This window comes from Salmo salar, chromosome 23, assembly GCF_965601325.2.
Source record: "Salmo salar chromosome 23, fSalSal1, whole genome shotgun sequence".
NCBI lineage: Eukaryota > Metazoa > Chordata > Actinopteri > Salmoniformes > Salmonidae > Salmo > Salmo salar.
The window spans coordinates 24,140,806-24,205,000 of record NC_138313.1 but is presented as its reverse complement, the minus strand read 5'-3'; the positions used below and the strand labels follow the sequence as shown (position 1 = coordinate 24,205,000).

Below are 64,195 nucleotides of genomic sequence, written 5' to 3'. Positions count from 1 at the left end.
CAAATAACCCCTATACTGGTCAGGATGTGACAGTACCCCCTCCCCCCCCCCCAAAGGTGCAGACCCTGGAAGCACCTCACACAAATAACCAAAATAAACCCCAAAACTAAAGGGAGGGAAAGGAGGGTGGCTGCCGTCACCGATGGCTCCTGTGCTACACGCTACACCCCCCCCCCCCCAAACCTCCTACAGTGGAGGTGGCTTAGGCTCAGGCCTTAATCCCCTACCTGACCAAACCACCCCCACTGCATACCTTTGCCAGAGGCTAGTCACTGAAAACCCTGGACTGTCCTCTGGGAGCTCCGGACTGTAGGCCGTCTCACTCGGTTCCGGACTGTAGGCCGTCTCACTCGGTTCCGGACTGCAGGCCGTCTTACTCGGTTCCGGACTGCACACTGTCGTCGGACACTCTGGACGGGGTACTGTCGCCGGACACTCTGGACGGGGCACTGTCGTCGGGACACTCTGGACGGGGCACTGTCGTCGGACACTCTGGACGGGGCACTGTCGTCGGACACTCTGGACGGGGCACTGTCGTCGGACACTCTGGACGGGGCACTGTCGTCGGACACTCTGGACGGGGCACTGTCGTCGGACACTCTGGACGGGGCACTGTCGTCGGACACTCTGGACGGGGCACTGTCGGACACTCTGGACGGGGCACTGTTGGACACTCTGGACGGGGCACTGTCGGACACTCTGGACGGGGCACTGTCGGACACTCTGGACGAGGCACTGTCGTCGGAAGCTCGGGACTGGGCTGACGCACTGGAAGCCTAATGTGTGGGGCTGGTAGTGGAGGTACCAGACTGGGGACACGCACCTCAAGGCTAGTGCGAGGAGCAGGAACAGGCCGAGTTGGACTGGGCTGACGCACTGGAAGCCTGGTGCGTGGTGCTGGTACCGGATGTGCCAGACTGAAGACGCGCACCTCAGGGCTAGTGCGAGGAGCAGGAACAGGATGAGTTGGACCGGGCTGAACCACTGGAAGCCTGGTGCGTGGTGCTGGTTTAGGAGACGCCAGACTATGGATACGCACCTCAGGGTCAGCACGAGAAGCAGGAACTGGATATACCGGGCCATACTGGAGGTCTGGAGCGCACCTCTTGCACAACCCGTCCTGGCTGGATGGAAATAGCAGCCCTGCACAAGCGGACTGCTGGTACAGGGCGAACTGGGCTGTGCAGAGGCCTGATGGTTGCTGTGCGTAGAGCAGGCGTAGGGTAGCCTGGGCCTAAGAGGCGCACTTGTGGCCAGATGCGCTGTGCAGGCATCCTCCTTCCAGACTGGATGCCTACTCTAGCACGGCACTTGCGAGGGGCTGGGATCGCTCGCACCGGACTGTGCATGCGCACGGGTGAGATCGTGCGCACTTCCGCATACTCCGGCGCTCTCCCCTCCAGTTGCTTACCATAATAAGCACGGGGAGTTGGCTTGCGGCTCAATCCTGGCCTCGCCAAACTACCCGTGTGCCCCCCCCCCCAAAAAATGATTGGGGGTGCCTCTCGTGCTTCCCCTTCGGCGCGTACAAGGTTTCATACCAGCGCCGCTCCGCCTTGGCTGCCTCTATCTCCTCCGGTGGGCGACGATATTCCCCAGCCTGGTTCCATGGTCCAGAATTTCCTCCCATGTCCATGATTCTCGATAATTCCTTTGCTGCTCCTTCCTCCGCTGCTTGGTCCGTGGTTGGTGGGAGATTTTGTCATGGGTGTCGTAGGGTAGAGACCAAGACGCAGCGGGAAAATGTACACTCATCTTCTTTTATTATGGTGAAGAAGGGAAACACATACAACGTATACAAAACAAATCGAACTTGACAGTCTCGTCAGGCAAAACAGCTAAACAAGAACAATCTCCCACAAAAACCCATGAAAAACAAACTCCTAATTATAGGACCCTCAATCAGAGGCAACAATAACCAGCTGCCTCCAATTGAAGGTCCAACCCCAATTAACTAAACATAGAAATACAAAAGACTAGATAGAACATAGAAATATACTAACATAGAACAATGACTAACAAACCCCGGACTAATAAATCAAATACCCCTCTACCTAAACACATACACAAAACACACCCTGAACCACATAAAACAACCACCCCCTGCCACGTCCTGACCAAACTACAATAACAAATAACCCCTATACTGGTCAGGACGTGACACTTATCATATAATACATTCCATTGACTTCGTGAAAATCCATCTTTTGGACCTAACTTTCTTATCACTTTTTCCATGTGGTTTCATCCTTCACAGACTCCATGAAATGATCATCTCTTCCTAAATAGTCAGTCAAATGATACATTTTGTATATGGTTTCCTAGACACAAGGATGGTTCAACTTACCCCACTCTTACATTTACGCTTACACACACACACACACACACACACACACACACACACACACACACACACACACACACACACACACACACACACACACCAGTTCCACCCCAGCATTCTACCACAGACATCTACATTACCAACCCCCCCTCCCCAAGGTCCTGAGGAGAGACCGCCATGGCAGATGGCCCACCACAAGGTCCTGAGGAGAGACCGCCATGGCAGATGGCCCTCCACCAGGGGACGGGGCTCGGGACTCAGGATCTGGGTGTAGAGTTACACACTCGTTGGGACTCAGATGTACAATGGCAGTCCTCACAATTTTAGGAGCTGGACTTTGTTAGAATGACTTATTTTCTGTGTATTGTGGCGTTTTCTCAGCTTCTTTGATAACAGGAATGATATATTGAGAGAAACCAACAATAGTAATGGAGCAAAACACAGTCTGAAAATATAGTGTTATGAATACAATGGTTAAACAGCAACAGGTGGGTTCCACCTAGGGTTTATGACAGGGCTGGGGCCAACAGTAGACCTGATGGAGGCCCAGGGGAGAGAGCCATTAGCAGAGATAGGTACTGAGGGACACGTTAGGGCCCCTCTTACTGATCCATCTCAAAGACACGTGGAGGCAGAGAGACAGAGGGAGAAGGTTTGACAGAATGTGAGAAAGGAGGGAGACAGAGAGAGAGAGTGTGAGAGAGAGAGAGAGTGTGAGAGAGAGAGAGAGAGAGAGAGAGAGAGAGAGAGAGAGAGAGAGAGAAAAAAAACAGTTAGAAGGGTTACAGAAGGCCAGAGAGAGTGGGGGTGGGGAGACCAAAAAAGCGAGAGAAAACAGCTAGTGTAAGAAAGAGACGTGCTACATATTTCTTGTGGTTTGTATCTGGGTTTTGACACTGCATGAGAAATAGCACACACCCATAGACCCGCCCTCACCCTGCTACACACATGTAGTCTATATATTTAAACACACTGGCAGAAAAACCACCACCGTATGTGACTAATATCCAGATATTTCTATATTTCTTTATTCCATTCTTTTACTTTCAGGTTTGTATGTATTGTTGTGTATAGTTAAATAGTACTTCACTATTGAAGCTAGGAACACAAGCATTTTTCTACACCAGCAATAACATCTGCTAAATGTGTTTATGCGACCAATAACATTTGATTTGATTTGATACACTAATTACAGATGCTTCTAAAACAGAGAGAGAGAGAGAAAGGGGGGAGGGCGAGCGAAAAAGAAAGAGATTTGGAGGAGTGAGAGAGAAACATGGGGGGGAGAGAAACAGACAAATCATTATTGGCACACTTTCACATTGACAGAAAAAAAATGACACATCCATGTGAAAAACGGAAAGAGAGAGACAGAGAAGGAGCAAGAGAGAGAAACAGAACGAAAGAGAGGGGTGTAGCTGTGGGGTGCATTGTACTGTGTCCCTGTGAAGCCCATCTGGGCAGCATGTGAGCAGCTAGCTAGTGGGTTCGGGAGGTTCTGGGAGTTTTATGGCAGCCTGGCTCTGGGGTTTATAGCTTGGCTCAGCCTCACCCACACTGTTCAGATGAGAGGCAGCCTGCCTGGCCCTGACTGACCTGGCATGCATACAGCCATTCATCTGATGGAAGGAGAAAAAACAAATGGATACTAGTATGCACTTTATTTTACATCAGGAATATAACATTTCACCACAATCTTGACAAGAGATTAGTTGGGCACTTTGGATGGTTTTCTGTCCCCTCTCTGCCACCCCCTCTTCATTTCCAGCCATCCTGCTCATGCTGGTTGGTTGTGGTCTCTGTGGTCTACTAAACCCTTACCCCCTAATGATGTTACGTAGCCGTTGGTGACCGGGCCCCATACTGCCCTGGTGTTTCCCCACCTTAACGGCCTTTATGTGAAACTGATCTCAAAAAAACACATTCTCTGGTTGGAAACGGCCTATGTGGCAGTTAGTCCGAGACATGTATTCCTGTGTTAAAATTTACTTAAAAGTTTAAAGCTGCAATATGTGTTACATATCCGTCATTCTCATTGAAAGCAAGTCTAAGAAGAGGTAGATCTGTTCTATGTGCGCTATTTCTACGTTTCCCATTCGTAAGTTTTGTTTTTGAGTCTTTGTCTTTCGGTTTTGTACACCAGCAGAACACAGCAGAAAACACAATATTTTTGGTTATGGAAAGGAGATTTCACAGAGGTTTAGATGGTTTAATGATTCTCTACACTGTACTTGCTTGTTTTGTCACATAAACGGAAATTAGGCAAACTATTAGAATTTTAGGCAATGCATAAATTGCCGGAGCAATTTATGCATAGCGCATCTTTAAATAGGATAATTGTGGTCATAAAGTCAGTATATTCCAAAACTGAGTTTTGTGAGATTTGTGTAACTGAGGTCATCACAATTTATATGAGGGATGTGTTTGGATTAATAATTGGTTTATTAATACATTTTCAAGTTCATAATTGTGCACTCTCCTCAAACAATAACATGGTATTCTTTCACTGTAATACCACAAATTGAACAGTGCAGTTAGATTAACAAGAATTTAAGCTTTTTGCCCATATCAGATAAGTCTATGTCCTTAGAAGTGTTTGTGTTACTTACAACCTCATGCTAATCACATCAGCCTACATTAGCTCAAACATCCCGCAGGGGGAAATATAATTCCTGGAAATATACGTACAGTTTAAGTCGGAAGTTTACATACACCTTAGCCAATTACATTTAAACTCAGTTTTTCACAATTTCTGACATTTAATCCAAGTAAAAATTCCCTGGCTTAGGTCAGTTAGGATCACCACTTTATTTTAAGAATGTGAAATGTCAGAATAATAGTACAGAGAATGATTTATTTCAGCTTTTATTTATTTCATCACATTCCCAGCAGGTCAGAAGTTTACTTACACTCAATTAGTATTTGGTAGAATTACCTTTAAATTGTTTAACGTGGGTCAAACGTTTCCGGTAGCCTTCCACAAGCTTCCCACAATAAGTTGGGTGAATTGTAGCCCATTCCTCCTGACAGAGCTGGGGTAACTGAGTCAGGTTTGTTGGCCTCCTTGCTTGCACACACTTTTTCAGTTCTGCAAATTTTCTATAGGATTGAGGTCAGGGCTTTGTGATGGCCACTCCAATACCTTGACTTTGTTGTCCTTAAGCCATTTTGCCACAACCTTGGAAGTATGCTTGGGGTCATTGTCCATTTGGAAGACGCATTTGCGTCCAAGCTTTAACTTCCTGACTGATGTATTGTTGCTTCAATATATTCACATAATTTTCTTTCCTCATGATGCCATCTATTTTGTGATGTGCACCAGTCCCTCCTGCAGCAAAGCACCCCCACAACATGATGCTGTCACCCCCGTGTTTCACGGTTGGGATGGGTTCTTCAGCTTGCAAGCCCCACCTTTTCCCTCCAAACATAACAATGGTCATTATAGCCAAACAGTTCTATTTTTGTTTCATCAGACCAGAGGACATTTCTCCAAAAAGTACGATCTTTGTCCCCATGTGCAGTTGCAAACTGTAGTCTCTTTTTTTTATGGCGGTTTTGGAGCAGTGGCTTCTTCCTTGCTGAGCGGCCTTTCAGGTTATGTCGATATAGGACTTGTTTAACTGTGGATATTGATACTTATGTACCTGATTCCTCCATAATCTTCACAAGGTCATTTGCTGTTGTTCTGGGTTTGATTTGCACTTTTCGCACCAAAGTACGTTCATCTCTAGGAGACAGAACTTCCTGAGCGGTATGACGGCTGCGTGGCCCCATGGTGTTTATACTTGAGTACTATTGTTTGTACAGATGAACGTGGTACCTTCAGGCGTTTGGAAATTGCTCCCAAGGATGAACCAGACTTGTGGAGGTCTACAATTTTTTTTGTCAAGCAAAGAGGCACTGAGTTTGAAGGTAGGCCTTGAAATACATCCACAGGTACACCTCCAATTGACTCAAATGATGTCAATTAGCCTATCAGAAGCTTCTAAAGCCATGACAAAATGTTCAGGAATTTTCCAAGCTGTTTAAAGGCACAGTCAACTTAGTGTATGTAAACTTCTGACCCACTGGAATTGTGATACAGTGAGTTATAAGTGAAATAATCTGTCTGTAAACAGTTGTTGGAAAAATGACTTGTGTCATGCACAAAGTAAATGTCCTAACTGACTTGTCAAAACTATAGTTTATTAACAAGAAATTTGTGGAGTGGTTGAAAAACAGGTTTTAATGACTCCAACCTAAGTGTATGTAAACTTCCAACTTCAACTGTATAGGAGAATGGATGCTTGCAAATTACTATGGCTTTAGTAGAGCACTTCTCAGTGTCTTTTTTTCACGGGAACGCATAGGCTGCTATAGTCATCCTGGCAGTTGAGTTTTATACTCACCCTCGTTGGCCTTCCTTTGGGAGAATATATGCTCTCCATCTGTAAACGCACTATTACAAAGCTATTATAATCACCTAACTGTAACTGTAATGACTGTTACTGGCTCATTATGTCTGATGATAAGTCATGATTGCTGTGTGCATAAACACACACACACACACTGATTCCTGTGTGTAACTTCTTCAGGGCTCCCTGGCAGAGTAAAGCCTCCAGATATTACTAGGTCAAGTTCAGCTTTGGGAACCCGCACCAGGGTACATTCATACACACAGCACATGCTAGGCTGCTCATTTCTTTTCATCGTTTCCCACAAAGTTCATTTCATTTTTGTCTTAATGTTGTTTGAGGTGTCAAGCCTGGGTTAGATTGCATTTTTGAGGCAGATTTCTCTTTGTGTTTGAACTGTACATATGAAGGGGATCGGGTTTCCTCCAATGGGGGGGGTAACGGGGGTCTCAAGGAGAGGGGCAGAGGGTGTGTTGCTCGGTGGAACCCCTTCATCTCCTGACAGACACATTTGTCTCGAGGGGAAACGTGAAGGATTTGCAGAGTCCTGGGGATGGAGTTGGGAGCATAGAAAGGACAAGTTATTTTTCTATTAAAGAGATATTTGTGAAAACTGCAGGTGATCAGACACTCACACAGACATACACAGAAAAAGATGGACTATGCTGCGTATTCTGCCATTGAAGCAGGTGTCATGTAGCTGTATATTGTTTCATGTCACCAGATGCTTGGGAATGTTCGGCTCAGGGTTCGATTGATTTAGTAATAACTGTCACTGAGGTACTCTGAGACTGATGATCTACTGTACAACAGGGAGGGGAGAGGACACACAAACATACACACACACAGGGAAGTGGTTAGAGGAGAGGTCAAAGGCTATATAGAACACTCTGTATACACCACGCCCCTCCCTGTTCTCTCACTCACCAGTTACTCTAAAACAGATGAGGGAACTGAAGTTATGAAAAGAGGTCAGAATAGCTGTTTGCTCAGATTAGTTAGCATCTTTAAAGGGGATAACCTATCAAATCAAATGTTATTTGTCACATACACAGATTACAGCAAATATAAAAGGTGCAGCGAAATGCTATGTGCTAGCTTCCACAACAATGCAGTACATCAGTCAATAACAATAATAACAATAGAAAGAGTCAAGTCAAAAATAACAAGTAATAGAAGTAATGAGCGGTAGAATGCATAGTAATAATGGACTGTATTACACTGTATTAACAAATATAGAGTAGGTAGTGGAATACAGCAATACACATAGAACAGCAACGTTTACTGTGTGTGTGTGAGAGAGTTCTAAGTGCGCATGGGTGCTTGTGTGTGTTTATCAGTGTTTGTGTGTAAGTTTGTGTGTAAGGCTTGAATGTGTGGGTAGTCAGTGCAAATAATCTCTACGGTGCAGATAGTCTCTGAGTTGCAAATAGTCTCTAAGGTGCATGTCTGTGCAGGTCTTCAACAGTCTGATGGCCTGGTAGTAGTAGTTGTCTCTGAGTCTGTTAGTCTGAGATCCGATGCTCTGATACCGCTTGGCAGATGGTAACAGCATGAACAGTCTGTGGCTCGTGTGCCTGGAATCCTTGATGGTCTTTCGGGACTTCCTCAGACACTGCCTGGAGTAGATGTCCTGGGCCGTCCACACAACTCTCTGTACCACTCTCTGTAGAGCCTTCCTGTTGATGTCAGTGCAGTTGCCATACCAGACGGTGATGCAGCTGGTCGAGATGCTCTTGATTATGCAGCTGTAGAACTTCTTGAGGACCCGAGGGCCCAGGCCAAATTTTTTCAGGCGCCTGAAGTTGAAGAGGCACTGTTGGTGGTGTGATTGGACCATGTCAGGTCATCTGTGATGTGCACGCTGAGAAACAAGCTTTTGACCCTCTCCACAGCAGCCCCGTCGATGACAATAGAGCCATGCTTCCCCCCTGTTTCCTGTAGTCCACGATCATCTCCTTGGTTTTGTTGACGTTAAGGGAGAGGCTGTTTTCCTGGCACCACTCTGCCAGGGCTCTAACCTCCTCCCTGTAGGCTGTCTTGTCACCGTTGGCGATCAGGCCCACCACCATCATGTCGTCAGCAAACCTAATGTTGGTGTTGGAGTCGTGCGTGGCCACACAGTTGTGGGTGTACATGGAGTACAGGATGTGGCTGAGCATGCACCCCTGGGGGGCCTTCATGCAGAGGGTCAACGTTGCAGAGGTGTTGTTGCCTACCCTCACCACCTGGGGTCTGCCTGTCAGGAAGTCCTGGATCCAGCTGCAGAGGGAGATGTTCATGCACAGGGCCTTGAGCTTAGTGTCGAGCTTGGAGGGGACTATGGTGTTGAACGCTGAGCTGTAGTTGATGAACAGCATTCTCACATAGGTGTTCCTCTTGTCCAGGTGGTATAAGGCAGTGTGTAGAGCAATGGCAATTGCATCATCCGTGGATCTGTTGGGGCAGTATGCAAATTGAAGTGGATCCAGGGTGTCAGGTAAGGTGGAGCTGATGTGGTCATTGACCAGCCTGTTGATGCACTTAATGATGACAGAAGTGAGTGCTACAGGGCGATAGTCATTTAGGCAGGTTACCTTGGTTTGCTTGCGTACAGGGACATTGGTAGACATCTTGAAGCATGTGGGCATCACAGACTGGGACAGGGATAGTTTGAATATGTCCGTGAACAGCCAGCTGGTCTGCACAAGCTCTGAGGACGCGACCAGGGATAACGTCTGGGCCGGCTGCTTTGCGAGTATGGTGTTTAGCTCATCTGGGAAAGATTCATTGGTGTTTACTACACAGCTAGTTTTCCCTTTGTAGTCTGTGATGATTTGTCGTCCTTGCCACATGTGTCTCGCCACATGCGTTGGTCCGCGCCCTCAGTTATTTTGCTGATATTGCTATTTACCCACGGTTTCTGGTTGGGATATGTATGGCAAAGTTGGCTTGGAGCTAGCAACAGGGCAAACATTGTTTGCCCCATCTTGTCCTATCCCCCTCGCTCTCTCTCATCCCTCTCTCGCTCTCTTCTCCTCCCTCCCTCCTCTCTCTTCCTCCCCCTCTCTCTTTCTCCAACTGTTGCTAGCCAAAACCACAACACACACTCTAATGGAACAACATGAAAGGGGAGGGGAGGGATGAAGGCTGTTTAAACTGGCTGGAGTCCATTGGGCAGGTACTACACAACACAATAATCAGAGAGAGAAAGAGAAAGAGAGAGAGAGAGAGAGAGAGAGAGAGAGAGAGGAGAGAGAGAGAGAGAGAGAGAGAGAGAGAGAGAGATCTTGCCAATTCCAGAGTTCTTGACAGTTCCGGGCAGGCTGCAGCTGGGTCAGTCAGTTTTCCCAGAGTCCTCTCCTTCCCTCCCTCCAGTCTTGTCTTCTGGGAGTCTAGTATAAAGGGAGTCTAGTATAAATGGTGTGTTTGTTCTGCTGATTGTTATCTCCTGTTGTCTACTCTCTGTTCACACAGGTAATCACAAATAATCTCTCTCTGACACACACACACACACACACACACACACACACAAACACAAACACACCCTGCCGCTCCGTTCTGTCCTCTATGGTAACCTGTAGATAATGGTGTCTCCAGGAGCATACCTCTCATTTCTGATTTGATGATTACCGAACAGCTTAGTTTTATACCTCTGAAACCTGACCACACAGGAACATACGGGCACCTGTGGAGAGTAGTGGAGGAGAGGAGGAATGGAGAGTAGGGGAGGAGAGGAGTGGGAGAGGAGGAGGAAAACGGGGACGTTAAACGGAAAATGGCAGCATGCCATGTGGCAAAGTGCCCTTCCAGCTGCCTTCTACCTGTTTGTTGAAAAGCCTTTCCATCAAAAACATCTTGTCTCTTAAAACAGGCCTGGTGTTGTGGGCGTGCATGTGCATTCATGTGTGTGTGTGTTAACATGCCTGCATTGACTTGTCTTATGCTCAGAAACGGTCATAAACTGTCAAAGGAGAACCTTTCATCCTGGTAATGTTGTGCAACCGAAGAGTTGAAGAGCAGAATTGTTCTCTAACAGAGAGAGAAAGAAAGCGAGAGAGACGTGTCCTTTAGAGTTTCCTGCTCAGACGTCATTAAGATAAAGGATCTCCCTATCTGTCACTAACACTTCAAAACTTCCTTGTGCGTGTGTGTTTCTGTTTCTGCATGTGTGTGTCTGAGCTCAAAGACACGTATTGTCTACTTATCTCTGTCTCCAGGGGAGAAGGGGAGAGAGTAACGGGTTTGATTAAGTTGTACTAAAACACAACTGTGTTTTAACATTAAATTATGTGTGCAATTACAATGCCTAGATTTTCCCACAGTAAAGAATCATATTCCTTGAGAACCATGTACACCCTTGATTGCTGTTAACTGTCAGTCGTCCACATTCAGTGTTTACAAAAACAGAAGCTTTTAAATTCCTCCGACAAGTTGGCCTTCACTTCCTAGATAGTCATTGCTCCGCGCAGTGTGTATAGGAAGTTGTCCCGTGTAATGATAATCCTACGGACAAACACCTCATTGAAACCCTGCATGTAAGATTCTCCTACATGTCCAGAGGAAAACTACAAACAATGAATGCAGAGTAGAATTATGCCAATATCCACTAACAATAAAAACTCAAGAGTTTTTACAGCGGAACAACTTTGAGGCTATTAAATCCTTTCAGTCTGGAAAAACCCAGGGCTTGATGACATACCGGTAGAGGTATATCAATACTTTCTTGATATACTCAAAGCTCCATTATTAGCTTGTTTTAACTACTCCTATAGAAATGGCAGTCTGTCAGATACTCAGCAAGAAGGTCTGATTTCACTATTATTAAAACAAGACCCAGATGGCAAATATAAAGATCCAGTCCATCTAAAAAATACTGGCAAAATGCATAGCACTCTGAATTAAGAATGTTTAACCAGGCATTGTTCATCCTGATCAGACAGGTTTTTAAATGGACAATACACTGGGGAAAATATGTGACCCATTTCAGGAAACTAGGCGGATGTTACGGGTCACTACTTCATAGGAGAGCTGTTTGAATGGCAGAAATGCCTTCTCAAACATGTGAACTTTCATGTGCCTTAATAACAAATGTGTATGCCATCTGTAAATATGAATACAATTGTTAAATTACGAGCCTAGTTGGTTTAGCCACAGAAAAAGCCAGCAACCTTCCCGCAAGCCAAAAAATTGGCTGAGACAATGAGTGGGCTGAACATGCCGAGAGATGACTTTGGATTGGTCTGCCATATAGCACGCTTCTGTCTATTTGAGCCGGTCAGTATGTGTAGGTAATCATGTCTAACGTGGCTATTTATTAAATGTATCGCGTAGTAGAACTGCGTAAGTATTGCTCTCCACTTTCTGGAGGACCGAGATTTGAAATCAGTGGAATTCGAGCACGATAGCTAAGGAGATGGAGAAAACACCTGTCTCCATGACAGGAAGACACATCCATCCATGTATATGGGTAAGATAGTCTAGCTAGCTACATTTTAAGATATTATATTTTTCTCATTTTGACAGAAAGTGGTTTCTATTCAAGTTAAAGTGTACTGTTAGCCAGCTAATGTTAGCTGGCTGGCTCACTAGCTAACGTTACATGTATGGTCTTAATATTCATATCTCAGAGCCATTTGCATTGTTAGTTATAGCCTAATGTTAGCTAGCTAACATTGAACCTGGTTGATTAGCTACCTGCAGATTCATGCAGGGTAGTAACGTCATGATTTGGGATTATGGTTCATTGTTTATCTACATGTCTTAACAAAAGACTCCACTATGTAAGTAACCATTTCGGGTGCGTTCGTAAATTCAGTCTGGCCATCTACTCCGATTTCAGAGCACTCTCGTCTGAGTGTGCAAGAGTGCAGAATAACTGATGAATTTACGTACACTCAACAGCCTTTTGAATATGGCCGGTGTCAGTAAACGTCAGCAAAAAAGCGTAATTCAATTGTTGCCAGCAGCACAGTCACAATCACCAACGCTCTGGATAACATGAAAACAGCATAACCAGCTCTGCAGGGTGAGTAAAATGGTCAAAGTTTGTGTGGGGGCTAAAGCTTAAGAGGGTGTGAACGTATGATGATGCAGTGTATGATATACCATTTTTAGATCTGGGTCTCTGTTTTTATCCAATGTAAAAAACACAATTTCAAATTTTGCTACATAAGACCGAATCAAGGCAGTCGGTCACAAATACGACAACTACTAGAAATAATAGAACAACATGAAATATCTAAGAAGCCAGGCTTGGTATTTATAGCGGATTTTGAAAAGGCATTTGATAAAGTAAGACTGGGTTTTATTAACTTCTATGGGCTAGGTGGGACGCAAGCGTCCCACCTGCCTAACATCCGGTGAAATATCAGAGAGAAAAAATTCTAAATACACAATTCGTAATATTAAACATTCTTGTAAATACATGTATCTTACATAATTTAAAAGCTTAACATCTCGTTAATCCAGCCACAGTGTCCGATTTCAAAAAGGCTTTATACTTTATAATAATCTGAGGACAGCGTCCCGCAAACACAAGCATTACTAGCATTTTCCAACCAAGCATTAGCGTCAATAAAGTCAGAAATAGCAATGAAATAATCAATTACCTTTGAAGATCTTCTTCTTTTGGTGATACAAAAGGCCCAATCTTCACAATAAATGGTTGTTTGTTCGATAAAATAAATTTTTATAGCATAACACGAAACATTTTCTAAACGGCTAGTGTCATGAATTCCGACTCCTTCAACTTTCGACGAAGCATTCGATGTAATTACTCCCGCTAAACACACGTTTATCCAGTCATGGTTGGTTTCATTGCAATCCTCTGTTTGTTAGTAACACAGCCATACTTGATTGTTCTTTTTGCGGGACGTATTGACCGAAAATAACTGATTTGAACACACCAAACAATGACCTCATTGCGCGCCAATGATATGAGCAGTGCTTCATTGATTGACTGTATTTCGGACCAATGACCACTGATCGTCTTGAAATCTAGCTTGGCCAATGAGCTATGGTAAACGGCAATATCTAATGGTTATATCCGGGATGACCAGCTCTTGAACGAAAGTCGAGCGTAACACAGCCATTCGCCATTGAAACTTCTACCTGCAGGAGCCACATTTGTTTGCGCGTAGCAGTTTTGAGTCGAGATCATTTTCAGCTATTTCATCGATAAAATTATGGCGAGTAAATCTGGAAAATCAAAGGCTAAGTCCAGGTATACAGATGTACATGATATATTTGATGAAATAGATAGAGATAGTGACACAGAATTACTTGAAGAGGAGTCGGATTGTGAGTCAAGTTTGGACTCCCAGTTTGAGGAAATGTTTTTGCATGGAGAGGACGCGATTTTGGACTGGTGAGTACCTCTCATGCCGTTGTTTGAAATTAATAATATCAAATATTATTCATTTGAGTTGTTTGGAGATATATATATATTTTTTTTAATCTATTTTTTATTTTTTTATTTTTTTATGACATATATATATATAATCAGTAATGAAATCTGTGAAGTACACATGGCTAAACATTATGAGTGTGTGTCTGTATATATTAGATACATGTAAAAAAATATCTAATATATGTTTTCCATGTATTTTATCTAAACATGGGGTTCACAACTCTATATATAATCTGTGTGTCTGTCTGTATATATAATATATTTTTTACATGTATTTTATCTAGACATAGGTTTCACAACTCTATATATAATCTGTGTGTCTGTGTCTTCACAGTCCTTCCGATTCTGACTGGGAGCCTCCACTGCCAAGGTGCCCATCCCCCCACAGGAGCTGGTTCATCTAGCCGGACCCCTGCTGTCTCCGGCTCCACACCTACCCCCGCCTGGCCAGGTGTGAAGTCTGTGACAAAGAAGCGGAGGTGGGGCAAAGCTAAACCAGCAATCAGAGAGAAGGAGGGTCGTTGGCACTCTGTGCTTGAGGAGGATGTGGGCGCCACCACCTCCAATATTCAGACCGAAAAGGCCACCAGGACCTCAGCTGGACATGACCTCCAACTACGGCCCCATGCAACTTTTTCAACTGTTTTTTACATCTTCAGTTATTGATTCCCTTGTCTTCAACACTAATAAATATGGTGCTAAGAAGCAGGCAGGCAAAAAAGAGGCATGAAAGCCTATTTCCATGTCAGATATTTTTTGTTATTTATCAATGGTCATATACATGGGTCTAGTGAAGCTGAAAACCCTGAAACAGTATTGGAAAACTGCACCCCTCTATCAACTGCCTTTCCCCTGCACTGTCATGTCGTGCAAAAGGTTTCTGACAATCTCACGGGCGCTTCATATCAGTGACCCAGAAGTTGACGAAGACAACGACAAGAAGCGAGGCACAGCAGGGTATGATAGGCTCTGCAAAATTAAACCTCTCTACCACAGTGTGGTTGAGGCCTGCAAGACCTATTTTCAGTCTGCCCAGAACCTTTCCATCGATGAGAGGATGGTAGCCTCAAAGGCCAGAATCAGCCTAAAACAGTACATGTGTAACAAACCAACTAAATGGGGTTACAAACTGTTTGTTTTGGCTGATTCTGCGTGTGCATACACGTGCAATTTTTTTGTTTATGACGGGAAGAGCAGTTTTGCGACCGATAAGGGACTCAGCTATGATTCTGTCATGGCATTATTAGATTTTCAACTGCTGGGGAAGGGCTACAAACTTTTTGTGGACAATTTCTACACAAGCTCTACCCTGTTCACAGACCTGAAGAAGCTGGATATGTGGGCTGGTGGCACCATTCGGCCCAACAGAGTGGGCTTTCCAAAAACCAAGGACAACGACATGCCTAAGCGGGCTGAGCGGGGTAGCATGCGATGGATTCGCCAAGATGGCCTGCTCTTTGTGAAGTGGATGGATACCAGAGAGGTGGTCATGTGCTCCATTATCCACAAGTCCTTCAGTGGAGATCACGTCATCAGGCGTGTGAAGGGCGCTACTGGGGCATGGACAGCCAAAAATGTCCCCATTCCTGGAGCTATCAAGGACAAGAGAATGGTGGGTGTAGACCTGTCAGATGCGCTGATAGGCTACTATAATGTGCTCCACAAGACCATGAAATGGCACAAGACTTTTTTCTATCATTTCATTGATATTGCTGTTGTGAATTCCTTCATCATACAGAAGGAAATGGCCAAGAGCTGTGGAAAGCCCCCCATCTCACAGCTAGCCTTCCGAGAGCTGCTCATCCAGGAGCTTGCTGGCTACAGCAAGTCCACTGCAGCACCTTCTGTCCCCTCTACCTCTGTCCCCTCTACCTCTGTCCCCTCTACCTCTTCTGCTCCTTCAACCAGTGGTGTTCACCTGCCCAAATTCATCTCTGCAGGCATGAATGTGCCTCAGGGAAAAAAGGGCACAGTGGGGAGGCGACGCTGGGTACATTTGGGTACATTTGTGTGGGACACCTGGGTGACTTCATGCTCAATGTCATGTAGCTCGCTCATTCCTGAAGATATGTGTCTGAAACTTTTCTCAGCTACTGTTGCCCTCTTATGTTCTGCATAGAAATGATCCCCAGCATCCTATCTGAATGTTTGGCTGTTCCTGTTCAATTGAAAGATGGTGCAACAACAATAAAAAACAGAAAACGTATGTTTGTTTCCTTGTATTTTCTTCTACCATATCTATTGTGTTATATTCTCCTACATTCAATGCACATTTCCACAAACTTCAGAGTGTTTCCTTTGAAATGAAACCAAGAAAATGCATATCCTTGCTACTGGGCCTGAGCTACAGACAGTTAGATTTGGGATTGTCTTCAGGCGGAAATTGAGAGAAGTGGGGGGGTAGCCCAAACAGGTAATAAATGCCTGGATTCCAAAAAAATTGGTGAGTCTCTTATAAAATGGGTAAAAGTAATGAATAGCAACCCCAGGTGTAAAATAGTAAATAGCGGCTACTTCTCAGAGAGTTTTGAATTGTCAAGAGGAGTTAAACAAGAGTGTCCGCTGTCACCCTATCTATTGGTTATGGCCATCGAAATGCTAGCTATTAAAATCAGATAAATTAACAACATTAGAGGACTCAAGGTTTATATTAAGTCCGCAAGCCAGATCCATGCAATGTCTCATTGAAGATCTAGATAACTTTTCTGGACTCTCTGGACTAAACCTTAATTATGATAAGTGTACAATATTATGTATTGCATCTTTAAAAAAAGAAAACTTTTACATTACCCTACAGTTTACCTATAAAATGGGCTGACGGTATCACAAAATATATAAATGAGCTCTCCACAATGAATTTCGATAGAAAACTAGTTCAAATAGAAAAGATCCTGCCACCACGGAGTGGTAAATACCTGTCTATTAGTCATATCTCAGTTTATTCACTTACTTATGGCGCTGTCTATTCCTGATGATTATTTTTCAAATAATATGAACAAAAAATATTTTGCCTTTTCTGGGATGCTTAACCAGACAAGATAAAGCGTGCCTATCTATATAATGAATGTGAACTGGGTGGGTTGAGATTATTAAATATAAAAGCACTAAACCTCTCTCTAAAAGCTTCATTTATACAAAAGTTTTACTTTAACCCTAAATGGTTCTCAAGTAGATTACTAAGAAAAGTTCATCCATTGTTTAAAAATTGCCTTTTTGCCGTTGTGCAGATTGCTATGTCTCAGTTTTGATTAATTGAAAATGAAACCTTTTTCAAAGTATCTATATTTTAAACAAGCATTGCAGAGCTGGTTGCAATTTCAATTTCTTCCCCCTGAAAAGATAAAATAAATATTACAACAAATATTATGGTTGAACTCAAATGTGCTGGTTGATAAAAGACCTGTATTTATGGAAAAGATGTTTGAAAATGGTATTTTGTTTTTAAATGATATTGTCAATTGGAATGGTAGACTTATGTCTTTCATGGAGCTATCAGAATTGTATGGGAAGGTCTGCTCAATCCAAGATTACAACCAATTGATTACAGCATTACCTCAAAAAATGGAGAAGGTAGGTGGCAGCGAGAGGAGGTAGGGAACTGGTCTGTCTGCCCAATATAAAGGATAAAAACTAGCAGAGGAATAAAAATATCATAAACCGGAAAGTATAACATTTTCATTTGAGGACCCGTATGTTGACAGCTGTGCCCTACTGATCTCAAAATAGCTGGGAAGAGATTTTTGATGTACAGATCTCATGGTACAGGGTGTATGAGTTGATATATAAAACGACACAAGATTCAAGACTTTGTACAATAAATTTAGCTGAAAAGCACAGAGTTCTTCCCAACAACAAAATGTTGAATATTTGGGGCATACAATCATCGCAGCTCTGCAGATTTTGTTGTGAGAATACAGAATCAATAAACCATTTGTTTTGGTATTGCCCTCAGTTAGCCTGTTTCTGGTCTCAGACTCAGGAATGGCTGAAAAAGCATAACATTAATCTAAAATTGACCCTAGAAAAAGCATTGTTCGGAGATCTGGAGTAAAATTATTTATCTTCAACTCACAATCTGTGGATTCTATTTGATCATATAGCTTCAAATTGTATGTTAAACATCAGCATAGTTGAAAGATATATGGCGCGTAGAAATCCGAAGAGGGTGGCCAGCAGAAATAGGTGGGATGGGTTGAGGGAAGCTGAGGGTTGGGAAGTGGAATTGGAGACAAGTGGGAGTGAAGCTGCTGGGCGGGGGATAGAATGACTGTCAAAGATTAGTAAAAAAAGTGAACCTAAAAAAAAGAAGTTTGTTTGAATGACTCTGAGGGGCAACGTTGTTACATCTAATGCCTGTTTGCATGATGCTGATGCCACGCAGGTGTTTGTACGCGTGTACACATGCATATACACATACTCATATTCAAACGCACACACGTGCACATACGTACACATCTAAATAGTGCCATAAATGCATTCAAACATATTCAGTTGTCCTTGATGTCTTTTGTTTTTGCATTGTTGTTTTCTGTTTTCATTGTTTCTCTTTTGTTCATTCTGTTGGTGCATTGGGGGACGGGGTCTTGGGGGTAGAAAACGGCATTATTATTTCTCGAGGGGATGGGGGGTCTCGGATAGTTGAGGGTCAGCTCTCGGAGAACTGTGGGGGGGGGGGGGATCTTGGAGGGCTGGTGTCCATGGCGGTTAGAAGCTTGGGCTGGTTAATAGGTCGCTGGTTCAGGTCCCCGTTTTGACCTTGTGGGAGATCTGTCGCCGTTCCCTTGGGAAGGGCATTGACCCTGGTTGCTACTGTGGGTCGCCCTGGATGGGAGTCTGTTAAATGACTGAATGTAATGTAAATGTTGAATCGACAGTACACCAAGGCAAACTATTTGACCATGGTTATTGATCAAAACCTTAGAAAAACCTTGACAAAGTACAGACTCAGCGAGCACAGCCTTGCAACAGAAGGATAAATAGATAACTACTAATGGCCATAAATATTAATCAATGAACATCAGCATAATATGGAACAATATATCTAATCAATAATCATTTTAGCAGCAGCGTAGGTTGTGTCTGAGTGGGTAGAGACCTGTGGATGGGCATAGAGTCAGTGTGGATAGTCTGTGAGCACAGTAGTTCTTAGCCATTTAGATAGAAGCTGTTTAGGAGTCTGTGTGTCAGAGCCTTGATGTACTAGTACAGCCTGCTGGATAGGAGCATGGAGAACAGTCCATGTCTAGGTTGGCTGGAGTCTGGACATTTTTCCGGGCCTCTCTCAGACACTGCCTGGCATGTACGTCCTGGATGGCTGGGATCTCGCCCCAGTGATGCGCTGGGCCATCAGCACCACCCTCTGTAGGGCCCCATCAGTCGCGGGCGGTGCAGTTGCTATACCAGACGGCGATACAACCAGTCAGGATGCTCTCGATGGGGCAACTGAAAAAGTTCCTGAGGATCTGAGGAGCCATGCTAAATCGTTTCAGCCTCCTGAGGGAGAAGAGGCGTTGAATTGACAGTTCTGGTGTGAGAGGACCATGTTAAGTCCGCAGTGGACTGCGGTCCCGTCGATGCGGATGGGGGTGTGCAGTATTTCCTGTAGTCCACAATCAGCTCCTTAGTCTTGCTGATGGTCTTGGTCTTGTTGTTGTCATGGCACCAAACTGCCAGTTCTCTGACCTCCTCTCTGTAGGCTGTCTCATCACCATTGGTGATCAGGCCTACCACTGTCATGTCGTCAAAAAACTTGATGATGGATGTGGAGTTGTGCGTGGCCACACAGTCGTAGGTTAATAGGGAGTACAGGAGGGGACTGAGCACACACCTCTGGGGGGACCCCGTGTTGAGGGTCAGTGTGGCGTAGGTGTTGTTGCCTTCTCTCACCACCTGGGGTCGGCCAGTCAGGAAGTCCAAGATCCAGTTGCAGAGGGAGATGTTCAGTCCCAGGGTCCCGAGCTTGGAGGGCACTATGGTGTTTAATGCTGAGCTGTACTCAATGAACAGCACTCTCACATTGGTATTCCTCTTGTCCTGGTGGGAGAGGGCAGTGTGGAGTGCAGTGTTGTGTTCGAGACCACCTAAAGCGAGACTGATTCAAGACCAAGACCGGAGCAAATTCGAGTCAAGACAGAGACCGGGTGGGGGCGAGGGGTCCGAGATCAAGTCAATACTGATACCAGAAAAATGCAAGTCCAATTCAAGATCATGATTGTAATTGTGTCAAATCGCCATCGTAATAATGCCCAGTATTTCTGTGTTCATATTTCAGAAGAACATATGGATTCTTTAGACATTCAGAATGGTGAAAAATGCAGCCTTAGGGCAAATAGAGCCACTCTACAAATGTGACAGACTGGCTCGATTCGTTCCTATGTAGCAAAATTTGAAATTGTGTTTTTTACATTGACGATAACACAGTGCCACCGACGCGGCCCGCTACCAAGGACTGTGGGCTCTCCTTCTCCGTGGCCGATGTGAGTAAAACATTTAAATGTGTTAACCCTCGCAAGGCTGCCGGCCCAGACGGCATCCCTAGCCGTGTCCTCAGAGCATGCGCAGACCAGCTGGCTGGTGTGTTTACGGGCATATTCATTGTTCCTGTACCCAAGAAGGCAACGATATTTGAACTTAATGACTATCACCCCGTAGCACTCACCTCTGTCATCATGAAGTGCTTTGAGAGACTAGTCAAGGATCATATCACCTCACATTACCTGCCACCCTAGACCCACTTCAATTTGCTTACCGCCCCAATAGATCCACAGACGATGCAATTGCCATCACTCTGCACACTGCCCTATCCCATCTGGAGAAGAGTATGAGTACCTATGTAAGAATGCTGTTTATTGACTATAGCTCAGCATTCAACACCCTCCAAGCTCATCATTAAGCTCGAGGCCCTGGGTCTGAACACCGCCCTGTGCAACTGGATCCTGGACTTCCTGACGGGCCACCGCCAGGTGGTGAAGGTAGGAAACATCACCTCCACTCCGCTGATCCTCAACACTGGGGCCCCACAAGGGTGCGTGCTCAGCCCCCTCCTGTACAACCATGACTGCTTGGCCAAGCACGCCTCCAACTCAATCATCAAGTTTACAGACGACACAACAGTAGTAGGCTTGATTACCAACAATGATGAGACAGGCTACAGGGAGGAGGTGAGGGCTCTGGGAGTGTGGTGCCTAGAAAACAACCTCTCACTCAACGTCAACAAAACAAAGGAGATGATCGTGGACTTCAGGAAACAGCAGAGGGTGCACCCCGCTATCTACATTGACAGGACTGCAGTGGACAAGGTGGAAAGCTTCAAGTTCCTTTGCGCACACATCAGTGACAAACTGAAATGGACCACCCACACAGACAGAGCTTCTTCAACCTCAGGAGGCTAAAGAAATGTTCTTGTCACCTAAAACCCTCACACATTTTTACAGATACACAATTGAAAGCCTCCTGTCGGACTGCACCACCCGCAACGGCAAGGCTCTCCAGAGGGTGGTGAGGTCTGCCCAACGCATTACCAGGGGCAAACTACCCGCAATCCAGGACACCTACAGCACCCGATGCCATAGGAAGGCTATAAAGATAATCAAGGACATCAACCATGCGAGCCACTGCCTGTTCACCCTGCTATCATCCAGAAGACAAGGTCAGTACAGTATTACTCATCTCATATATATATATATACTGTATTCTATACTATTCCACTGTATTTTGTCTGTTCCGCTCTGATATCGCTCGTCCATATGTATATAGTCTTAATTCATTCCTACTTAGATTTGTGTGTATTGGGTATATGTTGTGTAATTTGTTAGATATTAATTGTTAGATATTACTGCACTGTCGGAGCTAGAAGCAAATGCATTTCGCTACACCCGCAATAACATCTGCTAGTCACGTGTATGTGACCAATAACATTTGATTTGATTTGAATCAGTCACAGGGTAGCATGGCCCTCATTAATCTCAGGGAAAACAACCTGTGTGTGTGTGTGTGTGTGTGTGTGTGTGTGTGTGTGTGTGTGTGTGTGTGTGTGTGTGTGTGTGGTGTGTGTGTGTGTGTGTGTGTGTGTGTGTGTGTGTGTGTGTGTGTGTGTCAGCCATGTGTCCCTGTGTGTGAGAGCTCCATCCTGGCCTCTGAGATGTGAAAGCACTGACTTACAGTATACTGTAGACCTGGCAGACATCACAGAGAGGTCATAGTGCCTGAAACCTGAGCCCCGTGTGTTTCTGACAGGGCTCACAGGGTCGATGGAGGGAACGTGACATGATGTCAGTAACTAATGTAGCCAGCACAGTGACACCAATACACTCTCTCCTCACCCACTCCTCACCCCACTGGTCCACACCACCCTCTTCTCCATCAACTCACTAACTACTCCTAACTAAACAGCAGCTTACTCACCCCTTTCCCTCCTCAAACCCCCCCCCCCCCCCCAACAAGTCCTACCTAAATAAACATGTGTAGAGGCAGCCAACTCACCTTACCTCCCCCTTCCCCGTCTCTAACTACAAACCAACCTACCTAAATAAATATGTGAATGGAAGCAGGGGGTTAATGGGGCCAAGTTTGGGGAGGGAGGGATGAATGGAAGGAGGGGAAGGGAATGGTGGGGGGCCCTGGGGAACTCATTATAACCACACAAAAGGGACATTAACAAGCTGAGTTATTACACACACACACACTCACAGACGCACGCACACACACACACGCACGCGCACACACACACCTTTGGCAGTGAGGGCCTTGGTATGATTTGAGTTCTCAGGACTTGAACTAGACAGCAGAACAGAGACTTGTGTCCTAGCCATAAAGAGCTGATGCCCTCATAGGTACGCTGTGTCAGTTACACTATGATATCCTGCCCTATCACAGGCCTCTCATGATCCTGTATTCAATAAAGATGTGATGTGATGTTTGTTTACCAGTGCGTGTTTTATGATCATGGTTTTAATTGATGGTTCCCTGTCAACCTCCTCCAACAATGCTGCATGAACATAAACAACTACTAAAGCAAAACATGTGCTTCTTTCTCCTCCAGCTGTGTGTATGTGAATGTCTGTTTGTGCGTGTCGGTGTGTGTGCGCGTGCTGCTTGTGTGTGTGGAGCCTATGCACGTGACCCTTGGGCATTTTCACACAGTTTTGAGCTAAGCCTATAGTTCAAATCGGGGTTTGAATATTTGAATACAAAAATTCCTAAACAAAACCATGTGTTCATGCAAGTCATTTGTTCATTGGACAAAAATGGTCATGTTAAATCCATCTATGATTATCATTCATGAAGCATCACTTGTGTCCCAATCTTCATATTTGGTGTTCGAACAACATGCGGGAGGAAACAGCACAATAGGTTCTCTTACTGCACGTGAATAGGCTATATTCAGAGCCTATCCCCGGTATAACACTGCCTACACTCAGAAAATATAGAGATATGAAGTTTTAATGCTGCGTGCATCTGTGCGACTCTGGTTATTTTCCTGTGTTTGGACAGGACTTCGTTCTCACCTGCAGCTAACTGCACCACAGTACGAATTGATTCGTACCGAAACCACCCTTTTTGAGCAAACAATGCATGGTACCTTGTTTATCCAGATAGCAAAAATGTCCTCCTGTGTGCTATTTTCCGCTTTCCCTACGCCCAAGGCTATAAATTCCTACCGCCAGCCGGCGAGTGGAGTTTGCGGACATGATTTGCATCTCTGGCGGGTAGCCCCCACCCAGAGGACAGCTATAAGCCCTTAGCAGGCCGCTTTTGCATCTCTGGCGTTTAGCCTCCACTCAGAGGACAGCTATGAGCCCAAGGCAAGCCATCTAGCCATGAGTTCATTTTAAGGACAATAGCAAGCAATTTCTCTAATCTCAAATTCAGCATGTCTTCTTCCAGCTAACCACAGCTGTTTTGGTTGTTTCTATAAATACCTAATATTTGTTATGACTTTAATTTGATTAGATGTATTTGCCAATTTAAAAACACAATACAACCACATGTGGACATAGTGCATTTACAACAATTGAGGATGACACAAAAAGTGATACACCTAATCATTTACAGTTTAAGTAGATTAATGATAGCCTACATTTATTCCATTGATTTAATATACTATTTTTCTGAGGCAATACAAATAGTTCCTTTCTAGCAATAAATGTCACTCCCTAAACCGCCACAGCAACTTGAAGAAAAGTGTTGATCATGGCATGAATGAGTGTTACACACAGTGTCCCCACTGCAACACATAACAATACTAATGTTACATCCTTTATTTTATTTGTTAGAAGTTTGAAATCCCACCATAATAGCGTAATCACACAACTGTATAGTGTGTCACAAAACTGTCAGAATTACTCAATTAATACAGAAAAATAATATATTCACTTCCAGTGACATAAAACAAAACAGATGTCACTTTTCTATTCCCTTTGTTTTTATTATTGACAGTGGCTTTTCTGTCTGTTTTGTTTTCCAAGTCTTTCAGTTTTTTTGTGTATCACCTGCATGTTGTGTGTCATCAGTAGCACTATCTGGAGTCGAAACAGTCTCTGTTTGTCCCTACAGTCCCAGGTTGACTTTGCTCTGTGGTTGGGTTATGATCCCCACTGAGATGGTGACGATTCCTCCTCAGAATACCTCCAGTGTCAAGTTGAACTTGGTATGATCTGTCATCCACAGATTTCAGCCGTTGCTTTTCTCCAGAATGTGTGTGGTTCTACAGGTTGGATTCTAACACTTTCACCTTTTCTTAATGTTCCCATGTCCTTAGCATCTGTCATAGTAGGTTACTTTTTTTGTTCGTTTTCTATCTGGCCTTGGCTTGTTTGTTTTATTTCTGGTTGTAGAAGACTATCTCTTATGGGTAGAAGAGTTTGAGTTCTCCTACTGAGCAGTCTTTGAGCTGGGCTCACGTTCTTTCCTTGTGAAGGTGTATTGCGATGGTCCAGTATAGCCAAGTAAGGGTCTTTGTCTTCTGTTTGGGCTTTCCGCATCAGATGTTTTGGATTCTGTTTTCCCATTACTTTGAGGGTAACCAGGTGACGAGGTCTTGTGTTCAAATTCCCATAGTTCGCTGAATCTTTTGAGAGGAATACTGAGGTCCATTATCAGAGAAACAGACTTCTGGTATCCCTTGCCTTGCAAAATGTGATTTAAGCTTGCGGATCAAGGTGGTGGACTTTATGTCAGTTAGGTAGTAAAGTTCCCAGAAGTTAGAAAAGTAATCCACTGTAATCAGATATTCTCTGTTGTCAAAGGTAACAGGTCTCTGCCTACCTTTTCTCATCGTCGGCTAGGCAGCTCATGTGGTCTCCTTTTGTTGTTTTGCATCCCTAGACCTGCAGATGTCGCATTTTTCTAAGAATGTCTTAACCTGTTCATTCATGCCTTGCCAGTATACACATTCTCTTGCCCTCTTGAGACATCCTTCAATCCCAATGTGAGACGAGTGAATCAGCTTAGTTATTTCACCTCCAAATGTGTCTGGAATAACTGCTCTTTCTCCTCTGAATATGATTCCATCTTGAACACTTAGTTCATCTTGAAACGAGTAGTAGTGTACAGTATGACATCGTTTAGTGTATCTATCTTCTTTGGCCATTCCAACTGAATGGTCTGTATCAGTGTCCGCATTTTCTTGTCTTTTGCTGTTTCAGAGCAAATGGCTTTGAGCCTCTGCTCTGAGATGTGTAGTTATTAGACCATATTAATGCTCTCGATTTCATCTTCAACTGATCCTTCAGTGGTACTTTCTGGTAAGTATGCTCTGCTCAGAGTATCGGCAAGCAACGTAATCTCAATGTCATATTTATGTAGTCTGAGAAACATTCCTTGAAGTCTCTTTGGTGTGCTCAGAAAAGGCTTTCCCTCATGTACACTCACTCTCTGGTCATAAGAATACTGATGGAATTTCTCCATGCCGAAAACAATTGCCAAACATTATATTTCTATTCGGTCGTAGCCCCTCTCTGTTCGTGTCAGTGCTCGACTCCCAAATGCTATAGGTTTCCCACCTTGCATCAGGGTAGCATCTAGTTCTGTCTCTGAGGCGTGGCACTGTAGTGTCAGTTCATCTTCAGGGTCATAGTACTACAGTACTGGTGCTTTGGCAATGGTGTCTTTGATCTTGAGGAACACCTGTTTGTGCATCTCAGTGTTTGTGTCAGTTGTCTCAGTAACACACAGTTGTCAGATCGGTCACCATTCCGAGTAGTCGGTCTTGGCATCTCTCATATCACTCGAACTTTCTCCAGGCTGATTTTCAGTCTTTCTGAAGTCAGTAGGTGCCCAATGTATGGAACTTATTTTATTCTCAGGCAGAACTTGTCTGCGTTCAGCTTGATGTTCTTTTCACTGCATCTGTTCAGGAATGCCCTCGGTTTCTCGCTATGCTCTCTGTTCGCTATGGTCTCTGTTCGCTATGCTCTCTGTTCGCTATGGTCTCTGTTCGCTATGGTCTCTGTTCGCTATGGTCTCTGTTCGCTATTGTCTCTGTTCGCTATTCACCACAGCACTATGTGGATGTGATAGCCATGGAGGTATGCAACATTACCTTCACTTAGCCACAGATTATCCATTATATTAACCAGATACTTTAGTGGCCGCTCTAACAATGAAAATAAGTGTATTCAAAAGTGGAAGGCAGTCAGGAGGAGGCAAGATCAGGTGGGACCAATCTAACCAATGAGAGGGCAGATACGCATGTGAACAACAGACACAATGGTTTCCACTAGTTACCACTGCCACAAAGTCAAAATGTTGGATATATTGTAAAAATTCAAAAAAATAGCTTTTTTAAAATCACCTTTTAATTAGAGAAATTGTAGAAATAGACAGGCCGTATGAATTTCTGGCCAACGGTACCAAGTTTGGGCTGCAGACATGAAGATAAGAACTGTTACCAACTTAAATGTAAATACTTATTGGAAATATCTTTACAGAATGTCACAATAAATGTTTATAAAATATTGGGGGTGGGGGTGGGAAATATGTTAACATTTCTAATACTTTTACATTTTGTAGCTTAGGTTTCGTTCTGTCATAGGTGCCAAGGACCTAAAGTCGACAGTGGATGCTACCTTGCCATCGCACAACCAAGGCCTGTTTCAGGGACTTGTTTCTGAAGACCATGCATCACAGTAAGTTTCGATATTATTAAATATTTGACTTGTTTTCTCTACTTTTAAGTAAATTCTTAAACTCATGTGTAATGTCAAATGTAACTCAATGTTCTTTCTTTGTGTATAGGAGCCATTCAAAAGAACCCTGCATCCCGGGATGCTGCGGATGAGGGGGTCAAGATTCAGGTCACCCGTTACTTGAAAGGGGCCTCCGATTGTGAAGGCGGAAGGCGAGGGCGCACAGAGGAGAGGGATCCGCTGCAGTGAGGGTCAACATCAAGTCTCTGTCCACCTATCTCAAAGCCAAACCACAAAACTGTTCGAACAGCTGAACCCTGGGCTGACTACTACACCCTACCACACACTTACCATTTATTCATATTTTGCAAACACTGAAATCCCTTTTGTCTACCAGACCAATGCAATGGTCATGTCACCATACTGCACTACAAATGTAAAGTGAATTCAGAAAGTATTCAAACCCCTTGACTTTTTCCACATTTTGTTAACGTTACAGCCTTATTCTAAAATGGACTAAATTGTTTTTTCCCCTCATCAATCTACACACAATACCCCATAATGACAAAGCAAACAGGTTTTTAGAAATGTTCGCAAATAAAATAAAATGGAAATATCTTATTTACATAAGTATTTAGACCCTTTACTCAGTACTTTGTTGAAATACATTTGGCAGCGATTACAGCCTCGAGTCTTCTTGGGTATGACGCTACAAGCTTAGCACACCTGTATTTGGGGAGTTTCTCCCAGTCTTCTCTGCAGATCCTGTCAAGCTCTGTCAGGGTGGATGGGGAGCATCACCGCACAGCTATTTTCAGATCTCTCCAGAGATGTTAGATCGGGTTCAAGTCCGGGCTTTGGCTGCGCCACTCAAGGACATTCAGAAACTTGTCCCTAAGCCAATCCTGCTTTGTCTTGGCTGTGTGCTTAGGGTCGTTGTCCTGTTGGAAGGTGAACTTTTGACCCAGCCTGAGGTCCTGAGCACACTGGAGCAGGTTTTCATCAAGGATCTCTCTGTACTTTGCTCCCTTCATCTTTCCCTCAATCCTGACTATTCTCCCAGTCCCTAATGCTGAAAAACATCCCCACAGCATGATGCTGCCACCACCATGCTTCACCGTAGGAATGGTGACAGGTTTCCTCCAGATGTGATGCTTGGCATTCAGGCTAAAGAGTTCAATCTTGGTTTCATCAGACCAAAGAATCTTGTTTCTCATGGTATGAGAGTCCTTTAGGTGACTTTTGGCAAACTCCAAGCGGGCTGTCATGTGCCTTTTACTGAGGAGTGGCTTCCGTCTGGCCACTCTAACATAAAGGCCTGATTGGTGGAGTGTTGCAGAGATGGTTGTCCTTCTGGAAGGTTCTCCCATCTCCACAGAGGAACTCTGGAGCTCTGTCAGTGTGACCATCGGGTTCCCCCGATTGCTCAGTCTGGCCGGGGCGCCAGCTCTAGGAAGAGTCTTGGTGGTTCCAAACTTCTTTGTCCACTGTGGTTCTTGGGGACCTTCAATGCTGCAGAAATGTTTTGGTACCCTTCCCCCAATCCTGTCTCGGAGCTCTACAGATAATTCCTTCGACCTCATGGCTTGGTTTTTTACTCTGACATGCACTGTCAACTGTGCGACCTTATATAGACAGGTGTGTGCCTTTCCAAATCATGGCCAATCAATTGAGTTTACCACAGGTGGACTCCAATTAAGTTGTAGAAACTTCTCAAAGATGATCAATGGAAACAGGATGCATCTGACCTTAATTTCGAGTCTCATAGCTAAAGGTTTGAATGCTTATGTAAATAACGTATTTCTGTTTGTTGTTTTTTTTTACATTTGCATAATATTCTAACAACCTGTTTTCGCTTTGTCATTATTGGGTATTGTGTAGATTGATGAGTAAAACAAATAATTTATTACATTTTAGAATAAGGCTGTAACGTAACAAAATGTGGAAAAGGGGAAGGGGTCTGAATACTTTACGAATGCACTGTATATACTTTCATATCGTTCTATGCTGCAACTGCACTGTACTTATTCCACTCATTATGCACATGGGTAAACAATGTCCATAGCCATACTATACTATACTATATATTCTAGTTTATTATTTACATTTCTATATTATTTTACTATATCTGCATGCCTCTTGTACTTGATTTAGTTTATTTAGTATGTTATATATTTACAATGTCACCTATTTGATTGCTTTCCTATGTTACTTATTTGATTACTATGTAATTGTTGTCGCCGTTCCATTGTGTGAGAAGCCTGCAAGTACTTGACAATAAGATTTGACTTGATTTGTCTTCACCAGTGGATCCAGGTAACTAGGACCACGTTATCTGATATATTTTGCACACACACATAATCATTTACAGTACTTTTCCACAAAACTTTTTCAAATGGACATTACCTCATCCACACTGATCTTCATCCCCGGGGGCCCCACAAGGGTGCGTCCTCAGTCCCCACCTGTACTCCCTGTACCCACGACTGCATGGCCTCACACAGTTCCAACTCTATCATCAAGTTCGTTGACAACATGACAGTAGTAGGCCTAATTACCAACAACGAGACGGTCTACAGAGAGGAGGAGGTACTATGACGGCCTGGTGCCAGGTAAACAACCTCTCCCTCAACATCAGCAAAATAAAAGTGCTGATTGTGGACTTCAGGAGGAACCAGACTGGGCACGCCCCCATCCTCATTAACAGGGCCGCCGTGGAGACGGTCAAAAACTTTTGTCGGCGTACACATCTCAGAGGAGCTGAAAGGGTAAAACCACATAGAAACTGTGGTGAAGAAGGCATGACAGCAACTCTTCAACTGAAGAAATTCGACCTGTCCCAGAGGGCCCTCACAGTGTTCTACAGGAGCACCATCGAGAGCATACTGTCGGGCTGCATCACAGCCTGGTACGTCAACTCCACGGCCACTGACCTATTTTTTTAGGCCTACCTACATTGTATTTTTTTTCCTTTGGTCCAGTTGGTTTCATATTGCCAAATGTCCAATAAAATAAAATGCCTAAACAAATCCACGTGTTTATACAAGTCATTTATTTACTGGAGAAAAATGCTCATGTTAAATCCATCTATGACTTTCAAGAAGCATAACTTGTGTGTGTCAAACGTTATATTACTTTCCTTCAATTTGGTCTTTCAACGACATGCAGGAGGAAACCGCACAATAGCCCCTCTAAATGCAACGTGAATAGGCTTGATAGGCTATAGCCCCATCTCCTCTAATCTGCACCGGATGCACTCATACATTGAGTGTACAAAACATTAGGAACACCTGCTTTTTCCATGACATAGTCTGACCAGGTGAATCCAGGTGAAAGCTCTGATCCCTTATTGATGTCACTTGTTAAATCTACATCAATCAGTGTAGATGAAGGGGAGAAGAAAGGTTGAAGAAGGATTTGTAAGCCTTGATACAACTGAGACATGGATTGTGTGTGTGCCATTCAGAGGGTGAATGGGCAAGACAAAATATTTAAGTGCCTTTGAACGGGGTAAGGTAGTAGGGGGTAAACGCACCAGAGTTTGGAATATACTTTTTTGGTTCGGTGAAAGCCACCTTAGTGTCAGAGCCAAGAAAGCCATGCTGGTTTTAGTACCATCCAAAATGTCTTTATGGTTTGGAACTGGAGCCAAAACCCCAAACAGTTACCATAGCAACCCAGCAGCTACACCCAAACAGTTACCATAGCAACCCAGCAACTACACCCAAACAGTTACCATAGCAACAAATACACACTCTATCCTCTCTGTCCCTCTGTCTCTCTCTCTTTATCTATCTGTCTATACAATATGTATATCAATGCATACGTGTAGGCTATGTCTGTATGCCAGACAAGGTGGTCTCCCTCTCTCCTTCGGGAAAGTGCTCCGCTAGGGCACTCTGCTCTGTGGCCTGTCTGAGCCTTACTACCTTGTGTTTTATGTCTCCTTTTAATGACAAATTCCTCGTTATTATGATCAGACAGCAGGGCACACACACAGTGACAGCTATTTGCGCTGTGGCTGTGATATAGTCCTGGACATTAGTGCTGGCTGGTGTTTTAAAGTCCAGACACCCTTAGACATTACTCAGGTGATACGCAACTACTGATTATGTACGTGTCCCGGTTATGGGGGGAAGGGGGAGTAGGAGTGAGGGAGAGAGAGAGGGAGGGAGAGAGTGAGGAGGGGAAGGGAGAGAATAATAGCACTTACATTGACATTTATCACAGGGTTCATACAGCGAACTAAATGACCATCAGCCATTACATTTTCTAGGAGTACTACAGTGTGTCTACAATGACCTTCTGTCTGCAAGCTGCTTGGATGAAGTTGATTTAAAAAAGAATGAAGAATTAAAGAGTGGTAGGCAGCGAAAGAAACTGATTGAACTTGTATGTTTCTGTTGTATGAGAGAGCAGAGTGGAGGTAGAGGGAGGTGGAGGCAGATAAGAGTGGTAAGAGTGAGATGGGGGAGGGAGAAAGGGGTGAGAGTGCCAGGCAATCGGGAAGGGAGAGAGAGAGTCTGGAAAGCATCAGAGCAGTGTGTGTGTGTGTTTTCCCTCCCTGGTCTCTGGCTTGCTAACCTGTGGGTCACTGGCAGCTTCAGGTGATGGAGCAACAAGCTCTCAAAGTCTCACTGCAGAATTAGATGTTCATCCACATTCTCCAAACACCAGATTTTGAAGTTGCTTCAAACGTCAACTTTTGAAGAGTTTTTGTTGCTCCTGCTGCTCTGTATCGTTCCATTTCTCCAAACGTCAAACTTCGAAGTTAAGGGTTAAGTTTAGGCACTCATTCCAAATGGTTACGGTAAGGGTACGATTTAGGATAGGGTTAAACTACTGAAGTCAATTTCTGGCACAACATGGGAATAACATCCTCCTACACACACATGATTCAGGCACAAACCCGCACGTACACACACATGGATGCACACTGCTCCCCCAGCCAGAACTTCTGCAATTTGCCCTCTGTTCCCACGTTTGAGCCGCAGCTGAGATTGTAGTAAACACACACACACACACACACACACACACACACACACACACACACACACACACACACACACACACACACACACACACACACACACCACGCTTGATGATTGAGTAACAATAACAAGGAGAATACACAGGAACTATACTTCATGTTGTGACAATCAGCATTGGATATGGATCAGGTGTGCGATTGGATATGGATCAGGTGTGCGATTAGATATGGATCAGGTGTGCGATTGGATATGGATCAGGTGTGCGATTGGATATGGATCAGGTGTGCGATTAGATATGGATCAGGTGTGCGATTGGATATGGATCAGGTGTGCGATTGGATATGGATCAGGTGTGCGATTGGATATGGATCAGGTGTGCAATTGGATATGAATCAGGTGTGCAATTGGATATGAATCAGGTGTGCGAGTGCGTTACTAGCAGCTGCTGGCGGTGTATTAGTTGTCCAGTGTGACACGCCCAGGAGAAGGGCTATATTACACACACATCTGCTGCTGTTGATTGGGGTGGTGGTGTTGTTGGGGCTGGGAATGTGGGTCTTGCAGCTCCAGTGCCGTGTGTGAGGGTACCTGCTCAGTGACATAAACAAACTGCTATGATCTAAACTTCATTCATCTCATTAAAGGGAAGATTGTTCCAAGCTTGTTGGGCGACCTTTCACTTGAACTTTGGGGTGTACCAATGACCGGTTGCCTCAGGGAATCAGCTGTAGCAGCATTGCCATCTAGAGGATACACCATGTAAGGACTAGTTTACTGTCCATACCCCGGCACAGATCAATTTGACTTTGGTCATACAAGTACAGTCAACTCCATGCATCTACTGGTACTTGGGACTATTGTAACGGTGTGCACTAAACCAGAGCATACAGTTATCAAGAGTACCAGAGGAATGTATTGCGCGTCAAATGTGTGGGTATAAGGCAGAGGTTAGTGGGGTAGAACTGTGGAAGAATGCCGTGCTCTCTGATTCGCAGTGTCCTGGAAACAGAATGGGTCAGGGGCATGGGGCGTAGTCTAAATCTTCAAAGACACATTCCAGACACATTCTTTACTCACACAGTCTATTTTTCTTCGCACAAAGGGAATCCCCTCTTTGTCCTTGGTAGCAGGCGTCCTCTGTGTGTGCGTATGTGGGTGAGAGTGTGTTCATACCTTGAGGTCCTTTACAGTGGTATATGATCCCCAGCTATGTGGGTTGAATAGCTGTTAGGTAACGCACACCATGGTCTAGCTAAAACACTTGATCCGGTTCACATGTCAATCATTAACTAGAGTTCCTCTCAAGCAACACTGAAAGCTAGTTTCCCCGTCCCAGACCAAGTATTTTCCCAGGAAACAAAGTAAAACCATTGAGTTCTAAACTATCTTTTTATTACTATTACAATTTTACATCTCAAACTAAATCCAAGCCAAACTCTCTAGTGTACTGTAGCCGTCTATGGGAGATTCTCAATTGGTTTGCTCAACTCCTCCGTTCTATCCCCGCCTCCTTTTGAAAAATGTCAATGGGAACCGAGAAGAGGAGGGTAAAGAAAACATTGAAACAAATGCACTTGTTTGAAATGATACTCCATCACTCATGTGGCATCATGCAAATTATGTTTACAAGGGTGGACTCCCATATTAAATGTGTAGTTGTAAAAAGACATTTAGCTAGTTGTGCTGGACATTTTATAGATAAAGGGATAAGTAGCATATCCCTTTTAAATATGTGCATACTTTTCTCCCCCAAGTAAACAATAGCCGATTCAAAGAGGATGTGGCATATGTCAAAACTGTTCTGCAATGGACTCTGGGCATTTGCTTCCTCAGTGGGAGGAGGTGAGGACACACCTGCGTTCGCCTACTTACTAATTGATACTCTCCTTGGCCACTCGACCACTTATCGGCTTCCAGGTCACGGAGGAGAGTATGGAGGAGTCGAAGAGAGGACGGTTACCAAATGAGAATCTTCCCTAGGCGCTGAAGTCCTCATTTACATTACTGTGGATGTACTGCCATCTGTTGGTAAAATAGAGCAAAGCATTGGAGGGTTTCAGCACAGTGTCTGTCAACTACAGCTCTTGAGCAGATGTTCCTTACCTTTTGGGGTGTTTGAACCCACCTAAACCTTCTGGGGCCTCATCAATATTGCGTAGACGTTTTCGTCTTTTGAGCTTCAAGTCATGAAATCTATGCAGCCTACTCAACCACTTTTTATAGCTACTGTTTACAGGCCTCCTGGGCCATATACAGCTTTCCTCACTGAGTTACCTGAATTCCTATCGGACCTTGTAGTCATAGCAGATAATATTCACATTTTTGGTGACTTAAATATTCACATGGAAAAGTCCACAGACCGACTCCAAAAGGCTTTCGGAGCCATCATCGACTCAGTGGGTTTTGTCCAACATGTCTCTGGACCTACTCACTGCCACAGTCATACTCTGGACCTAGTTTTGTCCCATGGAATAAATGTTGTGGATCTTAATGTTTTTCCTCATAATCCTGGACTATCGGACCACCATTTTATTACGTTTGCAATCGCTACAAATAATCTGCTCAGACCCCAACCAAGGAGCATCAAAAGTCATGCTATAAATTCTCAGACAACCCAAAGATTCCTTGATGCCCTTCCAGACTCCCTCTGCCTACCCAAGGACATCAGAGGACAAAAATCAGTTAACCACCTAACTGAGGAACTCAATTTAACCTTGCGCAATACCCTAGATGCAGCTGCACCCCTAAAAACTAAAAACATTTGTCATAAGAAACTAGCGCCCTGGTATACAGAAAATACCCGAGCTCTGAAGCAAGCTTCAGAAAATTGGAATGGAAATGGCGCCACACCAAACTGGAAGTCTTCCAACTAGCTTGGAAAGACAATACCGTGCAGTATCGAAGAACCCTCACTGCTGCTCGATCATCCTATTTTTCCAACTTAATTGAGGAAAATAAGAACAATCCGAAATGTATTTTTGATACTGTCGCAAAGCTAACTAAAAAGCAGCATTCCCCAAGAGAGGATGGCTTTCACTTCAGCAGTAATAAAGTAACTTCTTTGAGGAAAAGATCATGATCATTAGAAAGCAAATTACAGACTCCTCTTTAAATCTGCGTATTCCTCCAAAGCTCAGTTGTCCTGAGTCTGCACAACTCTGCCAGGATCTAGGATAAAGGGAAACACTCAAGTGTTTTAGTACTATATCTCTTGACACAATGATGAAAATAATAATAGCCTCTACACCTTCAAGCTGCATACTGGACCCTATTCCAACTAAACTACTGAAAGAGCTGCTTCCTGTGCTTGGACCTCCTATGTTGAACATAACAAACGGCTCTCTATCCACCGGATGTGTACCAAACTCACTAAAAGTGGCAGTAATAAAGCTTCTCTTGAAAAAGCCAAACCTTGACCCAGAAAATATAAAAAACTATCGGCCTATATTGAAACTTCCATTCCTCTCAAAAACAAATTAAAAAGCTGTTGCACAGCAACTCACTGCCTTCCTGAAGACAAACAATGTATACGAAAGGCTTCAGTCTGGTTTTAGACCCCATCATAGCACTGAGACTGCACTTGTGAAGGTGGTAAATGACCTTTAAATGGCGTCAGACCGAGGCTCTGCATCTGTCCTCGTGCTCCTAGACCTTAGTGCTGCTTTTGGTACCATCGATCACCACATACTTTTGGAGAGATTGGAAACCCAAATTGGTCTACACGGACAAGTTCTGCCCTGGTTTAGATCTTATCTGTCGGAAAGATATCAGTTTGTCTCTGTGAATGGTTTGTCCTCTGACAAATCAACTGTAAATTTCGGTGTTACTCAAGGTTCCATTTTAGGACCACTATTGTTTTCACTATATATTTTACCTCTTGGGGATGTCATTCGAAAACATAATGTTAACTTTCACTGCTATGCGGATGACACACAGCTGTACATTTCAATGAAACATGGTGAAGCCCCAAAATTTCCCTCGCTAGAAGCCTGTGTTTCAGACATAAGGAAGTGGATGGCTGCAAACTTTCTACTTTTAAACTCGGACAAAACAGAGATGATTGTTCTAGGTCCCAAGAAACAAAGAGATTTTCTGTTGAATCTGACAATTAATCTTGATGGTTGTATAGTCGTCTCAAATAAAACTGTGAAGGACCTCGGCATTACTCTGGACCCTGATCTCTCTTTTGACGAACATATCAAGACTGTTTCAAGGACAGCTTTTTTCCATCTACGTAACATTGCAAAAATCAGAAACTTTCTGTCCAAAAATGATGCAGAAAAATGTATCCATGCTTTTGTTACTTCTAGGTTAGACTACTGCAATGCTCTACTTTCCGGCTACCCGGATAAAGCACTAAATAAACTTCAGTTAGTGCTAAATACGGCTGCTAGAATCCTGACTAGAACCAAAGAATTTGATCATATTACTCCTGTGCTAGCCTCCCTACACTGGCTTCCTGTTAAGACAAGGGCTGATTTCAAGGTTTACTGCTAACCTACAAAGCATTACATGGGCTTGCTCCTACCTATCTTTCCGATTTGGTCCTGCCGTACATACCTACACGTACGCTACGGTCACAAGACGCAGGCCTCCTAATTGTCCCTAGAATTTCTAAGCAAACAGCTGGAGGCAGGGTTTTCTCCTATAGAGCTCCATTTTTATGGAATGGTCTGCCGACCCATGAGAGAGACGCAGACTCGGTCTCAACCTTTAAGTCTTTACTGAAGACTCATCTCTTCAGTAGGTCATATGATTGAGTGTAGTCTGGCCCAGGAGTGTGAAGGTGAACGGAAAGGCTCTGGAGCAACGAACCGCCCTTGCTGTCTCTACCTGGCCAGTTCCCCTCTCTCCACTGGGATTCTCTGCCTCTAACCCTATTACAGGGGCTGAGTCACTGGCTTACTGGTGCTCTTCCATGCCGTCCCTAGGAGGGGTGCGTCACTTGAGTGGGTTGAGTCACTGACGTGGTCTTCCTGTCTGGGTTGGTGCCCCCCCTCGGGTTGTGCCGTGCCGGAGATCTTTGTGGGCTATACTCGGCCTTGTCTCAGGATGGTAAGTTGGTGGTTGAAGTTATCCCTCTAGTGGTGTGGGGGCTGTGCTTTGGAAAAGTGGGTGGGGTTATATCCTGCCCGTTTGGCCCTGTCCGGGGATATCATCGGATGGGGCCACAGTGTCTCCTGACCCCTCCTGTCTCAGCCTCCAGTATTTATGCTGCAGTAGTTTATGTGTCGGGGGGCTAAGGTCAGTCTGTTATATCTGGAGTATTTCTCCTGTCTTATCTCGTGTGGCTCAGTTGGTAGAGCATGGTGTTTGCAACACCAGGGTTGTGGGTTCGATTCCCACGGGGGACCAGTACGGAGAAAAAATGTATGAAATGTATGCATTCACTACTGGAATTCGCTCTGGATAAGAGTGTCTGCTAAATGACTAAAATGTAAAAATGGTGTCCTGTGTGAATTTAAGTATGTTCTCTCTTCCTGAGCCCTAGGACCATGCCTCAGGACTACCTGGCATGATGACTCCTTGCTGTCCACCTGGCTGTGCTGCTGCTCCAGTTTCAACTGTTCTGCCTGCGGCTATGGAACCCTGACCTGTTCACTGGACATGACACCTGTCCCAGACCTGCTGTTTTCAATTATCTTGAGACAGCAGGAGCGGTAGAGATACTCTCAATGATCGGCTATGAAAAGCCAACTGACATTTACTCTTGAGGTGCTGACTTGTTGCACCCTCGACAACTACTGTGATTATTATTATTTGACCATGTTGGTCATTTATGAACATTTGAACATCTTGGCCATGTTCTGTTATAATCTCCACCCGGCACAGCCAGAAGAGGACTGGCCACCCCTCATAGCCTGGTTCCTCTCTAGGTTTCTTCCTAGGTTTTGGCCTTTCTAGGGAGTTTTTCCTAGCCACCGTGCTTCTACACCTGCATTGCTTGCTGTTTGGGGTTTTAGGCTGGGTTTCTGTACAGCACTTTGAGATATCAGCTGATGTAAGAAGGGCTATATAAATACATTTGATTTGATGTAAGGAGGGCTATATAAATTTGATTTGATTTAGACGGCGCAACTAAACAAAGCTACTAGAAACTCAGACTGAAATAGAGGTGCTAGTGTCAGAGATTGAGTACAACCAAAAGGTTTTATTTGGCTCGCTCAGTTGTAGCTACAAAGAGAGGATCATTAGGACAATGAAGTTGCTTTAGCAATGGCAAATATACTTCACATCAGTAGACAACACTCACCATTAAGCCATCCATCCTCAACAGCCCCCAACAATGATGTTCTGCAGAATGAACAGGTCATGCGTTCCACCTTAACATTGCCACCACATTCAGTAGCGTCTTTTGCACATCACATAACCTATCACCTGCACATAAAGAGTGGAAGCATTTTCTGTTCACATAATTAAAATCGTTTTGGGTTGGTGATTGTATGTCAATATGGGGGCCGTCTATTGGTTCGTTCGTATTTGGGAACCCATTGATGGCATCATGGCAAATAAATCCCTCTTGACTTCAACCTGTTGTGCAATGGTGTTTTACTGATGATTGCATCCAAAACATTTGCTCGAGGGCTGTGAGATGCCGATAGGTACTTTTCAGCAGGAGCTGAACATTTTGAATTTTGTTTGTACTGGTCCCCCGTGGGAATATAACTCAACCCTGGCGTTGCAAGTGCCGTGCTCTACCAACTGAGCCGCGCGGGATAGCACTTAGATGTGCAGCGAAATGGCATGAGTTTGCCTTTTGAAAGTAGGTCTTAAATCCTCGCAAAAATCCTATGAGGTAGTTTTTGGAAATTATATCTGATGAGCCAATCTATACTTTCTGCAGCTAAAGCCACATCGGTCTCTAAAAACACGCTCCATGTGAAATGTAGCGTGTGCCAAATCAGAGCAATCGCTCATTCTCAGTCTAAAGTATTTCAACATTGGTAAAACTTTCACACGTACCTCTCATTTAACAAATGACTGTACTTTATATGGATTTTTGTTAAATGCAACGTGGTCGAATTATACAGCATGTCAAGATGTATGAATTCACAATGGAACTCGATAAATGATTTTGATTTATTACTCAATGCTATGCTTGACAAGTAGTTCCCTTATTCCACCACCACTTGGCACTGTGCATATGCACAATGGCCATGCATAAATTTATGCACACTTAAGCAAACACTCATATCGGTAAATCTCACAATTTGGGTGGAAATTATCCCATGCATGGTTTATGCACAGAATTGTGTTTACTTACAGTTGATAAATTAGGCCCCTTGGCTTTTGGGACTCAAGTACTAAACCAAACACTGTCCATTATTCTCTAAGGCCTTGGCTCTATCTGATCACACAGAATCATTACAGGAGGTAATTACCTCCTGTTTGTATACTGGTCAAACAGATGCTTCTTTCCTTCAGCGAGGTCAACACTGATCTGTAGGAGATTAGATGTGATCAGTGCAAGTTTTCAAAACAATTCAAGTGAAAGCAAAGTTAACATTCAGTTACTGGAAGGAAGGATGCATTTTCGAAGTATTGAAGCAGAACTAATATATATATATATATATATCTTCATATCATAACCACCAAAAAAAACACCCCCCACAGTGGTCTTCCAAAAGTGTTTATTGGGGTAGAAACACTGTACAATGCTAAGTTCATGTCAAAGCCTTGCTCCTCAGAAGACATTACTATGAATGAATTAATGGATGCTTACTGAATATGTAAGTAGTGAGATACTTTAATTAGTGCATCTAAACCTACAAGACTCTTAAACGGATGATTGGTTACACTATAAGTCCTCTAACGATAGGACTACTATGTGTTGATACTTTGGCAGTGGGCCTATCTGGGTTTTGGGTTGTGTCCAGGATGACTGTGGCACCCCCCGAGGCTCAGGGCTGTGTGTAGCGGAGGTATTTCTTTCCAGAAGGCAGCTCTTTGGTGGTGACGCCATTGGGGAAAAGTTCAGCGGCCTCTGCATCGGAGAGAGAGGGAATAACCATACACTTCTCACCAGGCTGAGGGAGAGAAAGAGAAAAATATGAAGTAAAAAACAATATGGCACATAGTCTCCACTCTCTCCAAAATCTAAGTTAGACGTTTTCAAGTGGTCTAATATCAAGATGTGAGTGACTAACTTTCAATCAACATGGGTGTGTGTGTGTGTGTGTGTACCTTCCAGTCGACAGGTGTGGCCACCTTCTTAAGAGCGGTGAGCTGCAGAGAGTCGATGGCACGGAGCAGCTCGTCAAAGTTCCTTCCAGTGGTGGCAGGGTACAAGATTGAAAGCTTCATCTTCTTATCTGGACCAATCACAAACACCTGGGGGAGGGACCGAAGGAGAGGGGTCTTATAAACAAACATCAATTTGAGCTTCATTTTCTACAGCAAAAATGTTGCAGTTTACATCTCCTGGATGTGTCTGTGACCTCATACTCACACAGCGTGCGGTGAGGGGAATGCCATCCTTGTCAAGCTCATCAGGGTCCAGCATGCCCAGCTGAACTGAAAGCTCCCTCTTATCATCAGCAATGATGGGGAAGGGCAGGGGAGAGTCCGCACCATCACTGTTAAACGCCATCACATCCTACAGACAGAGGGAGAGAGGTCAGGGGTCAGCGATGATCAGCAAGAGCAGGGGACCGTGTCACCTTTACTGGCTGTGATTTTCATCAGTGACGTCTTTAGACTTCACAACTGATAGAGTAAAAGTGTCCTTTCTTTGCTCAGTAACTAACTCTGTTTTCATGATGTGAACTACAAACAGCAGAATCAGTGACTGTATGTAGTATAATCTACAGCAATGAGAACTATAATCTGTAAAGAACGTGACCGTGTGACGACCACGGACTCTGATCTGAGTGACTCAGATCAGGTCTTTCAGAGACAACAGTCAGGGTGACTGGGTTAGAGCAGGTTGTGGCCAGAGTGAATATTATTGTAAAAAGGGGCCATTAGTCTGGACAGTTATATGTTTTCAGTTGTAGAGAAGTGTTAAAATGGTAGAGATAGTTAGTGTTCACAGCAGCAGTATTAATCTCTTGTGGAAAGATTCTGTGTGTAAACAGAGAGAATCTGTTGGGACTGAATGGATGCGTAACATAAGAGCAGCAGTAGTTCCGGGGTTTGGGTTTTTCGTCAGTGGTTATTTGGACAGATTTCACAGGTTTTAGCATCTTCCGAATTCCGGAAGGGGAGGGTATATTCGGCCCGTAACTTGCAAAGAGCGAAGGTGAAGCTCCTCGTTCCAGTTCCACTCCTTTTTCTAGCATTTCTTGATCTCTTCTCTTAACGTGGATGGACCCAGAACTTAAATCCAGCAGCTGACCAATTACGTGAGACTTTAGTTCCAGGTTAACCCGAGATTACAGAAGTATAGACAGCAGTGTAATGGCTGGTGTGGTCTAATCAAAAACTGGACATCAGACAAAACTAATACTCCTCACTGTGGGAAGGAAGGCTGCCATTAGTCACACAGGTTCAGCCAGAGGTGGGTGTGTGTATATAAGGAGAGGGGGTGGGATTAATTGGTTCAGTGAATTTCAGGGATTAACTTTTCATCCCAAAAAAACTTGTTGAGAACTTGAGGGGGGTGGTGCTTCTGTAACCTAGCAATCAAGCCATGTGTCCAATCACCAATGCCCCAGTGTAAGACTTGAAAACTTGGCAGTCCAGAGGAACTCATTCCCCTGTTGGACCCAAGAGAGGCCTTTAAGGGAGGTAAAACATTCATTACTTGCAGATAGAAATGTAATGAAAAGCTAATACTATTCCCTGTTATACTTGACAGACAAACATATCTGTTCTACACAATATATTTCTGTAGAGAAATGGCCATCTGTGAATGGAGTTGAGATGGAGTGTAACAGCTGTGCAGACTAAAGCAGTCTCAGGGGGAGTACACAGGGTATGTGTATGCATGCAATATTGATTTAGACATGGCTGACAGCATTTAGATGTGGTAGTAAACCTGTTTGAGAGATGCCGTCCATATGGTAGTTATGCAATGTACGGGAATGTGCTCTCTACATTTGAACCACATAGGCAATGGATGCAGAGAGAAGGGAAGGCAGACCTTGCTCCAGGCAAGGTGGTCGGCCACGCTGTCGATGGACAGCGCGATCATCTTGACGTTGCGTTTCTTGAACTCATTGCTGATCTTGGCAGCACAGGCCAGCTCTGTGGTACATACTGGAGTAAAGTCCCGGGGGTGGGAGAACAGGATTCCCCATCTGGAGGAGAGGAGAATAAGTCTATGCTGAGGAAAACATTAGGCTAGACAAGTGTCAGTTTTATTTCATCAGTTAACTTTTACTAAATGAGAGGCAGAGTGTCACCATCTGACTATGTGAGGGAAGGTGGAAGGAAAGACTGAAAATCATGCGACTAGTCTCTGGAATGTGTGGTTGACCAATGATGCAACAATGTATGGTAGAGAGTGTGAAGAAAAGAACAGGAAAACTAGAGGTTCTGTTAACGGATGCTTTGTAGAACCACACCTTTTTAGCGTCATAGTACATCCATATAATAGAGACGTGGTCATGGAATACAAAAGCAAGCCCTCTACACATTGCTCTCCTCCTTTCCCCCACCACTCATTGCGTCAGACTGGGACAGTATGGAGGTTAGAATCTTTTTTCAAAGAAGAGCAACAAGTGTTCTTCTGTAGGACAATACAGTTATTGTGAATGTTTTTTACCCAAGTACCACAATTTGCACATCATTCTGTATTATGGCAATAGTTTATAAGAAAGTGTATTAAAACCGTTGCACTAAAAACAGAGCTGTAGCAACCACCAGTGTTTGAGTGGGGGACTGTTAGGGTGTTGCAATAACTAAATAATCTCTGGCTAATCTGTACTGAGTGCCAAAACATCAAAATGAGAAGCTTTTAGCTACAGAGTAAAGGAAATAACTACCCTAACAAAACACAGTAAACCAGTTTATCTTGAGATTTGTATAAATTTGAAGTTGTATTCTTTCCTCTACCACTCCTCCTCTCTCCCATCCCAGAAAAACTAAAATAATTTGCTCTGTTCGGTAGAAACTTAAATCCCCTTAAGGGGAAAGTTGAGTCTAGCTCTGCATAATCATTTAAAACTACGGCAGGAAATGCTCGAGTCCCCACCCTCTGGCTGCTCCACACACACACACGGCTTTGCTAAGCCAAAGACATGCAATATAATCATTTGTGTGTGTGAGAAAGAGCACCCCCAATCTACCATGTTGGAGGGTCCTTCCCCTGTGCCAACCGTTATCCCTACCCCTTTATATTCTTCTATTATTTAACTCTAGCCATGAATACTAAAGTAAAAGCATGGCCCATGTTAATGATTGAGCTATAAAAACACTGGAATATATATTAGGTATAATTCTGCTGTGTTTGGTCAACTTTTGATAGCACTGCTCCTCTACTTTGGAAGAGTTTGTTAGATCATGCTTATGTAACGGCCAAACCTTTGACCAAGCCAACTGTTTGTCTGGATGTGTGCATGAGTGAGATGTACACTACTGTTCAAAAGTTTGGGGTCACTTAGAAATGTCCTAGTTTTTGAAATCAACTTCTTTTTTTTAAATCAGAAATGCAGTGTAGACATTGTTAATTACTATTGTACCTGGAAACGGCTGATTTATGGAATATCTACATAGGCCCATTATCAGCAACGATCACTCCTGTGTTCCAATGGCATGTTGTGTTAGCTAATCCAAGTTTATCATTTTAAAAAGGATAATTGATTATTAGAAAACCCTTTTGCAATTATGTTAGCGCAGCTGAAAACTGTTGTTCTAATTAAATAAGCAATAAAACTGTCCGCCTTTAGACTAATTGAGTATCTGGAGCATCAGCATTTGTGGGTTCGATTACAGGCTCAAAATGGCCAGAAACAAAGCACTTTCTTCTGAAACTCGTCTGTGTATCCTTGTTCTGAGAAATGAAGGCTATTCCATGCGAGAAATTGCCAAGAAACTGAAGATCTCGTACAACGCTGTGTATTACTGCCTCTAAACAGAATAGAAAGGAGTGGGAGGCCCCGGTGCACAACTGAGCAAGAGGACAAGTACATTAGTGTGTCTACTTTGAGAAACAGACCCCTCACAAGTCCTCAACTGGCAGCTTCATTAAATAGTACCCGCAGACCTCCAGTCTCGACAGTGAAGAGGCGACTCCGGGATGCTGACCTTCTATGCAGAGTTCCTCTGTTCAGTGTCTGTTCTTTTGCCCATCTTAATCTTTTCTGTTTATTGGCCAGTCTGAGATATGGGTTTTTCTTTGCAACTCTGCCTAGAAGACCAGCATCCTGGAGTCGCCTCTTCAATGTTGACATGATATTTGTACTTGGAATAATACAAAAAAGATTTATTTTTGGTAGATTTTACAATACTAAACATTGCTATCTGGAAACCTGGGCAAGGTCAAGAGTGTATATGTTAAACAGACATATACAAATCAAATGTGTCTGAAATAGTGTTTTAATGTGGATTGTGGACAACATTTTGTAACAAACCGTTGTTTATAAGCCCACGATACCCGCGTGAAGCCTCGCCTACAGTAGTTGTTCGAATTATTACGATCTGAGATCAGAGTTTCGCTTTCCATGTGAAACTGGTCCTGGACCGGTGCTTAGCGACGATAATTACCATCATGTTATATGACACTTGTGTCTCCAGTGTATGACTAATTTCACGCGGAACTCGTGGCAATGGACATTCAACCAAGTCTGTTATTGTCTGTACATTAAAATGTTACACAAACACACCATCAGTAAATTATTAGGCTACTGTTTGCAATTGAGTACGCTGATGCAGTTCAGATACAAAGTAATAGCAGATGTTTAGTCTACAAAAGTAGCACTTACGAGTTTCCTAAAAAGTCATGGAATTTGATCTTGCCGATGGTTGTCTCAGCTTCAAAGTTAGGGAACACGTCTCCTAGCAGTATCCCAGGCATGGTTCTCTTTCCAGGGCAAGGTGACGAGTATTTTTTTCTTCTTCTTCGGTGGAGTCTCAGGGCGGGTTGCAATCCAATATTTATAGTGCATTACCGCCAACAACAGTACGGGGTAAAACGGAAACGTAAGCAAACTAAACCAAGCTAGGCAGAGCCAAGCACGAGCTAGCGATATCCTATTGGCCCTTTCTATCATATATCTACATTTTTCCGTTAGTGAACGCCTACTCTGTTGATGTGCGCGTATGCAATAACTCAATTCGCCTTTGCACTCCTAAACAACGGGATTTTTAAAACTTTGCCAAAGGGTCAAATCTGAAAACTTAGCCTACTATGTTTATAACATACTGTAGTTTTATGAATATAAAACAGTAGCAATATCAAATGTTTAATCGATGAGAAAATATGTAGAATATCGGCCAAAATCCATCTTTTTCCGTCTTCCACCATTGGCGGCCACTGGACTTCCATATTTGGCAGGGAGTTGAAACGGCAAGCGGATGTTTCACATTTGTACATCTGGTGAAATGTATGTCTCCTCTGTGGCACAAGGCTGCATTCAAAACAAATCTCCCCTAAACCCCATTTCCCCATTACATGATGGAGACTTGCGCTTGAGCCTTTTATTTTTATTTTTGTTCCACCAGCTTCAAACGGGGCATTTATTTGGCTACACACGACCCTGAATGAATGGACAACAGGGGAGGGGTTAACAATTCTTACCTAAAATCATCCCCACCTATCGAGGCACAGGTGACTAGTGTAAAGCTTACTATTTATTTTCCCTAATTCATTTTTACATAGTTACATTTTTATTAAGATTAGGCAACTAGCCCTAATATAAAATGTCTTGCAAACTTAGCCTATTATTGGCTCTGACGTCATAGTATAGGAAAAACCAACATCTGACTAAGTTTTGTTCATAATAAGGCCCACACACATTTAGAATGCAGTAAAACTTCAAATAAACGCAGTCTCAAATAGCCGCCTGTCCCTTTTAATAGCCGGCAACGGCACACATTTTAGCAAATAAAACTCAGTTTCAAATAAACACAGGGTCTAAATGAATTGTTTACGAGGTTACCATTAATGACCATGAATTGTTTATGACGTTTAATGTTTTCTTTCTTACATTAAATAATTCAGTAATGACTGGAAAAAATTATGTCTATCATCCATTTTTTAGCACCAGTAAGAAACTGCTAGCTAGCCATTGGCTGCTAACAGCTGAGAACTGCCAGATAACTGGCAAGCACAAAAACAGTCAACAACTTCGGGAATACAGAGTACAGACCCCCAGAAATAATTTGATCGCTCTCTAATGGCAAAAGTAAGAACTGACGAAAATACACAGTCAAAGAGAAGAATAATTATTATTGCTGGAAGGGAACGCTGGACTTAAACAATTACACCCTCTGATTTGGCTTCATTGTTAGGCTTGCTCCCATAGAGATAGATATAGGACTCATCTTTGTATCTGTGCCGTTATGGCGTATGTGGCAACATGGGCAGCGCCATTAAGGCAATCTCCATTTTGAAGTAGTCAATTTTCTTCTTCACAATTGGCTTATCCCTCCTGATGACCAGTTTTTTTTTATTATTATTATTTCACCTTTATTTAACCAGGTAGGCCAGTTGAGAACAAGTTCTTATTTACAACTGCGACCTGGCCAAGATAAAGCAAAGCAGTGCGACACAAACAACAGAGTTACACATGGAATAAACAAGCGTACAGTCAATAACACAATAGAAGAAAAAAAGTCCATATACAGTGTGTGCAAATGGCGTGAGGAGGTAAGGCAATAAATAGGCCATAGTAGCAAAGTAATTACAATTTAGCAGAAAAGTAAATTAAAAAAACAATATGGGGATGAGGTAGGTAGATTGGATAGGCTATTTACAGATGGGCTATGTACAGCTGCAGCGATCGGTTAGCTGCTCAGATAGCTGATGTTTAAAGGTAGTGAGAGAAATATAAGTCTCCAACTTCAGTGATTTTTGCAGTTCGTTCCAGTCATTGGCAGCAGAGAACTGGAAGGAAAGGCGGCCAAAGGAGGTGTTGGACATGACTACAACAGGGTCACCAGGAGGGATCAGCCAATGAAGTTGGAAGTCCCACCCAGTTAACTACATTAAAAATGGTGGAATCCCTCAATAGCACTACCCATGCTAATATGGCCTTTTGGCCACTAGAGGCCTCTGTCATTCTCTATGCTTGCTCCTCAAGAAATGCTGGCTGCAATGACAAGCCAAACCTGAGTTGGCTTGGGAGTGTGGTTTGATATGGGTGTTCCTTAGGTGTCCTTACCACCAAGATACACCCACCTATCAGAACCTTGCCCACAGCTGTCCCCCCCACTCAATCACAACAAACAAACCTCCTGCAGGTTGAGATAAATAACTACAGGCAGATAGATGTATGGTGAGATGTCAGAGGAAGCTTTGAATAGGTCAGTAGCCTAATGTAAGAATGCAACTGCTGAATTTATGTAGATCAAATAAAAAAATATATAATTTTATTTGTTACATGCTTCGTAAGCAACAGGTGTAGACTAACAGTGAAATGCCCTTCAACAATGCAGAGAAAAATGATAGAAAAATAATACACAAGGAATAAATACACAATGAGTTACATGAATATGTACAAATATATTCTAAACAAAGTGTTTTGATAACTTTCAAATGTAGTAACAAGTCCATGTGCAATAAACAACCCTTTACATAATACCATAGAAGCAGTTATCTGCTAATATAACAATGTGCACCTTTTATCTTTCATTGTTATTCCTAGCTGATACAGATACTGTGCCTATTGGCATTTTGTCTAGTGGTAGTAGGGCTACCTTCCCCATGTTCCCTGATCCTGGTGCATAATACACAAGGTTTGCTCCATGCATGTTTCTGTGAACACATAGTCACTGTTTGATTACCAATGGCAGTTAGGATTGGTAATATCTGACACACAAACATGCACAACAGGTCAGATAAAACCTACCCAATTATGGTCTCCCCATCAAACGAATGAGGCTGCCGTCTGGAAAAAGCACCTCCTGTCCATCTGTAGAAATAGGCAGAGTTCAGCAGTGACACATGGAATGAAAAGGGTGTTGCTATTACTGGATATTTGTGCTGTACTGTACTATTAGTAATCACCTCATTGTGGATGTGTTGAGTGCCAGGTCTCTCTGCATCTCATGTATCTGTGAACACATACACACCGTCCCTGTTCTATTACCAATGGCAGTTAGGGATAAGTCATCTCTGACACAAACATATACTATGTTGAAGTTTGAACAAGTCAGACTAAACTTAACTAATTCTGTTCTCCCCATCGGCAACCGTTGGTGAACAGGCAAGAAAGAGGTGAGGCTGAAGGTGAGGTCTTGCCAGAGCCCCATTGATGAGCATAGATCAGCTCCTTTCCGCTCATCAAAGATACTGGTCGGTCACACACAAAGACACACTCCACTCACACACAGAGCACTGATTACATTGTCAATGATGGTTATGATTAGCCTGATGGAACCAACCTTATCGCTGCGTTCACCTTTCTTTTTCACAAAAATATATCAGAAGATGTGAAGTGAAATAGAATGGTGAACACAATGATCAGGTTGGTTCCACCAGAATAGGTTATGCCCTGGACATTATATGCATCTAAGAAGTAGAAAATAATGTCAGTTTACATAAATTTGATAACCCAATTGTGAAACAATTTATCAAAATAATAAAGTGTTTTACCTTCTGTATTTGTACAATTGATGAGCCTGTGAAAGCTGTTGCCGCTTACAGGTGAACATTGCTGGCCGGATTGTAAAGGGTCCTATGTGTGGCTGGTGTTGAGAGCCAGGCGCAGGACAGCAGATGTGAGTAATCAACGTACTTTTACTCAAAATGTCAAATATACAAAGTAACAAATACACGCACACCATGACAGAAAATACAATAAACAATCACTCACAAAAACCCATGGGGGAACAGAGGGTTAAATAATGAAACAGTAATTGTGGGATTGAGTCAGGTGTGTAAAACAAAGACAAAACAAATGGAAAATGAAAAGTGGATCGGCGGTAGCTAGAAAGCCGGTGACGTCGACTGCCGAACGCCGCCCGAACAAGGAGAGGGACCGACTTCGGCGGAAGTCGTAACACGGATACTTGCCAACATGTACATTACATGACCTAAAGTATGTTGGCACTTGCTCGTCGAACATCTAATTCCAAAATCATGGGCATTATAATGGAGTTGGTTCCGCCTTTGCTGCAATAACAGCCTCCAGTCTTTTGGGAAGGCTTTCCACCAGATGTTAGAACATTTCTGCAGGGACTTTCTTCCATTCAGCCACAAGAGCGTTAGTGAGGTCGGGCACTGATGGGAGATTTGGGCGATTAGGCCTGGCTTGCAGTCCGCGTTCCAATTCATCCCAAGGTGTTTTATGGAGTTGAGGTCAGAGCTCTGTGCAGACCAGTCAAGTTACATTACATTTACGTCATTTAGCAGACGCTCTTATCCAGAGCGACTTACAAATTGGTACATTCACCTTATGATATCCAGTGGAACAACCACATTACAATAGTACATCTATATATTTTGGGGGGATGGGGGGGGGGGGGATAAGAAGGATTACTTAATCCTATCCCAGGTATTCCTTAAAGAGGTGGGGTTTCAGGTGTCTCTGGAAGGTGGTGATTGACTCCGCTGTCCTGGCGTCATGAGGGAGCTTGTTCCACCATTGGGGTGCCAGAGCAGCGAACAGTTTTGACTGGGCTGAGCGGGAACTGTGCTTCCGCTGAGGTAGGGAGGCGAGCAGGCCAGAGGTGGATGAACGCAGTGCCTTTCTTTGGGTGTAGGGACTGATCAGAGCCTGAAGGTACGGAAATGCCGTTTCCCTCACAGCTCCGAAGGCAAGCACCATGGTCTTGTAGCAGATGCGAGCTTCAACTGGAAGCCAGTGGAGTGTGAGGAGGAGCGGGGTGACGTGAGAGAACTTGGGAAGGTTGAACACCAGACAGGCTGCGGCGTTCTGGATGAGTTGTAGGGGTTTAATGGCACAGGCAGGGAGCCCCGCCAACAGCGAGTTGGAGTAATCCAGACGGGAGATGACAAGTGCCTGGATTAGGACCTGCGCCGCTTCCTGTGTGAGGCAGGGTCGTACTCTGCGAATGTTGTAGAGCATGAACCTACAGGATCGGGTCACCGCCTTGATGTTAGCGGAGAACGACAGAGTGTTGTCCAGGGTCACGCCAAGGCTCTTAGCACTCTGGGAGGAGGACACAATGGAGTTGTCAACCGTGATGGCGAGATCATGGAATGGGAAGTCCTTCCCCGGGAGGAAGAGCAGCTCCGTCTTGCCGAGGTTCAGCTTGAGGTGGTGATCCGTCATCCACACTGATCTGCCAGACATGCAGAGATGCGATTCGCCACCTGGTTATCAGAAGGGGGAAAGGAGAAGATTAATTGTGTGTCGTCTGCATAGCAATGATAGGAGAGACCATGTGAGGATATGACAGCGCCAAGTGACTTGGTGTATAGCGAGAATAGGAGAGGGCCTAGAACTGAGCCCTGGGGGACACCAGTGGTGAGAGCACGTGGTGCGGAGACGGATTCTCGCCACGCCACCTGGTAGGAGCGACCTGTCAGGTAGGACGCAATCCAAGAGTGAGCCGCGCCGGAGATGCCCAACTCGGAGAGGGTGGAGAGGAGGATCTGATGGTTCACAGTATCAAAGGCAGCAGATAGGTCTAGAAGGATGAGAGCAGAGGAGAGAGAGTTAGCTTTAGCAGTGCGGAGAGCCTCCGTGACACAGAGAAGAGCAGTCTCAGTTGAATGACCAGTCTTGAAACCTGACTGATTTGGATCAAGAAGGTCATTCTGAGAGAGATAGCAAGAGAGCTGGCCAAGGACGGCACGCTCAAGAGTTTTGGAGAGAAAAGAAAGAAGGGATACTAGTCTGTAGTTGTTGACATCGGAGGGATCGAGTGTAGGTTTTTTGAGAAGGGGTGCAACTCTCGCTCTCTTGAAGACGGAAGGGACGTAGCCAGCGGTCAAGGATGAGTTGATGAGCGAGGTGAGGTAAGGGAGAAGGTCTCCGGAAATGGTCTGGAGAAGAGAGGAGGGGATAGGGTCAAGCGGGCAGGTTGTTGGGCGGCAGGCCGTCACAAGTCGCAAGATTTCATCTGGAGAGAGAGGGGAGAAAGAGGTCAAAGCATAGGGTAGGGCAATGTGAGCAGGACCAGCGGTGTCGTTTGACTTAACAAACGAGGATCGGATGTTGTCGACCTTCTTTTCAAAATGGTTGACAAGTCATCCGCAGAGAGGGAGGAGGGGGCGGGGGGAGGAGGATTCAGGAGGGAGGAGAAGGTGGCAAAGAGCTTCCTAGGGTTACAGGCAGATACTTGGAATTTAGAGTGGTAGAAAGTGGCTTTAGCAGCAGAAACAGAGGAAGAAAATGTGGAGAGGAGGGAGTGAAAAGATGCCAGGTCCGCAGGGAGGCTAGTTTTCCTCCATTTCCGCTCGGCTGCCCGGAGCCCTGTTCTGTGAGCTCGCAATGAGTCGTGAAGCCACGGAGCAGGAGGGGAGGACCGAGCCGGCCGGGAGGATAGGGGACATAGAGAGTCAAAGGATGCAGAAAGGGAGGAGAGGAGGGTTGAGGAGGCAGAATCAGGAGATTGGTTGGAGAAGGTTTGAGTAGAGGGAAGAGATGATAGGATGGAAGAGGAGAGAGTAGCAGGAGAGAGAGAGCGAAGGTTGCGACGGCGCAATACCATCTGAGTAAGGGCAGAGTGAGTAGTGTTGGAGGAGAGCGAGAGGGAAAAGGATACAAGCTTCCACACTGATCTCGACAAACCATTTCTGTATGGACCTCGCTTTGTGCACGGGGGCATTGTTATGCTGAAACAGGAACGGGTCTTCCCAAACTGTTGCCAAAAAGTTGGAAGCACAGAATCATCTAGAATGTCATTGCATGCTGTAGCGTTAAGATTTCCCTTCACTGGAACTAAGGCGGTAGTCCGAACCATGAAAAACAGCCCCAGACTATTATTCCTCCTCCACCAAACTTTACAGTTGCCACTATACAGTTGGGCAGGTAGCGTTCTCCTGGCATCTGCCAAGCCCAGATTCGTCCGTCGGACTGCCAGATGGTGAAGCTTGATTCATCACTCCAGAAAACGCATTTCCACTGCTCCGAAGTCCAACGGCAGAGAGTTTTACACTAATCCAGCCTACGCTTGGCATTGCGCATGGTGATTTTAGGCTTTTGTGTGGCTGCTCGGCCATGGAAACCCATTTCATGAAGCTCCTGTCGAACAGTTCTTGTGCTGCCAGTTTGGAACTCGGTGAGTGTAGCAACCGAGGACAGACGATTTTTACACACTACACACTTTAGCACTCGGCGGTACCGTTCTGTGAGTTTGTGTGGCCTACCACTTCGCGGCTGAGCTGTTGTTGCTCCTAGACATTTCCACAACAACAGCAGTTACAGTTGACTGGGGCAGCTCAAGCATGGCAGGTTTTCATCAAGGAACTCTCTGTACTTTGCTCCATTCATATTTCCCTCGATCCTGAATAGTCTCCCAGTCCATGCCGCTGAAAAACATTCCCACAGCATGATGCTGCCACCACCATGCTTCACCGTAGGGATGGTGCCAGGTTTCCTCCTACATGATGCTTGGCATTCAGGCCAAAGATTTCAATCTTGGTTCATCTGAGCAGAGAATCCTTTAGGTGCTTGTTGGCAAACTCCAAGTGGGCTGTCATGTGCCTTTTAGTGAGGAGTGGCTTCCATCTCGCCACTCTACCATAACTCCTTCTGGAAAGTTCTCCTATCTTCACAGAGAAACTCTGGAGCTCTGTCAGGGTGACCATTGGGTTCTTGGTCACCTACGTGACCAAGGCCCTTCTCCCCCGATTGCTCAGTTTGCCCAGTTCTAGGAGGAGTCTTGGTGGTTCCAAACTTCTTACATTTAAGAATGATGGAGGCCACTGTGTTTTTGGGGACCTTCAATGCTCCAGAAATGTTTGGGTACCCTTCCCCAGATCTGTGCCTCGACACAATCCTGTCTCTGAGCTATACGGACAATTCCTTTGGCCTGTTAGGTTCTAATTTTGAGTAAATAACTCACGGACACTAGAGAAGCTTAACCAAGTTTAATTCTTCCCAATGGGTCGATACAGCTGTAATTCAGACAAAAAAAACATTTCACACAAGCACTGATATTTAACCCTTTCTCCTAGGCTGAGTCTCCTCCTCCACAACCGCACAGCCAATGCATCTCTGTTGCTAGACAGAACCTTAGTGATATCTGTTCTTCCTCACTTTATCTAACCTGACCTCTACCCCAAAGTGCTCACTCCTCCCCGATTTAAGGCTGTCATGGTTATTGATACCATACTGTGTCTCTTCTCCTCCCAGAGAACCCCTGATGGCTAACAATAACATATCATGACATAATGTAAACGTTATACATTACCCTCTCTCCCTCAGTGACATTGTTAGTTTCTAAGATCTCCACCCGTCTCCCCTTATCAAATGCCTGCCACATGTAATCTCTTCCCTGCACTCAACACATTCCAAGCTTAGTTGCACACACTATATAACTTCCTTCTATAACCATTAACTTCTGGTGTAGACCCTCTAAACCTTAGCACTCCATCTGTAACGGTTGTCGTCTGGAATGTGGATGCTCATCTTGTAGTTTATTTTAACTCAAAGAGAACACCAAAATAACAAAGAAAAGAACAAACGATCAACAAAACAGTCTTGTCAGGCATAGACACACAAAACAAGAAACAATCTCCCACCATACAAAACAAACATCCCTCTGCCACGTCCTGACCAAAATACTAAACAACTACTCCCTCTGCTGGTCAGGACGTGACACCATCAGTGACATGAATAAGTATATTTTCATATTCTCAGAACACAACAGACCTCATGGCTTGGTTTTTGCTCTGACATGCACTGTCAACTGTGGGACCTTATATAGACAGGTGTGAGCCTTTACGAATCATGTCCAATCATTTAATTTACCACAGGTGGACTCCACTCAAGTTGTAGAAACATCTCAAGGATGATCAATGGAAATAGGATGCACCTGAGCTCAATTTCGAGTCTCATAGGAAAGGGTCTGAATACTTATGTAAATAAGATATTACAAAAAATCTGTTTTCACTTTCACAACCGGCTGCGCAGAATTGACCCAGCGTCGTCCCGGTTAGGGGAGGGTTTGACCGTGGTAGGCCGTCATTGTAAATAAGAATTTGTTCTTAACTGAATTGCCTAGATAAATGAAGGTTAAATAAATAGAAATTATAAACTGTACGGAACAAGTTTCAAAGAAGTCTAAGAAACTGGATATTATTGTGGCTGCGGCAAAAAAGCTTTTGGGACTTAAGAATTTTACATCTGAAGACTTGCAAGCGGTACAGGCGCTGGAAGACCCGCCCTCCCAGGTTCCCCTTGAGCCTGTGTAGGGATCAGATCTGTTTTATTTTTTTACAGAAAAATTGTTTGATCAAATCAAAATGCAATTTATTTATAAAGCCCTTCTTACATCAGCTGATATCTCAAAGTGCTGTACAGAAACCCAGCCTAAAACCCCAACCACCAATCAATGCAGGTGTAGAAGCACGGTGGCTAGGAAAAACTCCCTAGAAAGGCCAGAACCTAGGAAGAAACCTAGAGAGGAACCAGGCTATGAGGGGTGGCCCGTCCTCTTCTGGCTGTGCCGGGTGGAGATTATAACAGAACATGGCCAAGATGTTCAAATGTTCATAGATGACCAGCAGGGTCAAATAATAATAATCACAGTGGTTGTCGAGGGTGCAACAGGTCAGCACCTCAGGAGAAAATGTCAGTTGGTTTTTCATAGCCAATCATTCAGAGTATCTCTACCGCTCCTGCAGTCTCTAGAGAGTCTGGGACAGGTAGCACGTCCGGTGAACAGGTCAGCGTTCCATAGCCGCAGGCAGAACAGTTGAAACTGGAGCAGCAGCATGGTCAAGTGGACTGGGGACAGCAAGGAGTCATCAAGCCAGTTAGTCCTGAGGCATGGTCCTAGGGCTCAGGTCCTCCGAGAGAGAGAAAGAAAGAAAGAAAGAAAGAAAGAAAGAAAGAAAGAAAGAAAGAAAGAAAGAAAGAAAGAAAGAAAGAAAAAGAGAGAGAGAATTAGAGAGAGCATACTTAAATTCACACAGGACAGGAGAAATACTCCAGATATAACAGACCGACCCCAGCCCCCCAACACATAAACTATTGCAGCATAAATACTGGAGGCTGAGACAGGAGGGGTCGGGAGACACTGTGGCCCCATCCGACGATAACCCTGGACAGGGCCAAACAGGCAGGATATAACCTCACCCACTTTGCCAAAGCACAGCCCCCACACCACTAGAGGGATAACTTCAACCACCAACTTACCATCCTGAGACAAGGCCGAGTATAGCCCACAAAGATCTCCGCCATGGGGGGGGGGGGGGGGGGGGGGGGGGGCGCCAACCCAGACAGGAAGATCACGTCAGTGACTCAACCCACTCAAGTGACGCACCCCTCCTAGGGACGGCATGGAAAAGCACCAGTAAGCCAGTGACTCAGCCCCTGTAATAGGGTTAGAGGCAGAGAATCCCAGTGGAGAGAGGGGAACCGGCCAGGCAGAGACAGCAAGGGCGGTTCGTTGCTCCAGTGCCTTTCCGTTCACCTTCACACTCCTGGGCCAGATTACACTCAATCATAGGACCTACTGAAGAGATGAGTCTTCAATTAAGACTTAAAGGTTGAGACCGAGTCTGCGTCTCTCACATGGGTAGGCAGACCATTCCATAAAAATTGACCTCTATAGGAGAAAGCCCTGCCTCCTGCTGTTTGCTTAGAAATTCTAGGGACAGTTAAAACCTTGCAATGCTCTACTTTATATATATATAAAGTAGAGCATTGCAGTAGTCTAACCTAGAAGTCGGCTTGATTTAGTTTCGTTTATTCATTTATTAGTAGTTTGGTGATATATATATTACATTGGTAGTTTGGTAATATATATATTACCAAACTACCAATAAATAAACTAAACTAAATCAAGCCGACTTCTAGGTTAGACTACTGCAATGCTCTACTTTTCCGGCTACCTGGATAAAGCACTAAATAAACTTCAGTTAGTGCTAAAGACGGCTGCTAGAATCTTATATATATATATATATATATATATATATATATATATATATATATATATATATAGATAGATAGATAGATAGATAGATAGATAGATAGATAGATAGATAGATAGATAGATAGATAGATAGATAGATAGATATTTTTATAATTTGTTTTCATTTTTGAGTCCTGTTTCCATCCCACACAGTAGGTGGCAGGCTGTATATTAAATTGTGCGATCGCCAATATACCATAGAAAAAGAAAAAGAAGAAGAAGAAAAAAAAAGAAGAAGAAGAAGATGATGAAGAAAACAAAGATGGCAATTCAGGAAACTGTTAGCGGACGTTAGAGAAATTGTCACCTGAAACTCGATGAGTTGAGCGGCACAAAAACCTTTATTTTCACAATTGATAAACGTCCCCTTCGATTTATTAACACCTGATTTCAATAACCAGAAACGGAACAAAATGCCTTCTCCTAAAACCAAAAACAGTGCAAATCGCAGCGCAGGTGGAAGCTCAGGTCTCAGTGGCAGCACCAACGGCAACGGACGCTACGAGTTCATGTCGTTGAACCGAACCCCTCCACCCACTCTCCTCCAACGGCAGGGCTCCGACCCAACCGCTGCAGCCAGACTGCGGGCATCTGAGAGCCCTACCCGGCGAAGGGGCTCCGGGTCCTCCACCTCCTCCAACACAGGCATGCCCGAAGAGGATTGTATGCGGCTCAACCCTTCATTTATCGGGATAGCCCTCAGCTCCCTCCTCGCCATAGACCTGTGGCTTTCCAAGCGGCTGGGGGTGTGTGCCTGTGAAGATTCCTCCTGGGGCAGCATTAGACCATTGATGAAACTTATAGAGATTTCTGGACATGGAATACCATGGCTGGTTGGGACAGCCTACGGCCTGTACAAGGCTGACAGTGCAGCAGGACAGGAGGTTATGCTAAACCTCTTCATGGGTAAATATGATATCATATTAATTGTATTATTCATAATAGCCTCATACTAACAGGAAGCCTCCCATACATAGCCAGAATGCTCCTATTATGTCACCTCCATAGAATGCCACCTCCTGTTCTTATTGTCATGAATCCACATCCCCAGCCATTTTTACTGCACACACACACACTGACTCACACACACACACTCACCCGGCCAGGAGGACGCGATACTCAACCTCTAAATAATGAATGTCTATGTTGGTGTTTTTATTAGATCTGTGGGTAGTCTACAGAAATATTCCGAAATGGTTTCCTCTTCCTCTCCTCTTTCTGCAGTGATGTCAGAAGCGGTAGATGCATGCACATCCTTGGTATGCATCCACCCTGTTGTTTCCCACCCATCTCGTGCTTTCAGATGACTATCAGTACAGAGAAGTCTAATGTGATGAGATTAGGGAAGGATTTGGCCCACACATCCCTTATCCTAATCAGCATGCATCCGTCCCCTCATCAACCCCAGTCCAGCCTTACAGCTGACAAACACACCAATTTCAACCTTCCCTCCACAATATTTTGTCTACTCTCTTTCTGTTTTTCCCTTTCCTTCCTTTGGTGCCAGCTCCTTCTCACCTGTAACTGTCATCCCACTGTTCGTCCTGGGCTCCACCGGTTCCTCTCCTCCACTGTTTCTCTCCTCTTGAGGCAATATTTAGGAGATTATTGGGATTAGGCCTAGCCGAGTACTACAGTAGATTGTTGTGCAGACACTGGTTGCCAAGCCACACAGACACCTAGAAGTCAGATATCTGACTCAGGGACTTCAGTAAACACACACACTCTTCTGATCCCAGATGCGTGCACACACACTGAGTAAACGTGTATGCACACACACTAACAATGCTAATGCTAGAAATACATACACACACACACACACACACACACACACACACACACACACACAGGGGAGAGTAGGCAGAGAGTTGTCATCTGTAGTTTTCCAGCTCTATGAACAGTCAGCCACTCTAGAAGAGACAGACAATCTCCCCTGTTGCTGTGTAGTGGTGGGGAGTGAGAAAGACAGCCAGAAAAATGAACAGACAGCCAGAGAGACAGCCAGAGAGACAGCCAGAGAGACAGCCAGAGAGACAGCCAGAGAGACAGCCAGAGAGACAGCCAGAGAGACAGCCAGAGGTCCTCTGCAGTGTGCAGGGTTGTTCCACATCAAAAAACACAAGAAAGAGGATTTCAACACCGACCATCTCAGATTGTTCTGAAATCGTTTTCGTAGTTAGAAACAGATAAGATTAGCATTCCTGCAACATTATTTTGTGGAAATATAATTAGATCTCTGAGAAATTAAGCTAATTAGTTGCAAGTTGGACCCCCAAAAATTCCAACAATGAGTAAAACATAAGGAAATAGTCAAAAGCCACCTATGGACCCCCCATGCCAATGAGTATACAGTATCAGTTTTCTATGTTTGACAAGTAGTATGGAGCTGCGAATTGTAGTATTGTTTCTGTAATGCATTTTCAGTGAATTTGGGGATGTTTCTCCCCCCGTTCAGAAAAATGTGTCATTCAAGTTGTCAGGTTTATGTTCCTTCCTGCATCCTAATATTACCAGGTTCAGACCACTAGATAGTACTGTTCCTGCTATTAAGGGATAAAAGAAAAGAAAATCCCACATCTTCAATGTTAAAGGGATAGTTGACTCAAATTACAAAATTACATATTGGTTTCCTTAACCTGTCAGCAGTCTATGGACAAGGTACGACATGCTTCAAATGGCTTTGTTTACGTTGCCACTGTTTAAAATGCAAACGTTTTAGAATTTTTGGCACAAATCCAAAGAAAATGCTAATATAGGTACCATGGACTAGCATTTAAAACAGTGGCTAGGAAAACAAAACCAAAGCATGGGTTGCTGATGTACCTTTTGTGATTTGGGTGAACTATCCCTTTAACATTGGGGGGATGCTTTAAATATCAGGATGTAGAATAGGGCATAAACCTAACAACTAATTTCTCTGAACAGGGGAGAAAAAAAAAATCAAATTCACTGAGAATGCATCACTTAGGATGAAGAAACAATACACAGAGAACTGATATTGTATACTTGTTGTTGGCATTGGTATGGGGAGTCCATGGGTGTCTTGACCAATTCTTTGGAATCCTCATGTCTTACTCATTGTTTTTGTCCAAATGGGATGTTATGTGCTATATTTATTGAATACTATATGAATCCTATATGAATCCTATAATTTAAAATGGCCAATTTGGTTCCAATCCATTAGCTTAATTTCAAATTATATTTCAACAAAATAATGTTTCAGGAATGCTAATCTTATCTGTTTCTAACTACAGAAACGATTTCAGAACAATCTGAAATGCTGGGTGTCATGGTGTGCTGAAATGACATGGAATGACCCTGCAGTATACTGGGTCTGATCAGTACAGTAGTAGTGTGTGCCGACTGAGTGGTAGCCAGTGGTAGTCTGTTGCTATGTGATGCGATGCAGCCAGAGGGGCTGCAGGAGCCAAAGACAGCTGCTCCTTTACAGCCCAGAGGAGATGAAGACTGCAGCTCTCTCCTCTCTCCTCTCTCTCTCTCTCTCTCTCTCTCTCTCTCTCTCTCTCTGTCTCTCTGGCAAAAGGCCGAAGCTGTCACTGAGCTTGTGTGTGTATGTGACAGAATGTGTGTGTGAGACTGCATGTGTGTCTGTGTGTGGGAAGAGGTGAGGATCAAACCGGTGTAGAGGTTAATGGTGTCTCACGATGTCTGCTAGAATTAAGATGACTTTATTATCAGCCACAGTTTGTTCATGATCCCTTTACGGTTTGTAGGATGGAGAGAGATAACAATCAATCCACTTGTCCCAGGGGAAAAATGGTTGTCCTAGTTATTTTTATTTGGGTGGAAAAATGATGGGATATTATTAGTGTGTGCAATGTGTTTTGCTGCTAATGCTGGATGTCTGTGTATTTATTAGTGTGTGTGCATACAGTTGTTTGTTTTCCAACGGTGTGCTGTGTAGGCCTACTGTTTGCTGACTGTCTCTCTCTTTCATCTCCCTCCCCACTCTGCATCCTCTCTCCTAACCTCCCTTTCTCACCACCCCTTCCCTCCCAACTCTCACCTCCCTCCCCTCAGCTCTCATTCTAGACCTGATCCTGGTTGGCATCGTGAAAGCTGTCGTCCGTCGGCGCCGCCCGTCCCACAACCGCATGGACATGTTCGCCACCTTCTCCGTGGACCGCTTCTCCTTCCCCTCGGGGCACGCCACCCGCGCAGCCATGTGTGCCCGCTTCTTGCTGGCCCACCTGGTCCTGGCCGCACCCCTCAGGGTGCTGGTGTTCTTGTGGTCTGGTCTGGTGGGGCTGAGCCGGGTACTGCTGGGCAGACACAACGTGACCGACGTGCTGTTTGGCTTCCTAATGGGCTACTGGCAGTACAACCTGGTGGAAATGCTCTGGGTGTCATCACTGGGCCTGCAGGGGCTGCTGGGACTCATCCAGGGGTGAGGATGAGGAGGAGGAGTGGAGATTGAGGAGGGTTAAAGAGGGTGTGGTTGGTGGGAGACCCTGTCTCGATATGTTTGAAACATTGACTGATCCTGCCCCACACTGACACTGTGGTAACTCATCATTTCAAGACTAACAACGGCAACAACAAAGGCTGCCACCCACTAATCATCCATCCACATGGAACTGCAATCAGAAGCACCGACAGTAGGAGCAGGATGCTCCTCTACACTGCATCACAGCACTGCTGCAAAGACCTGGAACACTTTCCACTCTACTGTAATTCGCTGTGGAATATTAATGTGGTGTAATAAGCCGGGGGGGTAGTGTTACCCCCAATACAGTCTTCTGTTCTTCTTCCAGCTTTGGAGGTTTGGGGCTCTGCAGTGATATGAGAGAGAGAGAGAGAGAGAGAGATGTTCTTTTAGAGGGGAGAATGACTGCTATAGATTAAAACTTAAATTGATTATGGTGTCTGCGGGTCGCTCTGAAAAGAGCATGTTTTATGGAGGATTCATTTTGTATTGACTTATTTTAAACTTTTAAGGTATGTAAGGCTGGAAATTGAATGGTATGTCTTTTTTATTTCCCACTGTGAAATATACACTGAACAAAAATATAAACACAACAATTTCAAGTTACAGTTCATATAAGGAAGTTAGTCAATTGAAATGAAGTCATTAGACCCTAATCTATGGATTTCACATGACTAGGCAAGGGCACAGCCACGGGTGGGCCTGGAGGGCATATGCCAGGGTTCCTTAACTGGCGGCAGGCGGACACAATTTATCCGCGGGTGGTTTTATTTGGCCCCGCTAAGTTTTCTGAGCGAAAAATAAATAAATTGAATTTGCATTGTTGGATATTAAAGACTGTAAAATAAAAAGGAAATCAGCCCCAAGTGATTTTAATTGAAGAAATTTGTTCCCAAGTATTCCCACGCATAATAGAGAGACACGTGATCTTATACAAATGTAAGCAAGGTTTGAAACGATTATGTTTTAGTCAAACATATCTGTTTGGTCAGTTTGCAGTCTACAAATTATTTGTAATTGTGTTCCGGCCTGCCGACCATTCGCTTCAGGAAGAAAATAGACCCCTGGCTGAATCTAGTTGATGATCCCTGGCATAGGCCCACACACAAGGGAGCCAGGCCAGGCCTAGCCAATCAGAATACGTTTTTCCCCACGAAAGTGCTTTATTACAGACATAAATACTCCTCAGTTTTATCAGCTGTCCAGTGGCTGGTCTCAGACGATTCCGCAGGTGAAGAAGCTGAATGTGGAGGTCCTGGGCAGGCCACATGGTCTGCGGTTGTGAGGCCGGTTGGACGTACTGCCAAATTCTCTCAAATGACGTTGGAGGTGGCTTATGGAAGAGAAATGAACATTCAATTATCTGGCAACAGCTCTGGTGGACATTCCTGCAATCAGCATGCCAATTGCACGCTCCCTCAACTTGAGACATCTGTGGCATGGTGTTGTGTGACACAACTGCACATTTTAGTGGCCATTTATTGTCCCCAACACAAGGTGCACCTATGTAATGATCATTCTGTTTAATCAGCTTCTTGATATGCCACACCTGACAGGTGGATGGATTATCTTGGCAAAGGAGAAATCCCCACTAATTGGCATGTAAACAAATTTGTGCACAACATTTGAGAGAAATAAGCTTTCTGTGTGTATGGAACATTTCTGTGATCTTTTTATTTCAGCTTGTGAAACGTGGGACCAACACTTTACATGTTGCATTTATATTTTTGTTCAGTATACTTACCCTGAATGGGTTATTGCGGGTCTTGAGAAATAATCCAGTTTTCTACAGGTTGCTGCATGCACAATAATAATTACCTGCTGATGTTGTTTTAACCAGAGACAGGAGGCATGGTTTTCACTCCAGATTAGGCTTCCCAACAATTTAACACTAACGCTGACATCAAACCTGTAGTTGATTATTTCATGACCTTTTTAATGTGTTAAACCTCTGGCTAGGCTGACCAGACCACGTCATCTCTCCTTATCCGTGGCTCTGAGACGTGATCCTGGAGGTAGATAGTGTTCCTCTTCATAGCCGCATGGAGAGTTGAAGCTTTAATGTAACTCTTTGATCAGTTGTGCAACAGCCAGGGTTGCAACAGGTTGAACAGGTTGGAGGGAAGACAGGAGAGCGGCAGGTTTTATAGTTCTTGCCCAGAGATCGAAGTAGAATAGACTTTTTTTACCTTTCAGAAAGAGAACACGCAGTGAATGTCAAAGACGGTTTGCTGTTTTCTTCTGTACTGTTTTGTTTACAGGTGTAACTGACACACACACAGACATTTTACTGAGTGACGCCAGCTGTAGTAATGGTGTACTCATGCTCTGTGCCCTGACCAAAAATTGGGTGTGGGGTGGATCTAGTGGCGAAGTACTTTGCACCCTGTCCTTAACTGCCCTACTGCTAAACTGCTCTCTGCTCTGACTTCTGGTGCATCTGCACCGTGGCCTCCACTTTCTATGAATGTACATTCTCTGGTGCAATGTGCATGTGAGCCAGACAAAGAGTTCTCTGCTGTCCTGGGTGTTTACAAAGTGTTTCTGTGTGTTTACACAGACAGCAGCCATTTTATGCCATAGCCGGTGTTGTCATTTGGCTGTTGTTGATGGCACATTGTAAATATCCCGCACAGACACTAATCAACATTCTATTGTCGACTCGGATGAATAATAGTCCTTCTCTCCTCTCTCTTCAACTCTGAAACCAACAGCCCTATCTCTCTCTCTCTCTCTCTCTCTCTCTCTCTCTCTCTCTCTCTCTCTCTCTCTCTCTCTCCTGTCCTCCTCTCATCTCCTCTCAGATGAGTGGATTATGCTGTAGCTGAGAGTAACCAGGAAGAGGTGTGTTGAGACCAACCACTCCAACACCTCCGCTCTGATTAAATATGGAGGAGCAGTTTATTAGCCACGTCTCTCTCTTTCACCCTCTTTCATCCTCACTCTATTTAATCTTTTTCTCGCTCTCTCTCTTCTCTCATTCTCTCTCTCTCTCTCTTTACTGTCTTTTCCTCTCTCTCTGTGCTCACAGAAGAGTCAGACTCAATTACCTCTTCTCCATTCTTCAGTTGCGATTCACTGTTGATCTTTCATCTTTCGTGAACCACTACCTCCTCCCTCTACTCCCCCCGGACTCACCCGCCCCTCGCTCCCCTGGAACTCCTACCTCCCCTCACTCATCTAGTCTTATGTAGCATCCAGGCTCAAGTATGACTCCAAACCAAACATGCATTTGTTGAAGTCTTTAGCTGAGGAGGATTTGGTCATATGTTGCCATGCAGTGAGTGTAGCTACACGTGATCAGCTGGTCTTGATTAGTCTTCACGTACTGTTCTGAGGGATGGTC

General features: G+C 44.2%; 2 protein-coding genes across 3 annotated transcripts; one reads left to right on the top strand and one right to left on the bottom strand.

The window, feature by feature from the left end:
• Window positions 1-39,860: 39,860 nt before the first annotated feature.
• On the bottom strand, window positions 39,861-45,328 carry prdx6 (peroxiredoxin 6). Of its 2 annotated transcripts, none has more exons than XM_014169343.3 (5): window positions 45,113-45,328; window positions 42,226-42,487; window positions 40,696-40,842; window positions 40,431-40,577; window positions 39,861-40,273 (listed from the first exon to the last, which is right to left on the bottom strand). In XM_014169343.3, exons 1-5 carry the CDS (start codon window positions 45,202-45,204, stop codon window positions 40,148-40,150), a joined length of 774 nt encoding a protein of 257 aa, XP_014024818.1. In that variant the 5' UTR covers window positions 45,205-45,328; the 3' UTR covers window positions 39,861-40,147. The 2 variants fall into 2 exon arrangements, with proteins under 2 accessions (XP_014024818.1, XP_014024819.1); XM_014169344.3 differs by having other exon boundaries at window positions 42,331-42,487.
• Window positions 45,329-56,639: 11,311 nt separating this feature from the next.
• Window positions 56,640-61,281, top strand: plpp6 (phospholipid phosphatase 6). Its single transcript, XM_014169342.3, has 2 exons — window positions 56,640-57,308; window positions 60,444-61,281. Exons 1-2 carry the CDS (start codon window positions 56,816-56,818, stop codon window positions 60,812-60,814), a joined length of 864 nt encoding a protein of 287 aa, XP_014024817.1. The 5' UTR covers window positions 56,640-56,815; the 3' UTR covers window positions 60,815-61,281.
• The last annotated feature ends 2,914 nt before the right edge of the window (window positions 61,282-64,195 follow it).

What these genes read in the sequence shown, in the direction of transcription:
- prdx6 (XM_014169343.3), bottom strand. Translation starts at nt 45,204, where the DNA reads ATGCCTGGGATACTGCTAGGAGACGTGTTCCCTAACTTTGAAGCTGAG. An exon ending in CATGACTTTTTAGGAAACTC is followed by an intron (nt 42,488 to 45,112) that starts GTAAGTGCTACT and finishes CCTCTCCTCCAG; the next exon opens with ATGGGGAATCCTGTTCTCCC. An exon ending in CCACACCTGTCGACTGGAAG is followed by an intron (nt 40,274 to 40,430) that starts GTACACACACAC and finishes TCTCTCCCTCAG; the next exon opens with CCTGGTGAGAAGTGTATGGT.
- plpp6 (XM_014169342.3), top strand. Translation starts at nt 56,816, where the DNA reads ATGCCTTCTCCTAAAACCAAAAACAGTGCAAATCGCAGCGCAGGTGGA. An exon ending in TATGCTAAACCTCTTCATGG is followed by an intron (nt 57,309 to 60,443) that starts GTAAATATGATA and finishes CCCTCCCCTCAG; the next exon opens with CTCTCATTCTAGACCTGATC.